We start from the raw sequence: 72,089 nt of genomic DNA on the forward strand, positions 1-72,089 counted from the left end.
GGAATATGTCATTGGACCAGTCCCATTTTTGCTTAGCATCTGTCCTGATGATGATGTATTCCATACCTTTGTCACTGTCTTAATAGGAATTTATTCTCCCAGCTCTGCAGTATCTGTCCTCGTTGACTTGCAGAGCAGATGTTCTTCATCCATCAGCACACCATACAAACAAGAACCCAGCAGCTCAGCTCCCAACCTTCTCACAGGGCTTCTGGCACTCCTCTATTTCAGGATGTGGTATTTCCATTGCATACTCTATGCTCTGGACTTACTGTATCCTGCATCAAACACCTTTCTGAAATTGCAGTCTCTTATCCCTCTTACTCCTTTTTTTTTGATCCCAAACAAAATAAAAAATCAAATCTCAGATCATCACTGAAACTGATAATTCCAGCATACTCCTATTTAGCAAAGGACTTGGGCATAGAGTTGGATTTAAACCTGGTCTGCTGAAAGGACTCACTTGGGAATAAAGAAAATTAAGAATCAAACACTGGAATAGAAACCAAAAGGAAGGATAAGGATGATTAGCAATTCAAGAGACTTGGCCTGAAATACAGATAGCTGCCATGGAGCAGCCTGGTTAACATAATATTTTTCAGGCAGCTGGTGAACAACCTGACTCTGAGAGGCATATACATTTTTTTTTTCCCTTCTCCCAAGCTCTTTCTTCTAATGTTTCTTTATTTGCTGGATACAATGCACCCCCAGCTTCATGATCCCAAATTCTCACTAATGACCTCCACAAGTGATACAAGAAGTAATATTAGGGCCTGAGGTGTCATGGGGAATGAAAGGTTGGACTCAACAGGGGAGACGAGCAGCGGATGGAAAAGGCAGAGTCTAAATGTAGATACTGTAGAGGTGTAAAAGAGCAGCATCTGGGACTAACTGGGCATAAGGTAGTGCAAATCGTCTTGAATCCAGTCTGGTCCTGTTTGGCTAATTTATGCTTTGATACAAACAACGTATATGGTCCTCTGTGGAACACCAGTTATTACCATATAAATGGAAGGTGTTTTCAACTTATATTTTCCCTTGCTGATTTCTTAGGACCATGGTATAACCGTGTGCTATAATATTTATACTTCAGTAAGAAAAATTCCCCTCTAATTCTTTCCTCCTGAAAAAAAAAAATATTGTCTTATAAGTGTTATCTAATTACTAAAGGTACAAGATGCAAGTGAGATGAGGGAAAGAGAAGACTAAGAGGAGGAAAGCGAACAGACAAACCATTTTGGAGGCAGGAGGCAAACAATCAAAAGCTTAAATTTATTAAGTTCATCTATTGATTCCTAAAGTATTCCAGAGAACACGATACATGTAAATATATGTATCTGTTGTCCAGCTTCTCCTTTGCTGTAGACATTTTTTGACGGTGATATGCATTTATTTATCTTGGATCAGCTTCCTCTCTCATTTTCCATGTTAAAATATCCAGTAGCATTCCCAGATGTACAGTTTTGACTGGAAGCACAAATGATAGAGTCTTTCTTTTGTTTCTATTATGCTCTTCATCTTGATACTCTATATCTTCTTTTCCCACAAGAGAAAATAATTTTTCTTAAATATATCAGTTTTGAAAAAGATGTCCTAAAGCATGTTATATACCTGGTTTTACTTCTTAATTTTTAAGAAGAGCATTTCCACAACACACTGTAGAAGTTACTAGTTGCCTCTACAGCTGGCTGAAAATATTTGGATATCCTGTTTAATCTCTTGCTTTTACCCATCCATCCCATGAGAATTTGAAATGCCTATGAAAATTAGGCTGATAAACAAATGGGGACATAACACATGCTTATCTACCTGAATGCAAAGCTCACATCTTGTCCAGTGATTGACAAATGTTCAATGAAATTACAATGGTGAAGGATGTGCAAGTGATCCTTTTGGTGATATAGGTCAGCAGAACATTTGTGTTGAATGAACTCAAAAGAAAGATCACATCCCTGATCTGTCAGGACAGGATTTCAAGCCTGTGACTCCTTTACAGATTGCTGCCAATGCAGTCTGAGCAGCAGAAAGGCACACTGAATGGTGGGTACATTACTCAGGGTGTTGCTTGCTGGCATTATGTCACTGGAGAACACACCCCTCGTCTGAGCTAAAAGGGGAGCAGGAAATCTAAAACCAGTATTTATTCCAGCAAATGTAATCTGCAAACATTTTCTCCTTGGATTAAGTCATTTCAGGGCCTTGTGAACCTGGTAGAGCTTTGTCAGATAGCTTAAAAACAGACTTTGTCTGAAATGGGTCCAAAAGGAATGACGACTGCTAGACTAGGTTGCAGTTGTGGCTGAAAGGTTGACAATAGTTGAGGTGGGAGAGGGAGGCTGGAAGAATGAGACCAACAGGGAATTATTGCTGCCCACTCAGATAAGTAATTTGTTGGAAAAGCTTTGCCAAGCAAAGGCTTATTGTAGTGGAAAGTGCATTGTATTCAGACTTCACAGCTGCTGTGTGTCAGAGGCCTGTGAGACAATCTCTCTCCTGCATCATGGGGATTTATTATATTTAGTTCCTTTGGGTGCTTCTTGTAAAGCATCCTTTTTACTGTCTGGGAAAGAGAGACGAACAAAACAAACTGATTCAGCAGAGACGTGCCCTTTGAAGACAATCGAAAGGCAGCCTGAAGATACTGGGAGAGGATAAGTTCAGTAGGGCTTCTCAGGGTAAATTGCCATGATGTCAGCCTAAGTGTGTTGGACACAGTGAGTTTTCTCCCAGGAGTTGTCCCTTTTCTTCCTGACTTTTGCCAAGGGAAAAGGCTAATTCTTAATATCCCAGTGTTACAGAGATAGGTTTGGGATGGAGATTTCCCTCCTCCCCCTCCCAAAGCAGGCTCTGACAAGGTGCAAAGACTCTTTGACAACTTGACAAACCTCTTTCAATGACATCCAAGTGCATTTCTCAGTCAGGTCCTTATCCCTCTGAGCGGGGAGGACAGCCAATCTACTTCTTTATAAAGTGGCTCTCTGCTGTCCCTTTGGCATCTGGAGACACAGCTTGTTACTATCCAGTTTGAATGCCTCTGTTCTTTAAAAAAACACAGATCCTGCAAACAAGTAGAATAAGGGACAGTGAGACTGAAGTGACTTGCCAGGATATTCATATGCGTGGGTTGCCCAATGTGTTTTCTCCACTGCTACTCACAAAGAGTTGTAAAGTGGGAATGCCTGCCTTTAATAAATACAGCCAGCAAAGAAAGAAGCCAGGGAAGGAAGGAGTACCACCAGGGTTGTGGTCAAATAAAAGGAAAAATAATAATCTTTAAAATTTTATTTAAAGATTTGGAGCAACTTTCTTATATGGACTCACTCAATCCTGGTCTCTGAAAGGCTTCAGTTGCCTCACTGCCACCAAGAATGGGGACTGGTGTTTCAAACTGGATCAAGGTGTTTTTTACATCTCAAATAGATTTGCAGTTTACATATATCTTCCCAAGATTTTTTAGTGTCCTCTGTCACTGTCATTTCTTAGCGTTTGAAATAGTGTGCGGATGTGTGTGTGTGAGGAGGTCTGTGCATATGTATATAGGAGAGTTTGTAAGTTTACATATCTACAATTTCCTAGCCAAGGTCTAGGGTGCAGAGTGCCAGCTTGGTGTTAAGCCAATATTGTTGTGTTCTGGGAAAACACACAACGAGAACTTGTATTTGGGTTTTGATAAGAGTTCAATTTAATCACAACAGAAGCCAAGTCATCCCAAATTAAAGCTTAATGCAGACTGTGATAGCAATGAAGTTGCAGCATGTAGGTCTCAAAGAACATGAGCTAATGTCTAGAAAATGAGAGTGGAGGAAGGGCCCTGGATTTTGCTTCTGGCTCAGCCATCAATTCCATTTCTGGTCTCGGACAAGTCGTGTTAGGCAATATTTGCTATCCTGAAGAAAAAAGAAACGATGTCCAAGTAAGAGCTGGTAACAAAACAAAACAAAACAAAACAAAACAAAACAAAACAAAACAAAACAAAACAAAACAAAACAAAATGAAACCAAACAACAGAGGATGTTTGCAGAACTCATGTAAAACCACAACATGCATCTAAATACAGATGTAGAGGACCAGCACCCAAGCTTGATTTTTCTTCCTCTGAGGTGAGATTTTCAAAGACATTGGACTGAATTAGGAACTCAAATCTCAGCATTATTTTCTGAGGAATTCTGCTCCTAATTCACTCATATTTCTGAAAACCTTGTCTGTGTGTCATTGCCTCAGTTTCCCTCTCTCTGATTTGGACAGAACTTCTATGCCAAAGCAGAGGGATTTGTATGGAAATTAATTGCCTGCATTTATACAGTAATTGCAATACTAGCAGTAAGCTGTCTCTGAATATTTTAATATTAAAACTGCAAAGGTAACTTTTTATTACCTCACAAATGTGCTGTGAAGTTTAATTACTCACTAACTTGCAAATACTCTGAGGTACAGTTTTCAGATCATGTTTATTGATGTTATTTTATTGATGTAATTACACAGGATGGTTATAGACAGCATTTCTATCTCAATATCAATCTTTTTGGTTCTGAGACTTTAAACATCATCCTTGATGCACTGTAGTTCTGAGGGTGTTTCTGACATTATAAAAAGGTATGGAAAAGTTCAGAGGAACGACTTGGCAAGTTCTACATCATACAATATAATGTGTAACTCATTAAAATGATACTCTGTTGTCCCACTCGATCTAAGGTTTCTTCTTTCTTCTCCACATCGTGCAGAGCTTATTAAAAAAAAAAAAAAAAAAAAAAAAAAAAAAAAAGCAAACCAGATATCCTGTCTATAATTTTTCTTTTTCATTACTCAAAATGTATTCTGTGTAGTGGCCGTAGACAAAAGACTGCAAGATGTTTCTTGATGAATGCTGTATCAACTCCTCTTGAGAGCTATTACCAAGGAAGAAACAAGAACGAACAACAAATTGTTGTTTTGAAGAAGTATGCAACCGAGTTACTCTAATTTCCTTGTCCAAGATGGAAGTCTAGAAAATAAATAAACATCAATAAACATCATATATTTGAGTATTTAAGATGCCTGACTTACTCTGATAGCACTGTGATCAGGTACTTCTGCCGTCTTTGAGCCCTTTGAAGGTATTTTTATTATTTGTCTTACTTTCATAACGTTACAAGTGCTTCAGAGAAGATAAAGATACTACTTATATTTGTTTGTTCCTTTTAAATACAGTTTTCAAATCAATTGTGCCCTTTTACAACTATGATGGCACTGCTCTCATCTCACTGATGGTTTACAATAAATTGTACTCTATAAACACCTCTCTCTCTTCCTTCACAGCAGTTCCTCTTCACCCTTTTGAGATTTATTGCTCAAACTCTCATCTTTTGTCACAAGTCTGCTTTTTTGCCAGAGTCAAGTGGAATGAACTCCTCACCTTTTCAAATGACTAGAAGATAGATCCAGTAGTAAGGGACTTACTCACAAAGAGACACATTCTTGTGAAACTGACGGGGCTGCAAATTTGTGACCTAACAACTAGTAATCACCCATGTATACTGTTAGTATGAATAAGATGAACATATCAAGGGATGGGTTACTTCATACTCATAGCTGGTGAGAATACATCCACCAGATTGGATCTTAAACAAAAGTCAATGACCACAAGTACCTTTTACCCTGTGGACTAGAGCTTGATAAGATATCTGAAGTTTAAGAAAATTTTATGCTTGAACACCATTGGACTCCAGTTGATTAGTGAGAATTTACAAAATATTATGACTGGGGTATTCTGAGATATTCTCACTCAAAGAGTAAAAAATACTTTATGAAAGAGCTGAGGGTCAGTGATATGGCTGAAGAGTAAATTTCTAAGAGTCATTTTCTATCAGTGAAGTGATATGAAAGCAAGAATTGTAGTTTATCAGGGCAGGAGCAGAAAGGTCAACTCTTGCTTTGGGAAAATGAGATTCCAAACGAGAGAAAAAGAAAGAAAAAGTCACAACTGTTTATTCTATAGCAAGTGGAAGACACACTTGATAAAAAAATCAAAATTAGTGTCACGGTCTTTGGAAAAATTTTATAAAGGAGTGTGCCAATGCATATTATAGTAACAGCCAAGGGAAAAAAAATATACTTTCCTTTGAAAAACAAAACAAAAAAACCAACAAATCCCGCTCCCCCCTAGCTAAAAGTGATCAGATGTGTGTTGTGGGGGGGAAGTAATCCAACACCAAAAATCATAAACCAAACCCTTCATCTAGAAGGTTTTCAAAATTTATATTGCATACTTTACCATCTGGAGAAAAAAGTTCTTTCTCTGATGATACTCAGAATTTCAGTAACAACATGTAAATGTATGTGATCAGAAGCAAGCAGCGACCTGATAACCATGGTGAGATGTCTGCTGTCAACCCCAAAGTTTATAGTTCTGGAGACACTTATTTCATTTGAGACATTCAAGTGTCCTGTGTCACAGAAATCAAGCTGCTCCTGACACGTTGCCCCCTTGCCCTCATCCAAACTTCAGATCATGTAGTCACTTTGGTGTGGAAATTACACATAGTCCTTGTGTTGGGACAAGGTGTCAAGTATGATTTCATTATTTGGAACTTCCCAGGAAATGAGATACTGACAGTGACATTAACAGAAATGGTGAATCAGTCTGGAAGGCAGATTTCTGCTTTTTCGTTACTGTTTACATAAGAGGGAAATGTGTGTTTCTTTGCACTCATCAGGTCAAATACATCTCACTGTGACTGCCAGCCACTTGAAATGCTGTTTATTGTTACTACACAATGTATGTAGAATCTTAAATTACTGCATGTTCACACTGATTACTGAACCTCATTGTTATGTGTTGTGCAAGAAATAGATAAATAAGGAAATTCTTGAGCCTCCTTGCTCATCCTCCAAGAACATGCCAGTGGAGAATTGCAGCTGCCACAAATTCTGCCATGGCTATGTCCTACACCACCAACTTCCCAGAAGTGGAATAGATTTATAAATGGTTTCCTGCTTTTGACAAGACTTCTTCGATAAGTTTACAACTCTGCTTTGTTTGCAGTTTATTTCTTCCTGTACAAGTCTCTGCCCCCACCCTGTTATGGAAGTGGTGTTTTGTTAGCATGTGGGTATCCTGACATAGTGAGAAGGGAATGAAAGAGGGAAATTACTACACTTCCCCCTTTCTGATCAGAGAACAAATGGGAAGTTTGATGACTTTTGCTATTTCTGAGGTCAATTGGTCATACTATCCATTCCCTTTACTACGTTTCAGTCATTCTCTACCCTCTCCTTTTGTCCTTATGAGGAACAAAGCTCTGAAAACCACAACATCGAGATAATGCCCACAGTTTAACTTCCTGCAGACTTTTGATCAGATAGGAGAATATACTGGTAGAGTCACTTTCTTTACAGCAAAAATGTCAAATCTTTCTAGACAACCCATTGATCTGGAAATCCCATAGTTCTACAAAAACTGATCATTTCAGTGAGCAGGAGGGAACAGGGAGCTGCAGAAAAACAGAAGGCTCAAGTCAGCTGATGGCCACGATTCTACAGGTATGGCCAGCTGAGCTCCAGATCTGTTGGCTTCAAACCCCAGATGTCTTAAGGAATTAAATGATAGAAATTCTTGTAGGTGGAGGATAGAGGCTGAGTATCTTCATGTACACCTTCCCAGGCAGAGTATCTTCATGTACACCTTACCTAGAGGAATTGAACTATTCAAAGAGTTGTGGTCAGCAGCTCGATGTGCAAACGGAGAGCTGTGATGAGTGACATTCCTCAGGGGTCTGTATTGGGACCAGTGTTGTTTAACATCTTTGTTGGTGTCAGGGACACTGGGATTGAGTGCACTCTCAGCAAGTTAGCTGATGACACCAAGCTGTGTGGTGTGGTCAACATGCTGGAGGCAAGGGATGCCATCCAGAGGGACCTTGACAAGCTTGAGAGCAGAAGCTTGTTCAAATTTCATGAAGCTCAGCAGGTCCATGTGCAAGGTCCTGCACATGGATTAGGGCAATCCCAAGCACAAATACAGGCTGAGCAATGAATAAATTGAGAACAGCCCTGCAGAGAAGAATTTGGGGGTACTAGAGGATGGAAAACTGACTGTGAGCCAGCAATGTGTACTCGCAGCCCAGAAAGCCAACCGTGTCCTGGGCTGCATCAAGAGAAGTATGACCAGCAGGTCAAGGGAGGGCATTCTGTCCCTCTACTCCGCTCTCGTGAGACCCCACCTGCAATCCTGTGTCCAGCTCTGGGGTCCCCAACATCAGAAGAACATGGACCTGCTTGTGCAGGTCCAGAGGAGGCCATGAAGACGATCAAGGGGCTGGAGCACCTCCTCAATGAGGACAAGCTAAGATATTTGGGGGTGTTTAGCCTGGAGAAGAAAAGGCTCTGGAGACCTTCTAGCAGCCTTCCTGTGCTTAAAGGGTGCTATAGGAAAGCTGGGGAGTGTCTCTTTATCAGTGAGTGTAGGGATAGGATGAGGTGCAACAGTTTTAAACTGAAAGAGGGTAGATTTAGATTAGATATAGGGAAAAAAATTCTTTGCTATGAGGGTGGTGAGGTGCTGAAACAGTTTTCTTAGAAAGACTGTGGCTGCCCCATCCCTGGAAGGGCTCAAGGCCAGGCTGGACTGGGCTTTGAGCAACCTGATCTAGTGGAAGGTGTCCCTGACCGTGGCAGGGGGGTTGCAACTAGATGATCTTTAAGGTTCCTTCCAACTCAAGCCATTGTATGATTCGATGATTCTGTGATATGATACATCCCAAGTCCCTGCTGGCATAGCTACTGCAGAGAACATGACATTAAAAGAAAAAAAAAAAAAAAAAAAAAAAAAAAAAAGAGTCTGTATCTCACTTCCTCCTTTTTTAGCACATATTTCTCTGTCAGTTTTTGAGACATCTCAGCTACTTCAGATTCAAGTTCAGTGACTCTGCATTAATGAAGGCACTGATGTGCAGTACACCTTGAATCTTTGCATGAGCTGCTCTGTGTCTGTTGGACAGAGCTGTAGCTGCAGTTTGCATTCTGAAATAATGTGTAAAATACTCCAAGTTGTTTTTTACTCTCTTTAGCCCACATTTGGAAGAAGTGTCATGACCATTTGCTCACATTTTGGTCTTAATGGAAGAGAAGGCTTTGACAACTTTGGTTTTTACATGGTATTCAAAAGAATTTTTAAAATTCTGTTATATTTTATTTTTGTTACAGTATGTTTGCAAACACTGCAAGTTTGCTGTTAAATAAGACAGAGGGACCAGAGGGAGCTCAGAGAAAGCTGCTAGAATGAGGAATCTGGGCAAGTTCTCAGAGAGAAACCTTAAAGAACTGGGTGTGTGATTGCTGAGAGAAAGGGAGATTGGTGATTAACTGAGGATGGCTAAAAAAGATGTTACATAAGAGACAAGCATCAGTTATTCCTTCTCATCATTATGGTCAGAAGAAATGGGTTTACAAGACAGCAGGGAGGAATTAGATCAAATATTAGGAAAAACTTCCTAACTACAAGAAAAACTAGGCTGTGGAGTCAGTTGCCAAGGGAGAACGTGAATCACTATCAGTGCAGATCTTTGTAGTTAAATGGCCATCTGTCAGAGAATTAAATCCTCATTGATGTAGTGTTAGATTAGGGTTAAAATACTTAGTTACCTCAGTTATTATATCTAGAGTGAGTCTTACAAAACTGGTATTTGCAGTTATGGATAATCCAAGAAAAATCTGCTTTTTTTGTTTGGTGGGGGTTTTTTGTGTGGTGAATTTTTTTTTTGGTTGTTGTTATGCCCTGTGTCTAAGAGGGACTGCATAATAAAACAACTGGTAACTTCAGTTTTTCCTCCTATTTATTTATCATTGAAAGCTATCAAAATATAATAAATATACTGGGGTGTGTGGAGAATACACCTTGTGATAATTTCAGTAAACCTCTAAAACTTGTTTGTACCCCAGTAAGCTAAGCAAGCTGATATTCCCTTGTAAGAAAAAAAGGTGTAGATATGCCTTGTTAATCTAAATGATAGTGGAAAGAAATGTCATAGTGAGGTGTCCCTTCTCTTTTATCAGTGGTTACCATTCAGTATTGTCCAAATGTCCACAGTTTGGCACCATTTTAAGAGAGGAGATATATGTGTGAGATGATAAAAAATGAGAATCTGTAAGGGGGATATAGCAGTGCTCTAAGAGATACTTCAAAGAGGTTCATAAGGTGTGGCACAACTTATTTTTAGGAGATTCACTTAGATGTGGCAGTTCAGCTTTGTGGGAAAGACACAAGGCTCAAAGCTTGTTCATAGGTAAAATTCTTAAGCTAATTTCACAAGTATCACTATTTTGACAGCCATATCTTCCTTTCTTCTCTCTTGCAAGTATGTATGTTTTTTTCCTTACTGAGCACTTTAGTCCAGAAAAATAAATAGTTCTGGAAGGTACCAGAAAATTTTTGGAGTAAGCAAAAAGAACAATGTTGACCAATTATGATGCTTAAAGACAGTGCTAAGGAGTGGGAAAATAGAGAATTTGTAGAAAAAAAAATTCTCACAAAGAAAACCCTTGAGCCTGTGTAAAGTCCTGGTTAAATGAGGGAGCTAGTCAGGGATCAGACTCAGTATAACTATTAGATCATATCCTGAACTCTCTAAAGAGACTGGAATGGCTAAAACAGAAGATTTGCTTATTGGGTTAATCTCATTATTGGTCATTTTACTGAGCCCTGAAGATGGTTCTAAAGGATTCTAAATATGTAATTTTCAAAATTAAAATAAAACCCTGAGCTTTCTAGAAAGACAGTTCAAACCTGTACATGAAAAGACATTGAATCTCGTGGCTAGATGGAAAACAGTCAGAATTTGTTCTCTCAAGAAACTTGAAAATGTATCATAATCGTCATAGGTTAGCCTTTTTACATATTCATATATACTTTTATATGTTTATATTTGTTGTTTTCCTTCAAAAGTTATTATGCCAGTACTTCCCTAAAGTGAACAAATTGTCTGAGCTGAGAACTATTTCTATAGTACTTAGGTTTGTAAGGAGAGATTACCTCCATGTTATTATGTCATTTCCTCAAATGAGGGTCTATGTTGCAAGATAGCCTAGTTAATTATGGTTCCCTTTTCTCTTTAGTCATTCCTGAATTACCACATTGTGTAATTACTCAGTTACTACTGTGTAATCAAAATAATGATATGTTTCTTACTTTTCTCATTACTACTGTAACCAATGCAACCAGAACCCCTACTTTTTGGCCCAGAATTTTACAGTGCTAACCATCTGCAGAATAACCACAGACACAGGCTTATCAGTGGTCAATGGGCCACCAAGAGTGAACATTTGACATAGCTTGTGCTGCTGTTAACACTGCATAGTCAACACCATGTCCATCAGCCGGGTACCACTGACTTAATTTGACTGTGCTCAGAGCTAGCTCTTCTTCTAGTTTGAGCTCCCATTCTGATAGGCACTGTAGAAATATGACTAATACTTTCTAAGGCTCTAGAGATTAAGATCTCAGAGGAAGCAGAATAGGTCATTGAACTCACACAAAGTTTGACCTTTCTTTTGAAAGTAAACTACTTTCCATTTCTGCTAGAAGCAACATATCATAAATAGACTTTTAAGTTAGTGTAGTGGGTTGACCCTGGCTAGATGACAGGTGCCCACCAAAGCTGTTCTATCACTCCCTTCCTCAGCTGAACAGGGGGGAGAAAATAAAACAAAAGTCTCATGGGTCAGGATAAGGACAGGGAGGTCACTCAGCAAATGCTATCATGGACAAAACAGACTTGACCATAGTAGGATAATGAGAAATAAATCCAAATCTTAAAAACACCTTTCCCCTCACCCATCCTCTCTTCCTGGGTCTAAATTAACTCCCGATTTTCTCTACTTCCTCCCCTCCAAGTGACACAGTGGGATGGTGAATGGGGGTTGCAGTCAGTTCCTCACACATTGTTTCTGCCACTCCTTCCTCAGGAGGAGGACTCATTACACTTTTCCTCTGCTCCACTGTGGGATCCCCCCCATTCGAGACAGTCCTCCATGAAAATCTCCAACATGAGTCCTTCCCATGGGTGACAGTTATTCACAAACTGCTCCAGTGTGGGTCCCCCATGGGGTCACAAGTCTTTTCAGTAAAGCTGTTCAAGCATGGGCTCCTCTCTCCACAGGTCCACAGGTCCTGTCAGGATTCTGCTCTAGTGTGGGCTTTCCATGGGGTCACAACCTCCTTTGGGCATCCCACCTGCTTCAACTTGGGGTCCTCCATGAGCTGCAGGTGGAATCTTTTCCACCATGGACCTCCATAGGCTGCAGAGGGACAGCCTGCCTGACCACGGTCTTCACCATGGGCTTCAGGAGAATCTCTGCTCTGGTGCCTGGAGCACCTCCTCCCCTCCTTTATTCACTGAGCTTGGTGACTGTAGCATTGTTTCTCTCACATATTCTCACTCCTTTCTTTGGCTGCAGTTGCACAAGGTTTTCATCCCCTTCCTGAATATGTTATCCCAGAGGCACTACCACCATCGCTGACGGGCTTGGCCTTGGCCAGTGGTGGGTCTGTCTTTGAGCCATCTGACATTGGCTCTGTTGGACACAGGGGAAGCTTCTGGCAGCCCCTCACAGAAGCCACCCCTGTAGTCCCCCCACTGCCAAAATCTTGTCCTGTAAGCCAAATAAATTCCACCCATTGCCTCTGTGAATCACATATTTTAAAATTATTATTAAGATCCACATTGATCACACAATCTTCACAAACTTCACTCACATCAACAAAAAAGAATTCCCCACACTAAAATCAAAATACCATCATCACAACACTGAAAAAAAAATGGACAATTTGCACACAATCCACCCCCTTGTCCCTTCACCACAATTACAACAACATAAATTCCCTAAGATCATTTCACTTTTCACTCTCTAGATGTGTTCAGTCAATGTTTTGGATGTCAGATGCCCACCCAGTCACTCTATCATTCCCTCAGAAGGATAGGGTGGGGAGAAAATAAGATGGAAAAAACCTCATGATCAAGATAAAGTCAATTTAATAAAGCAAAAGCAAAGGGCACATGTGTAAGCAAAGGAAGACAAAAGATTTATTCTTTACTTCCCATCAGCAGGTGAAGTCCAGTCACTTCTCGGAAAGTAGGGTTTCAGTACATGTAACAATTGCTCCAGAAGACTAAAGTTGTGATAACAAATTCCCTCCCCTCCTCCTCTTCCTTTCTCTTAGCTTTTATTGCTGAGCAGACATCATATGGTATGGAATATCCCTTTGGTCAGTTGGGGTCAGCAGTCCTGGCTATGTCGCCTCCCAAGATCTTGCCCATCCCCAGCCTACTGGTGAGGGGGTGATGTTGGAGAGACAGTTTTGATGCTGTGTGAGCACTGCTCAGCAGCAGCCAAAACACTGGGGTGTTACCAACACCTTTCCAGCTACCAATACAAAGCACAGCACTGAGGGCTGCTGTGGAGAAAATTAACTCCACCTCAGCCAGACCCAATACAGTTAGGGATAAGATCCAGACTGAGATCTAGACACTTTATTTTCAGCATCTAAATATATCTATGTAAGGAAAGAAATTTCTGGCCTTGGTGCTTAGTTTACTTGTCCTAACATGATTTCTATTAACATTTGAGAAACCCCAGGGTACTGAAGACATCCACGTTGATGGTCTAGGGAACATCTGTACTATTCCTGAACAGCTAGAAGTTAAGCAGGATGAACCAGAACATCTCGGATATCAATAGCCACATATGTTCAGGTAACTGAATCCTGTCCCAGATGTCTGAGCTCACATTAAAGTCCATGGAGACCTTTTCAATGTGTCAAGAGGCAATTTTCCATTAGGAAGGAAAAAAAAAAAAAAAAAGTCACGGCCAAAAGAAAGATATTCAGCCATCCCAAATAGGCAAGAGTCCAATCACACTGCTGTTCACTCCAGATCATGAGACAGCAATACTCTGTGTGCTTGCAATGGAAACAATAAGATTTTTTTTAATGTTCAGCACAGAGAGTAAAGAAGAACCACAGAGTCCTGACTTTCCCAGAAGCCATGGTTAATTAAATTCCTTTTCATATGCATAGTATTCGGGTTCTGCCATTTGTGAAGGAAATAATAATAAAAAAAAAAACAAAACAAAACAAAACAAAACAAAAACAAAACAGATAAAAAAAACCTCCCAGGTGTTGGTCATCGGTCCACTTTTTCTCAACTTCTCTCATGATTAAGATGGTCAGGGATTTATTTATTATCCTAGTCTTTAGCCAGCAATACAATCAAAAGATCAGTCAGTGACCTTCCCAAGATAAAAGTAGGCTGTGCAATGGTTCAAAAGAAATAAAAGTAACTTTGTAAAAGAATGGGTTACTTTAGGTTATACTTTTCAATGTAGCTTTAATTGCCAAAACTTCTTCCTGGACAAGAGTAATAACAATCTTTAATAGTGATTAGAGTCTGGTAATGACATAACTATCCACCTGCTTAATCAGTGATTTCTGCTTAGTGCCTGGTCAGGACAGCAACAGTTAATTAGAGCACAGTTAGTAAAATAATACCTCACTACTAGCATATCCTATGAAAATATAAAAGCAACTAATAACTGTTTCTATGAGGCTTTTCAGTTTATTATTAACATCCTCCTGTTATACATAATTCTCTTCATTGTATGTGACTACTAATAATTGTCCTATTCTTTTTTAGGCTTTAGCCTTCAATACCTAGGATATGTTTTGTTGCATGCTCTACTGCCATTATTTGGTATTAACATTAGTCCAAAAAGCCTAACGTAATCACATTTTTACTAAATTTATCTTAAATATGTGGAAAAATTACTTATTATTTTCCACGTTTTCTATTAATAATGTATATAAAGAATCAACAATCCACTTACATTAAAACAGAAATGTCTTCATCATAATGTGATATTGTATCTCATTGACACTTCATGTTCACTATTATTCTCACCATTAAAAGGGAGAACGGAGGCACAGATATTTGTGATAGATACCTGAGTCCACTGTGTAAGGGTTTAGGAGCAAGTTCAGTCAGTATATCGATCTGAGCATCCACAAGATCTCATAGAATGCAGAGAAGTCATCTTATCATGCCTAAAAAGAATTCCCCAAGAACAGCAATCTCTTCTGTGTCCAAAACCAATATTGTCCCATTGAACCTTCTCAACCAATATCCCCTTATACACATTCACTACACCAAAGAGATTAGAGATGAATCCACATGAGAGAACAACTCTGGGAGAGGGAACAGATAAGGACAAGATGTTGTTCTTCAAATGATTGTGTTTCAAGTACATATGGTTTTGCTCCTTACTAAGAACATGACTGACATCCTTGTTCACCTTGAATAGAATGTTTTTTTGCCAGGAACTATTCCATTAATTTAGAAGACTAATATATGTTTATATCTTACTATTTTCCCTCTCTTCAGTAACGACATTTTGTGATTTAACAAGCTTTGTAACATTTGCACAATGAAGTTCACACTGAAGTTCACTTTCAAGGCATGAAAGATAGTAGAAGATTTTAATCTGTTTTCTAGAAAATAATAGGAAGAAAATTTGGTCCCTTTTCCCATTAGCTTCTGAACTTCTTAAAATAAAAATAAATAAATAAATAAATAAAAGAAATTAGAAGAATTAAATTTATTGTTCTTGTCAGTTTGAGCAGGAAATGAATTACTGGTATGGAAAATAAAATACTACACTTTTATAAACTCTTTTTTACCTTTAAATTCTCATTTATTTCAAAAGTCATTTACTTTTCCCACCCCTGAAGACAGCTCTGTTGGCAGGTCACTTCAAGGATGAGTCTCCTGTGGCTGCTGGAAGACCATCAAAGTAGAGGGGAACAGGACTTGAAGAGACTTTAAGACATCAACCAATCCACTGTCTAGCCCCAAGGCAGTCTCAATCATCACTCCTATGGATGTTTTTCCAATCTCTTTCAAAATCTCTCCCAAGATGGAGACTCCACATTTTCTTCATTTAATTTATCAAAATCTTTACCAGTTTTACTGACAGAAAGATTTTTCCTGACATCCCATCCACAATTTTCCTCTAGCAACTTTAGTCAATGCTTTTTGTCCAATCTGACATGGGCAAAATTATTCCTATCTCATTTCCACAGGTCTTTTCATAATATGTGTCGTTTATCCCCTTCATCTTCTCTTCTGGCAAAACCATTCCTTCTGGCCTTTCCCCTTACATTGCAGTTTCCTGGCCTCTCCTCAAACCCTCTGCTTGCCTCTAGACTATTTTCAGCAGATCCAAAACTTTCTTGAAAAGCACTTCAAAAATGCTACTCATCATAGACAGCTTACCATCATGAAATATTGTTTCAAGTAGGAAATAAGTAATACCCTCATTTATATACCAAATATTTTTGCCTTTCTCCAATACTATAGCATCACTGACATAGTTTACTCACCTTGTTAGCCACCTTGATCCTGAGATGTTTTCCTGGAGGTCTGCTCTGTAAACATCAGTTTCATAGATGGTGTTTGTGTGCTTGATTTTTTTCCAGCCCAGTATTTCTTTTTTTGCAGCTGTTTCTGTTATACTACATCCTGAACTTATTAGTGTAGAAAGCGACTTACTTTCCTTTTCTGATGTAAGGCACTGGTGGAGTATGACCAGCAGATAATGATGGATGACGAATGTAAAGACCATTTCTAGGTCTTGCAAGCTCTTAATGAGCAACTGATTAAATGAGAATCAAAAGAGAGAGCCATTTTGGACCACACAGGAATCATGTTTCTGTATAGCTGGGAAAAGTAATCTATATATTTTGTATTAGAAATTAATGTTCTGTTTGGCTGAGACAAACTTTCACTTAAAAAAAAAATTTCCTCAACTGAAAATTTCAGTCTTTTTTATTTATTACAGATGACAACTAGCTTTTGAAATGACTGCTTATTGCATTAATCTATTGATGTCAAGCCCAAACAACAGAAATCAAGAGAAACCAGTAAACAATTCAAGGCAGAAGATAACTCATGGACTATATCAGAAATTTAAAAATTATCTTCTGTAGAACTTATAAGATATATGCAGATGCTTTAAAGAACATTTTTATTGACCTTTTTGATTAAGATTTAATTTTTATTAAAATTTAAATTAAACTTTTTGGTAATTTTTGTGGAATGATGGAGGACCTATGGTGAACATCAGACAATAGTTAATGGACAATGCAACTAATGGATCATTCAAAACTCTTTCAGAGCATAATAGTCTTCCCACCTCAAATTCCAAAATATGCCTATTGCAAGTGAATATTTTGTTTATTTTTCTTACTTATCATTATAGCAAAATATGAAGTTTTGTTTTATGTTTATGCTCAGGGATTTTTTTTATTAAAAAAATCATTTTCATTTTATGTTCAACTTGGGGTTTGCTTGTTTATTTTTGGTTTTGTTTGTTTGGTTGGTTGGTTTGGTTTTTGGTTTGGTTTGGTTTGGTTTATTTCCTTTCTAGTTTGCTTTTTCTCTGGAATAGAAGTAAAACATCCTCCAAAATTTCTGTTGGGCCTGTTAAAAAATATAGAAAACTTTGTCCATCTCTGGGTGATTGTAGAAATGTCTGATATATACATTTTATTAAATATGTTTGCATCAATGAGGAGTTTCGTAGACTACCTGTCAGAATAAAAAAGTTCTTGTTACGTTACTATGTGTATACTAACAGCACTACAGTTGAATTGCAGCCTCAACCTTTTGTAACAAATAGATGCAAGGGAAAACTTTTAACCTGTAAATAAGGAAATCAAGTCAAATATCACTGATTAAATCTTTGAGCATACTAAAGATGAAGGCAGTAAGTGCTCATGAGAATCTGCTTCAATCTATAGTTTTTCAGTAACAAGTTGCCATTAAAGAAAGCTAAGCAGCTCTCGTTCATAGAGATCATGTGCATGAGTTTATGTTTTCCTATTTCTGCATGCAAAAACTTTTGGTTTTTGTTTTGTTTTGTTTTTTTCCCCTTAAGAGCAGTTTTAAATACAGCACTCAAATGACAAGATGCTTGTCTGAAAACGTCACCTGATGTTCCCTAGGTAGCCGCAAGACATGGTTTCAGGTTTGTTTCAGCAGCGCCTGCCCTCTCATAAAACTGGCCCCAGCTACTCTACCAGTTACCAGCCTTCTCCATTACACTGACAGCATTTAAAGATGTGGTGAGGTGAACTGAGGAACTGATTCTCCTGGGGGGGAAAGATGTTTATTGCTAGTCTGGATCAGCTCCCTGCTCCAATTCCCTGTTATGTCCACAAATAGCTCTGGCAGGGAGTAAGCAGCCCAAAGAAAGTTGAAAGGGGAAAGGAAAGATGTGCTGAAGCTAGCACTGTGGTCAAGTAACTGTGCCATAGCCTTACTGCCAAGCCAGAAGATTTATCCCAGTGGAAACAAAATCAGTCAAGTACACTGGTGCAAACCCCTAGTATACAAGCACTTAAACAGATTAAACTTATTTTAACATGATCAAGAGTTAATGTTTTACATTTTATGCTATGTTTAAACAGCTTTAATTAAAATCCATCTGATCATTTCATATATGGTGTGAGCAAAATGATGACCCTTTTACACTGAGTTGCAATGAAAAATTAATTCCAGTGTATCATTATGATTGCATATTTTTGCTCTTCAGTGTTTAAATTATAATTCAAGGCCCCATTTATAAAACTTTTTGAAGCTCTGGATTGTCTAAAGTTTCCCTGTTTCAAACATACTCTTTTCCTCAGAAACTACACATTTATCTGTCACGTCTGCACAACAAAATTGCCTATTCTTGGAGCTGTGGTTAAATGACTTAGACCCATCCTTCCTCTCCCCCTCCCCTCCCACACCTTTCCACTAAATTTCAATAGTTTTAAAAAATTGTCATGGCAATAAGAGCCTCTGGGAAACAACGGTAGAGACTGAAATCTTTTATTTCACAGTAGATTTGCCTTCAGTATTACAAACTTCATCATGACAGTGTGTGTCCATGAATCTGACCTTGGTAGACTACGGAAACAGTCCTGAATCCATTTTCACTTTTACCCTTGTTGATTGAATTAACAAGTTCCAGACAAAATGTTAACTCTAGCCCTTTCCTCAGTGCTGAATTGTAATACCTTTTTCTGGGCATGATCCTTGGGAAATAGGAAATTCCAGCAATGTAATCTCAGAAGCCTTGACTATTTAACTCGAATTGTTTACTTTTAAATTTAGAAATTCCCTAGGTTTTTTTATGTCAATAAAATAAGTTGTTATTGTCTTTTTTAGGGAAATGCTAAGATTGTGAAATATTCTTTTATAGTATTAAGGTTTCCTCCAACTTTCCATCATCATAAAACAACAGCATATTACTAATTGCTGTGGAAATGTTCCTCATAAATTTTGGACTATATTGTGCTGATTAATGTTTCATACCATGGGTGAAATTTAGCCCTACCACCATTGCCAGCACCTTGTGCTCTAGAAGTCAGACTGTGTCCAGCTGTGCATATTCTTGGAAGAGAGAATTTACTCTCCTCTGTTTACACGTAACTGCAGTAGCATATTGGTTAAGGTAAAAGGAGATACGAACCTGAGTCTTGTTTAAGACAAATCAGGTGTATATTAGCACTGGGTTCTCAAGGTTATGAAGAGAGACAAAGATAGTCTAAAATAATAACACCCTTGCTCTTGTAGCTTGGGGAAATCCAACTAGTCTGTTCAGTGAGGCCATCTAGCTTTGGTAGTTTACTTTTATTCTTTTTCTGCTTATTCACTATATCATAACCTCCAGCAGTCAAATCAGATTAATTGAGTCCAAACAAAGCAGATTTCCATAGACATTTTCAAAAATGGTTTAAATAATATAAAATAAATAGCCACATTTCAGCTGTATAAGATTAATCTCTGTGCAAACATCCTTGTAGCTACAATAATGAAGGGGATCTTGCAGAGAGAGAAAATGTGGCAGAAAAAACCCAAGAGTTTTAGATAAGTTTTAGGATGCTGTTCTATGTGTAGGGAGAAGAGTGCAGAAACAAGGATGGCAGGGCTGGGAGGTGGTAAAATGCTGTTGGAAAATCAGCCAGTATCTTACAAACTATGCAAGTTGATAGCACGAGCGAAAACCATTCTGCAAAGAGCAGCAAGAGAATCCCTGAGAGAGCTGGGAAAATGTCAGACTTTCACCTTTCGAGAGCCCATGGGGAGAATCACATTGCCTCTGCTTCATATTCAATATTTCCTCTGCATCTCTGCTGTTCTAAAGACAAGCTGCCGCTGCTAGAAACAACTTGGCAGAGGAGCCACATGCAATAGGGAATGCGTTGATCATGGAGGTGATGAGTGGAGACAAGATGTAATAATTACTAATCTATCAAATGCTTGCCTGTGCACAAGAGTAGTGTGGGAGTGGACTTGCAGGGGTGGTGGTGTTCAGGACTGAAAAACTTGGATAGAACTGGTAGGAAGTGATAACTTTGTGCCTGTAGAATACTGGTCCTTCAGATGTGCTTTTATGGTAAAACTAAGAAGCTCAAAGTTCTGTAAGTTATTGAGGAAACCTTTTTGTTTAAAAGAAAATACAGTCATTTTTAAGGAAAAAAAAAAAAAAAAAAAAAAAAAAAAAAAAAAAAAAAAAAGAAAAGACCCATAAGCCCATTACTTTCTTATAGACATGTCCTTCTCCTTAACCACAAACAGATGGAAATTTGCACAGAACAGCGACAGTAGGAAGGAACTCATTTTAATGGAATGTCTGTGCTGCAGATTGGCAGAATAAGGCTGAAAATACAGAAAAGCCAGGTTTTCCAAAACGACCCGTGATCATCAGAGTTCTTATGTGGTGGATTTCAGCATGAAACCCCTCTATATCAATGTTTACTTTCCCTGAAAAATGACTTTTCAAATATCTTACATAGGGCTCTCTATGTGCTCTGGTACATTGAAATGTGGTAAGCAATGCCTTTTGCGGTTTTTATAAGCATGACTTCAACAGCACTGAATAAACACATATAATGGTTCAGATGTGGTGGCTGAAATGGAAAATTCTAATATGTACACCAAAAGCTTACTCATAGACAACATATTTTTCTAATACATGGACCGAAAAAGTGCATCCCCATGAACTGTGAAGTGTTACTCATTTGAAACAGTACTGTTTATTATTATTTTTCAAACACTAGTTGAAATGGCTGTAGAGTGCATGATTTGTAGACCATTTGTTGGATCGTCAAAAGACTATTAACCTCAATGGCACTGATATGTTACAGGAAACCTGACGGATGCTCAGCCAAAGATTTTTATTCAATTTGAAATTTCTTTGGGAAGGAAAGGAAGGGGAATGTGTCCAAGTGCTGTAACAGTCTCTGCTGGCATGATTGTGATGACAGCACCAGTCAATATGTTTTTAGAAGATTTTCAAGGTATATAGCAATACTAAATATTTGTAATACAACTAAAACTCCCTGTTGTAGTCTTACTACTGAGAGCACTTTGAGTAGTGTAAATATTCACGCTGTCTACCTCCTCAAATGGTAATATGAGGTAATCAGCAAAATACTAATAAGAGTTGAATATGGTTGCTAGACATTATTTTGAAGGCATGTGACATGGTGAATTAAGACTTTGTAGGTTTAAATTCTCTTACCAGCTTTTTTCATAACTTTACCAGCTGTTCAGAGCAAGTAAATTTAACACTATGGGCTGAATTTTCTCCATGCGATACCTCTGCAGGGAAATATTTCAGTTCTTGAGATTTTGTAGCTTCTGAAATGAGGTTAGGAAAAATATGAGAATCTGCCCATGATAAATACACTTATAAGTGTTCATTTATAAGATCTAGAGATTCATCCTCTGGAACTAGATGATGAAAATTGGTATCAACACAGGTACAATTTTTAGACAAACCTGGGAAAGTTTGCCTAATTTAGGCAAGGTATAAGACTTTGGGGAAAAATGCAATAAATCCTTATGCACACACTAAAAAGACAGCTTGCCAGCTTCAGCTCTCCAAAGGCACCTTCTTGCACACACTCAGTTCTCTCACAGATCCGACCTACAGCAAAGCCCTAGAGGCTTCATCCCCACAGACCTTTCCACCTGTAGTCAAGCCCTGCATAAATACAACTTTAGTTCCTCATAGCTGTGGTGACTCTAGGAGCTGGGAGGCTCTTTTCCAAGGTCTCAGCATTCCCTTACCCAACCTGTATAGAAAAGCAGTAAGAGGTCATTTGATATAACTGCAGAAAGACAAGTGGGGAAGATGGACAAAAAGTAGTGGCAGAGGCGAAAACAGGGTTGTAAGATGGACCATTGTGGGAAGATGGGAGCATGGGTTAAGAACTGATTTTGAGGAATGTCATGGTATGAGAAGAGTGGAGAACAATATTTTAAAGGTATTTCATATCTTGTGCCTCTGATTTCGTAATGTTAACATTTGTTTAATGTTGATATGGAATTTGAAGTGCTTCAAGATAGTATAAATTGATAGACAAGCTCTTTCATATATACACAGCATGACTGGAGTACGTCTAACCTTACAAGGTCTAGACATTAGGCATTTAGCTCTGAGTGAGACCAGGTATTTCTGGAGTGGGATTCGTCTGACATGGGTTAAATCTTAGGATGAGATGAATGAGCTGAGTGTACATATTTCTGCATTTTGACTAAAGAAGTTGATTAGTTCAGATTTAGACACTGAACTTTCAGAAATCTGAAGCAAAGTGAGAAGAATCCCTTGTGAATTTTGACTTCAAATCAATATCCAACAGGTACCCAACAAAATTTCTGTTCACATGCCTGTGAGTATTTTTTGATCCTGTATTTTAAAATATAGTACCATGGTCATTATACTCCATAAAAATACGCCAACACACACATACACTGAAACCAGTATGAAATGTGTTTTATTAGAATAAATTGACATTAACATTAACCTTTAGGAGAGGGTTTCTCTTATGCCAGCCACGTTTAGCAGATTTTAGATCTGTCCAATCCTCCTAAAATGATTTTGTGTTACAAAGAAAGACACAGAGGTCTTGCCAGAAAGTACAAGATTCCCATAATCCTGGGATCAATCACTCAATTCATCCACTTCAATCTTTAAGCATGCAGCAAAGTCAAAAAGATGGAAAGCAGGTTAGATACAGCTTGGATAGTTGTTAATATTTATTTCCTGCTTCACTGTATTGTTACGTCACTTCTGTGCAAAAAGATAAATGCTTCAAATCAGGAACTGACGGGAGAAGGGAAGTCAAAAAGCAGGTGGAAAATGCTAAGAAAGGCTAAAGAAGTGAAGTCTGACTCTTGCTTTGGAACATGAACTCTAGTGTTTTATACTGCGCTGTGTACACTCTGAGTCTGGCAGTGTTTGTAAGTAATTGCATGAAAAAATGCTTTTCCTTCATTGTTTTTCAATAATTGTTCCTTTTCTTCTTAGAGCAGATGGTCAGATGCAGCTTTACATTTTGCATGAGTCTTTTTTCTCTTTATTTTCTTTGGATTCTAGTTAAACAAAGCAAGACGCTATGAAAAGTGTGAACATCAGCAGAAGGGGCACACATTGTAGGATCTATATATCTATACATTTCACTGCTTTCTTGCCACACACTCACTAAAGAGAAACAACATAATTGGCAGAACCCCTCTTTTTACGTGTGTAGGCTTTAAAAGACTGTGACAAAGAACAAGAAACTGGAGGAGAGGTGTTACATCAGAGCAGCTGAGTTTTGATAGAGTATTCTTAAATTTCATATTCCGCAGTCTTATTAGTTACAATTTCATCTGCCTTGTTGGTAATGTTAATGTTATTTAATTGTGAGCAGCTGAGATGCTACAGGTAACAAATGAGTCAAACCAGTAGGGATGCTTATGACAGAATTAGAAATATCCAGATGAATTAAAAAGCCTAGAGGTCTTGCTATTTTGATTTGGACAATGATTAGTAAACTAACATTCAGGATCATGCAGATATCAGGAAATGTCTGTGAAAAGTGGGGCAAGGAGATTTGCTTTGCTTTTGAGAGTAATTACATTTTCAGCATCTTCCTTTTGCAATCCTTCTCCTATATCCTTTCCTCTTCCCTGGGAATCTCTTCTCTGAAGGAACATTTCATGAGGGGTGGCACAACAGATTTGTTTCTGTCAAGAGAAATCAAACACTGAAATGACTGAAGACTTTTCACTGACGTGAAGCTACGGTTTCCTTTGTATCATCTGTGTGACGAACTCTGCTTCCCTGTAATGGGAGCAGATAGGCATGATTGCTTGTAAGTAGAATATGAGGATCCAGTGCTAATAGTGAAAAATATCACTGGAGATCTCTAAGAACCAATTTACCCAAGAGAAACAGTACTTTCTTCTATAAAGTTGGATTGGTTATAATATGATTGTGCACTGATCAAAACCAAGTTTAGGTGTAATAGTGTAATAAAAATCTCCTAGTGTATGTGGCATATTTTATTATAATAGAGGATAGGTAAACAACTCTTATTTGAGTAGAAAATAATAGAAAGACAGCCATCTGTTTTCACTGTTGATGTAACTTGATAGCATACTTTCCCTGGAAGACCTGAATTCAACTTTTGGAGGGGTTTTAAATGCTTAAGAGGCTGACTCTCAGATTCCATAAACTGAGATTTTTTTGCTGTCATTGTTTGTGTGGTGCCTACTCTAATGTGAAAAGAATGCAAATATTGATCCATTCTGATGTATATAAAAGAAAGCAGAAGAAAAGCATCAGTCAAGCAGCAAATTTAACATGATGTTATGAAAACATCAAGAATAATCAGAAAAAGAGAAGTTTACTTTCCTATGTGTACATTTCATGTCGCTCTTTAGAGCCTGATCTGGGAGAGGGTTTCTTTTGTGTTTTTTTTTTTTTTTTTTTTTTGTGTTTTTTTGTTGTTGTTGTTGTTGATTTTTTTTTTTTTTTAGTTTTTTATTTTTATCATATTAACAAGACTTTCAGAAGGGGCCCTCTGGCAAGAGTCGAAATTTTCTTTATTCTCAATGGTTGTGCTAACCCACAGTTTCATTTAATACATTAACTGGTGGGTATAACAACTGCAAATTAATACTTTATTTGGAACATATCACTGTTTATTCCATTTGCAGTTTAGTTTTCCTCATCAGTAAGATTTTTGTCTAAAGTTATTGAGGAGGACAACCTGAAACTTTAGTTATGGTCCTCTCAAAAAGAGGTCAGGATCAGGGCTGATGAGGGGACTCAGGGCCAGATCCAGACCAGATTGATCGGATGGGGCCATGGCGACAAGGATGCGCTGAGGTGAGGCTGAGACACCAGCTGGGTCCATGACTGGTCAGGGCAGGTCCGTGGTGGATCTTGCAATCATCATACAGCATTGTTGGGGCAGAAACTGATCTGAAAAGGGGTCTTGAATCCATGGGCAGAGTAGGAGGAGGCCCCAGGGCAGTCTGAGCAGGGCCACCAACGGCCCTCAGGATCCTGACAGCAGGTAAGTTTAGAGTTAAGCCATTATGCTTTTATTTTGTCTCATGGTAATAAAGGTGTAGCTGACTTCCACAAGTCAAAGTCCCTTAAAGGTATCTACTGTCCAGTGAGTTTGCTGTTGAATTTTCTCTGCCAATGTGCTCAGTGAATTGTTATGGATGTTCTGGGAATGCAAAGCTTTTGGAAAATTGGGGCCCACTAAGAGGCCCTGTGTTTGTCTGTCAGTAATGCCAAAGAATAGTTATCACAGAATCATTTAAAAGACTGATTCAAAAATTTTAACTTCAAATTGGCATGGACTTGGAAAGATACATTCCAAAATTACCATCCATCTGTTCTTTTCTTCTTCATCTCTTCTTTCAAGTTCTGGTAACAGTTACCAAAATTCATCAGACACATCTAACTTTTTTGTTGAAAGTTGCATGTGCAGGTTCAGAATGGTTTCATGCTGAATGATTAGAAACCTTGTCCCTAAATAAGCCTTATTGGGATACGGGTTCCCTTGAAAAATGGGAAACAACTTAAAACTTCTCAGTTTTGGCAGGGAACTGAATCTAGGTTTTCTGCCCTCCATGTAAACATTTTAACCAATAGACTTAAAAATGTGAGAAATTCAACTGGTGAGAGCACAGTTCTAAAAGCAGACATGTATGTTCCACTTAGCTTTGTGAAATGGTTGTAGATACTCAGAAAGGTTTATGGAACAGGCACACCTGCAGATCTCACCTGCTATATGTTACATGTCTCTCAGGTAAGTGGTACTGTACATCTGTCCATCTTCAGGCATGCACATGACCATGAAAACTTCTAGAACCTCTGTTTCATGTTTCCTCTACCAATTACCAGAATTCACAAAAAAACAAAAAACAAAACAAAACAAACAAACAAACAAACAAACAAACAAAAACAAACAAACAAACAAAAAAACCAAAAACAAGCTGAGTTTGTATTCCTGTTTTGCCTCGTCTACACCAAACAAGAGGCTGTCTGTGATGGAAGAATCCACATTAATCCACAATAATATTAAACATTTTGTTGAAGACCCTAGTGTAAAATGGCAGTTATCCAGGACTTTCCCTCTAGTCCATTGAGAGAGGTATCTCTACTGAGGACAGCACAACTCCTAGTTAATCTGAATGGTCCTCTGGGAGTAGTATGCAATGAAAATACAGGAGGCAATGGGTACAAACAGAAATAAAGAAAATTACATTTAAACACAAGAAACCACTTTTTACTGTGAGGGTAGCCCAGCCCTGGAAGAAGCTATCGAGAGAGGTTGTCCCCATCCTTGATGATATCTAAAACCTGACTGGACACAGACCTGCACAACCTGCTCTACTTGACCCTGTGTTGAGCAGGGAAGTTGCATTAGATCATCCCCAGAGGTTCCTGCTAGACTCAGTCATCCTGTGATTCTCTGATCTGTGAGCTACAAAGGGAGTTTCTGTAGGGAGGATACTAAGACAAATGAATTATCAAAGTGGTAAACTAAAAGTCTTTATGGAGCTTAATTTCTTTAGGGATCCTACAAACCAAAAACACTTGTCTTATTACCAGCAGACAAAATACCTGTGCTGTAATGATCTGTGCACAAGCCTGCATAATGTCAGTAGCTGTAGTAAGTAGTATTCATGTAACCAGTGTTGAAGCCCAGATTTAGAAAGTCACCATGGATTTAACAGTCATGGGTGTTCTAGCGAGTTGAGTCTAAACCACAGCTCATTCCATCCAAAAGTAAATGTATAAAATAATTCAACTGATCTATGCACAAAAATGCTAGCTTCTCTCTGTTATTCTCATGAAAGGAACCTAAGATGACTAGATCAGATAATGATGTCTGTAGATGTGGACACCACAGGGAGCTGAATCATGTATGCAGACATTTATTCTCATCTTAAAGAATGGCTCATACCTCTCTCTTAATTTCATGCCTCCAGAAGTGGGCAGAAGAGAAGGAGGTAGAAAATGAGACTAAACAAGTCTATAGATTTTTTCAGAGTAGTTTGCAATCTGATTTTACACCTTGTTTAGGAATAGTATTCAGAGCTGTTTGGAAAGTATTAGGGTCTACTAGATGTAGTCAAATGCTCTAGGAGGATGAATATATCTAGAACACAGCCTAGGAGTAGAATAAATATTCTTAATTTATTTTACCCAAGTTTCTGTCATAGCAAAATTTGCACTCAGTATTTATTCAAGGAGTGGTTAGCACTGACTTGAATATAAATTGTGAGAGCATCTCTTAAGGTCAGGTCTTCTCGAAGAAAGAGGTAATAATTTAAATATCTGGCACTTGATCAGCCTCACCTTTATATTTGAGATGTATGTAGCAAAATGTTCTCATGAGTCTGGAGACTTAGAAAGAAAAAAGTAAATAAAGGTTTCCTGGACTAGTGAATAAGTCAAACAATCTTTGTTCTTGCCATGAACATTTCAGTGAGCAAAGAGAGTTTTCACAGGCAAAATCTAGTCTTTTTTTTTTTTTTTTTTTGCCAGGAGAAATAATTTAGGACCGTGCAAATGGGTACATTTCCTGCCTACTGAGGATTTTCTGGGCACAGTCTGTCGAACCAAGAGAATGTTGTGAAATAATTTTTCAGTAAATGTGTTGACTGTTTTTTCTACTGACTAATAAAGCTACTTTTTACAATAAATGCTGTACATGATGGGTAGTGAGTTTTTCAGCATAGATGACTTTCATTGTCCGGGGTGAGTATAAGGGAGGAAGAATATATGTTGGCATGAGAGGAGATATCAAGTGAGCAAAGATGTCAATTTTCTGTCATCCTGCCTATCATTCTGTATCTTAGTGAAGGGCTTCCTAGACTACTTATCTTTACTGATTGGGGCTGACATCACTGAGGCATCCTACACATCAGATTACCACCTCATGGGGCTAAGGCAATGGCTGGCCTCTGCTCTACCCATTCAGTTACCTTCTGCTCACATACACAAAGCTTCTTTCAGCCTTGAGTACGGGACCCTCCTTTTCATTGTTGCCTTTAACTGATCCAGGGCAGTGCTGTCTGTCACATTGGCAGGAAAACTACATCCTCCTAAAAGTGCAGTAAATGGAAAGCAGAGCATCTCCTTGAATGGCATACATGTAGATACATGCCATTTTCAACTGCCAGGGTTCAAGCCCCAGAAAAGCAAAGGCTGTGCAGTTAATCCAGTATTCTCCAGCAACCTGAGAGCCTCGGGTTCTTAGCCAATATGCAGTTCAAATGCTCTGCACACCAACATAAGATATAGACATTAACATGGAGGGGAAACACCAGATTATGAGAATGGATATGATCTGCCCTCTGAATGAACTGAAAGCCAGCTATTTATTTTCCAAATTCCCTGAATATTAATGTTCTCTGGGTGGAACAAAACTGAGCCATATGCCAGCCACCTGTTCATCATTCAAGTCTCATCCTGAGTTTATTTTCTATTGTGTGCATCTGTGTCTATATCTATATTCACACCTACAGAGCACTCTGGCACTAATAGTAAGGGCATAGAGCTAAGATGAGAGTGTCACTGATGACAACTGGCTCCTGGGACTGGGGACAATGGCTACAGTTGGACAAGGCACATACTGCTTTCTTTATGAAAATAGATGTGTGTACTTCTGCACAGTGGGTACCCCCATAGCAGTTGTGGTGTGTAACAGCCTGCTACCGACTTTGTCCTTTGGTGGCCAAAGTACTCTGGATGACTTCTAAGTCTCTTGTGGTGTCCATGTAAGCAAGGAATAAAGCAGATAAAAGGTTCCTGCTGTTAAAACACTGGTTGCCAATTTTTTCTTTGCACCAGCATACAAAGCCAACAAATGCTTTGGTGCAGAGGTTTTTTTCCAAAGGAATTCTGCCTCCCACCCCGTGTAAAGAAAGGCAGATGGTGGAAAGGACAGAACAGATTCATTCCTTTTGGAGTGAAGAGCTCATTTTGAAGACAATTTTGCAGTAATTGTATGTGGCTCCAAGATGTTGTTCCTTCAGAGGTTGACAAAGGCATGCCTGTGCTGAGGAGCTGGTGGGCTCTGCATCATGCCCTGCACTGCTGGGTCCTTCACTGTTCAGGAAAGGAGCCTGTCAAAGTGCACTCTGTCTCCCTGGGCCCAGATTTAGCAGGGGTTAAATTTAGGGTGTAAATGAGTCCTGCACTCAAACACAGGCCTTAGAAGTCTTTCATTATGAACATAACCAGAGAAATCTTATAACCTTTCCAGTACAGAGCTGTAGCAGCCTTTTTCCAAACCTAATGATTTGTTCTGATGTAAAGTAGCACAGCTCAACTGTTTTTGACAGAGCTCAGATGGGTTCATCTGCCAAAATCATTGCAATTTGTGCAGAGGCAGTGGCACCCTTTGACTGCTAAACCCTAAGCTAGCATTTTATGTCCTTAACACAGCCTTGATATATGCAAAAGTGGGTCTGTACTTAATGTCTCATGAGACACTACCCAACCCCTTCTCAGTAATCAGCTGAAACTCCTCTCTCCCTGTAGGTTGCTGGGAATGTCCACCCAGAATGTGATTTTATGACAGAGCTGAAGAAAAAGGAGGCTGAATGTCTGGAGGACCCAGAAGAGCACGGAAATGCAACACCAGCAGGTATCCATGTGTGAGGGACAAAAAGATTAAGAGAGAAGGAACTCTCTGTCAGTCAGGACAGCCATGCTGCCAATGTTCATGTCTGAGTATTTTACTTATTGTCCCACGTCACTGTTCTCTGGTCAGCTCTTCTTCCATCTACTCCATGCCCTTTCAATTCTTGACAACATTTTTTTCACATGCAACTATGGATAGTTAATCTGAGTGAAACCTTGTATCCTTGTCCTATTCCTTTCCCAACTGGATGCTATCATGGCATCATGCTTACTGTGTGAGGGTGTGTTGATCTTTAAAAATAGGGTAACCCCTTAACAAGTAATGTAACCTGGTTTTAATTACAACATTATTCTCACTCTCATTTCCACAAAACATTTTAATTTGCTGTATTATGTCTGAAAACTCATACCAGTCTAACACAGGGCTCTAAATAAAGCAGATTAAATAGTCTTCTGGAGGTGTTTATTTCTCACTGTAAAATAAAAATTGTGGCTCAACTATTTTTATAAGATATGTAAGGATTGGAGTGGAAAAGTTTTAAAAGTTTTGGGTTTTTATTTTGCTCAAATTTAGTTATGCTTAAAAGTATATTTCACTTTCTGTCTGAGATTGCAAGACGACTTGGGACAAATTATTGTGCTGGCCAGAGGCAGATGCTGGAGAAACTCTTGCCTTACCATGTCCAAACATCCTCTTTCACTTCATGAAGGAGCCAGGTGATGTACTATCATGGTTATATTCCTGTTTTTGTGTTGCATGCCAGGCAAAAGCATTTCTAAAAATGAGAGGTAACGAACAAACATTACAAGTTCCTGCTCTCTAGTTGGATCAGAGCATCAATGCAAATATTTCAGTAGAATCTGAAGGATCTTAGCAGTTCTTCTCATATTTTAAACATTATCCATAACTGGATATAATCCCATAATCTGTGATGAGGCCCTGAGCCAAAGAACACTGAAATCAATAGAGTGATTTCCATTGAATTCCATAAGCTTTCAGATCAGCTCGTTGAGTGAGTTTTCTACAGAGCTCCTATGGGGTGCTGTCTAGGTCAGAATTTAAGCATGGGGTTTTATGAGATTTATGCACTGATTACTGTGGAATGAAATGAAAGGCAGAGGAATGAATAATGTGATTGTTCTTTAAGACCAAGTTTGGAAATACAAAGCAGAATTTTGTCATTGAAGTAGCATATGTGTTGGGTCAAAAGCAAGACTGTGTAAACTAATGCCTTTGTGACTGCTTACTCTGTGGGTGAATATGGCTAGGAACAAACTGCAAGCCCATAAGGAGGAAATGACCTTCCAGGAAAGACCTAAGTTTGGCAGTTCCACAAGAAAAAGAAACTGCAAAGCCCAACCTCTGCCTCACCCAACACATGCTAGTTATAAATGAGGGATAAGGAAAATCCCTTTCATCTGTGCAGATTCATTTCCTGCCCTGGGATTCTCTTATTTATCCTTCATCAGACTCATAAATCTTTTAATGGAAATGTGCTATCCTCACAGAATAAACTGCGTATTCCTGCCTCTGATCTGCAAAAAGTAAGCCCCAAGGAAGGTGGGAGTAAGAAGGGATACATAGAAGGGTGAGTGATGAACAAGGCAGGAGTCTGATGGAGCAGTGCTTCCCAATCTTCTTCAGTGGACCTCCGTGTCCCTGATATGGTTTCTTCCGTACTTCTTCCCATCTCTAACTCTGTAATTTCTGTTCTCTCAATTCTTCCCATTGTCTCCAGATAAAGTAAAAAGTTTTGTATCTGACTACTTGAATGCATACCTGGAAAATTTCATATCAACTCTGTGAGATGCTAATGGAGATTATCCTCTCCTCCTGGAATAGCCTTCAAACCAGCAATAGGTCTTCTCTTGGTTTTTATTTTCTGTATTATCTGGTTTTAAATCAGAAAAAAATAAGTGCTTCTGTTTCAGCTGGGACAGTGAAAAGGAACTGCACAAAGAAAGGCTGGTCTAACCCATTCCCTCCCTATCATGTTGCTTGTCCAGTAGAAGATGAGATTCCACTTGAAGAAGTAAGTTTAATTAAATAAATATATGTGAGTGTTTTGCTGACGTCATGAGATTCCTTTCTATTCCTGAAAGACCACTGTGGAAGGAAACTCAGCTGAAGCTGAAATTTCTTACCAAATATGGAATGCAATTCAAATTTTACCCTAGTCTCTTATTTCAGAGAATTACTAAGGATGTTTTATTATTCAGGTGTAATAGTATAATAAAAATAAATCCAGCTGCAAATTCCATACAATAATGCAGTTCTGTCGAACTTGCTCACAGATATAACAGAAAGAGATATATCACAAAATGTTCATAAAATATGAATTAAGACATTTCAATAATATCAGTCAGTAAGATTATTTTGTGACATCATAGCATCAGTACAGCAAACGTGCTGTTAAAATGCCACTATTCCAAACTCAGCAATACCTAAAGACAAAAATGGTTTCTGGATTCTCATCCCACCTAGCATAATATATATAATTCAACAAGGGAAAAAAAAATAAAAAAGGTTTCAAAATATCCATCTCTGAAATGCAGATTGAAATTTGTCATACTTCTTCAGCTACATTTGCACAGTTTGTAAGATTTAGAGGTTATATGTACAAGGAAAAGGTATTACTTGATCTCCAACTAATAAGGATACAAACATATTGCATAGATGTGTTTAGCTTCCTGTAACTCCTCTTCCAGAGAAAAGCAAGCCAAAATAGTATATCACATTTTAATAGAAAATACCACAAACCTGAAAATTGTTATGGTTACATAAAACCTTTTTTGTGATTGGGTTTTGCTGTCTTATTAGCTATTGTGGAGAAAATGAGGAATAACTCAGTGGAAAGCATCTGAAGAAATCTCCACTATGTTAAAACTGAGAGAAGGAAGGTGGAAATCACTTTAAGTGATTAAGTGATTGTGTAGTCTAATGCTAGATCTCTACCCTTTCTCTGTACAGTCTAAACACTGCACTTCTTTATTTATACAAGTCTGGTGAATACTGTACTTTTTTGTCCACTATAGAGAGAATGAAAAGAACATTTACACTGTAGCTGATGAAGTCCATTCAACTTGCTGGAAAGAATTTAGTTTGTATCATAATGGGGAGATTTCTCTTGTCTTCTCATTACTTCTTATACTGACTACTGTCATGCTGTTTAGTTCAAACTTCCTTTCCATCCTCTAAGCCACAGTACCTGTTCCTCTGCATAAATAAACTCTTACACTGAAATGCAACTCTTCTCTCTTTCTTTCTTTTATTGCTTCCTTACATTTCTGGTGTAAAATCAATCTTAAATGAGTCTATGGATTTTATTTTTTTTTTTAGTAATAGCCCACATTTTACCTCAAGGTAAATTCCTCAGCTGTAGGTTTATCCACTTTAAGGATTTTATTATTTTCTGTGTTTTTCATCTCTGATTTGTAAGTGGAGGTTGCCAACTAAGGTCAGCCTAGCACAGCTTTGATATGTTTCTTATGGAGTGGTGCCTTCCAGACTTACTGGCTAGTTTTGTAGCCCGGAGGGACTTCTCTGAGCTCTGGCTGGACTTGTGCATAGTCAGGTGCATGGGCAATTGTAAGCAATTCACAATTCATCCACCAGACAGAAAAAAACACTGTGCATGGTTTCAACAATATTTAACTTCAACAGTCTCAAAAAATTATTGTGTAAATCTAAGCTAATCACCACACGGTGGACCTATATTAGTGCTTTGGTCGAAATCAGGTGTGAGCTTGTCAAGGAAATCTCTTGGTTATCACCACTGACTGCAATTATAATGAGGGGTGCTCTCAGAAAGGGAAATCTAGCTTCCTATGGACAAAACTAACCTGGAAGACAAATGCAGGGTGCACTTAGTGAGCTCTGATCAATAACAAAATTTCAGCCCACTGGATTAGACTATGGCTAGACAGAAATGCACACACCATGGATGTAGAGTCCTCAGCACCAAATGTTCTGCTCTACTAAACCAGACCTAACAATCTGCAGTTGTTAAGGCAGGTGTAGTGATTGATCCTTTTTCTTGCTAACAGAAAGTGATAAGGTCTCATCTTACAATGACTTGAATTGTCTTCTGGTGGTGCTTGTTTCCTTTCATTAACTAGAAAAGAAACAGCAGAAGAAGAAACAGGATTGTGTTAACAATTAAACAGTATAGTCCTGAGGTCATGGTCTACACTGCTCATTTTACTATAGACTCAGCTGCTCACACTTGGACAGCTAATTTCTAAGCACATAAAATAAATGAAATAAATCCTACCCAATGTTAACCTTATAATGACTTAAGTTATACTTAAGGCTCAAAACAAATATCTGCCCTTCCCCATAATGAACTGTAGCAATGCTCTTCATAGCTGCATAGATTTTAAGATTTAAAAACATTGAAATGGGACCCAAAAGACAGACCATGTTAAATTGAAGGGAAAGATTTTCAGCCTAGAACTTATTCATTCCATTTTATACTTTCATATGTGATAGCTGAAGTCACCTTATTCTCACTCAGAGATCAATTTAAATTGAAATGGAATTTGATTGACATTCTGACTGAGTAACAATTGAGTTTGGCAGCTAGGAAAAAGAGGAACAAAAAACAACCAACAACCCAATAAAAATGGAAAGAAAGAATAGACAGCAAAATTGTAAGTACTGAAACAGAGTGAAGGAAAGTGGAGAAATGTAAAAAAAAAGCTGACAGAATTCTGTATTCATCATGCAGCCATCTGTCGGCAGGATTGTCCTGCTACTGTTGTGGAGAAAACACAGTGTAGAATGCAGTGCTTATAAAAATGCATAAATTTTTACAATGCATTTTCAGAAGACTGGCTTGGTTTTTTATGGTTTTATGAATAAGCTTGAAACCATCCTGATCAATACATGTTTCTTTAGCAGACTGGGCTGTATCCACATAGCTATGGAGTGGGTCTTCACACAAGAAATACAATGAATTATTTCAGTTGAATTTTGCTGTGGGATTAAAAGGGAGAAAAAAGGCAGTCATGGATGTGAACAGATTGGAAACACCAAACAAAGCAAAACTACCAGAATATGTAAAACAGCTGTCATTTGGCTGCAAGTTATGTGACAAATATTTATCCTTTTTTATAGCAATCCTACTTTTCTACTATAAAGATAATCTACACTGTAGGATACAGTATATCGATCACCTCACTCATTATTGCCGTGACAGTTCTTATTGCATTCAGGTATGTAAAATTATCCTCTAACCTAAATTCCTTTAACAGTTCTTAGTATCTTACACCGTATAAGCCAATATTAGACATAATAAAGTATAGATAGAAATCCAGAAGAATAAAAATAAAAATTTTGGACCATATTGGTTTAATTATATTAATTTGAGGCTAGAAATTAAAAGTGATCAGAGAGATCCAGACATAACAAGAATCAAAACTAGGAAGTAAACTCTGTGTCTATTGGCAAAACCCACCAACTCACTTTGATCCTAAATAACCAATAGATAAATTTGCTTGCCTTAGCTGGAATTAAGATATGTTTTTATAAACTTGCCTTTTATGGCTTCAATGAATTTTATACTAATAAGAAGAATATACAGAAAGATCTTGATTCTGGATCAATGTTCCTATGGCACTGTATATATTACTATTGAAACATATACAATTAAAGACATGTTTTGAAAGTTAGGCTCTGATTTTGGCTGCATTTGGTAAGATCTTTCCTACTGAACTATCCAGCTGTTAGGCATTTTCAGGTATAATTTAGAGTATCTAAAGTAAAACTAATTATTTATTTTCTAATGTAACAGATTTGACGCTTGCTGCCATGTAGGATTTATTTTATTAATCTTTGTTTATTTCTTATATTTCTGCAAGACAAAAAAGAACAGAATTTTATTATTATGCTGTGAGAAGCAGGTTTCTCAGGGGAAAGTTTCTTGACCTTTGTTGATTCCTAGCACATGTCTGGAAGTAAACGGATATGTTTATTGACATCCACTCTGACCTCAGGAAAACAAACCAGCCCAAATAAGGGGAAAGAAAGAAACAATGGAAATAAAGAGTCTTAACAATAAGGAGGAAAAAGTTGTAGTTAACAATGGAGTTGGCATTTGAGTTCAGTAATAAAATTCTGTACACTGTAAGTGAGCTTTAAGATTAGGTGACCCTGAGATCACTGGATCTAGATGTAATTCAACTTTTAATGGAAGTCTTTGTGTATTAGCTAAAATCTTCAGCTCCAAATGAAACAGAAAGTTGAAGCTATATAACCCCTCCAAAAACCTGGATTTAATAGTCAAAAATTAATCTGAATTAACTGAGAATTTAAAGTAGATGTGCCAAATTGTTTTAAAGCTCTTATATATATTCATTTAATTCGTAAGAGTAACTTTGGTAAACTAAGGAAGAGTTTTTTAGTTCTGGGTAAACCTATCTACAAGGGGTTTAGTGCAATTTAACTCACCAATGGCATTGGATATAGAAACCTTTGCTAAGTAATGATTACCCTGTTCATTGAGAAAACTGTCTAGTTAGTCCAGCATATCTCTGCATTCTTGTTCTTGGAAGTGGTTTAGCCATAGTCAGAGTTATACCAGTAAAGATCATTCCTCAAATGCAGGTTTCTTTTGGCCGAGAAATAATGCCAACCAAAAGCCTGGCTCAGGTATATTGAATGCAAACTAAAACTGAGATTCCTGAAATTTGACAGACCAGAAACATTACCAGGGGACCACCTAACAAGGAAGGGGATCAAGGTGCAGACTGTGGGTGAATTGTTTTACATAAGGAAGATTTCTATCTCTGCCTACCTGGAGAGACCTCAGAGGATTAAAGTGTTCTTTCTATACATGCCTAAAAATATCTGAGATGAAACAAGGGCTTATTGTATATTTTAATTACTGCCAACACAAGCCAGTTAATGACCTCAGGAGGACATCTCTTCTTTTCTTCCAGGAGGCTTCGCTGTCCCAGAAATTATATCCATGTACAGCTCTTTTTTACATTTATCTTAAAAGCTATTGCCATTTTCATTAAGGATGCTGTTCTCTTCCAAGAGGAAGACATTGATCATTGCAGCTTCTCTACAGTAAGCAGGACACTGTGTTACTTGATGTTTTTGCATACCATCTATATATGGTTTCTGTTTTCATGGCTCTTTTTTACTACTTACTTTTTTTTTCCATCTAACCTGGTAATGAAAATGATATAATTCTTTTATTCAGTATGTTTTACCTCCATGTGTACCTCATGACCTTTTACATTCTGAATGCATCATTTTGTGATCTGATTTATGTAGTACTATAAATCAGATATAGACTTTGACATAGAAAAAAAGTAGTATCATTACACTGTGGTACTTCTATAATCTGAAGCCTAAAATTGAAGATCTTTAAGTATCTCATAACACAGCTTTTGAAATACCTTTCTTCTGGAAATGTTGGATTTCACGTTCTGATGGAAACCCTGAACTGTAAACCAGGAGACATTCAAGGTTCTAGGCAATCAACTTACTTTCGATCCAGCCACAAATATTGAGAATGTGGCAATGATTCTCAAACACAGGTTTATGGGATCCTTATTCTGCATTCCTCATGACTGCACAAAAAATTTAAAACTGAGCACAAGCAGGAAAGTGGGTCCTTGAACATTTGTCAAAGGGCTATGGATCATTTAACTCTACTTCTATAAGATATACTGAAGGCACTGCATTTGTGGGAGAAATCACATGCTTGGGAGACCAAGCTGTATATCTAACATAGAGATATAAAACAAAATACAGTGAAGATTCCAAAGTATTTTGATGGTTAAAGTCTTACTATCCAAAAAACCATATTACATTTGAAGCTCTCCCTTTAAACGTGTGTAATTGTGAGATCTCATTCTTTGTAGATCTCAGCCAGAATTACAGATGCCTAATACATCTGCAAATCAAATACATGTACCCACAAGTAATGCCTAAACTATGACTTTCCTGTTCCCTAGACTGAATGCAAGATTTCTGTTGTTTTCTGTCACTACTTCATGATGACCAATTTCATGTGGCTGCTAGTAGAGGCTCTTTACCTAAATTTTCTACTGCTCTCATCCCTTTCTCATGGAAGAAGATATTTTTGGTGGCTTGTTCTCTTTGGCTGGGGTAAGTAAGGCTTTTATATGAAATTAATAAAAAGAAAGATGTTAAACAAGGTTTTATCCATCCCATTAAAAATACTGGGTGTGGAATCTAATTTGCCTAATTGAACTGACTAACTTGGACGTTGCTTTGATTTTATTTTTCCATCCATACTAGTGAGAAGCAACCAAATTTTTTAAAAGTACAACATTAAAGTCCCTACAAATAAGTGTAAAATGAAGAACATCTGGGAACCCACAGAAGGAGATATCCAGTCCAATTAACCTTCTTCTACCCTCAGAAAACAGATACCTTTAAGGAGTTATCACAAATACCAAAGTTAGGTGTATGTTGTTCCTGTTCAGGTAGAATATAGTCACACACTGTTCTTCTGAGAATGGGTCCAACTCGAATCATAGGAGGCATTCTTGTAGTCCTGATATTTCTATAGCTCATCTTTTGCATTAGGCAATTGGATGACTGAAGGAGCTCTATCCACTAAATAACAGTGCCGGCTTGAGACATCTCAAATCCTTTTTTTGTAGTCTGACATAAATCTAATTGTTCAGACTTTTGTGGTGACTTAGAAACCAGAAATAAAGTGGCTGCCCACATAAAGTTGCTGTGTAAAAGAAAAAGACAAAGAATAACTATATGGCAGGTGAGTGCACTTGCCCAGGGGAGTTTTTGGTCAGTTCAGGGAGGTAATCCATGCATATTGCCACCAAAGGTTAAGGTAGGTCCTGACAACTGAGAAAACTGAATCACTTTTGGTCTTTTAAGGAGATTTTAAGTGCTATTTTAGGAAGGTTTAGGGTAGGTTGCATCACATTCTGTGTTTGTAAAGTGCTAATATTACTATTATTTTAAGATTTGGTAATTGCTATTCCCCAATATTTTGTCATGTAAAAAAAAAAACATGTTTATTATATAAACCTGGGTTTTAATGTGCTGTCTGCATGCAAGTGATAACTTCAGGTGAGATCACACAGGTGAATTGTGTTCATATTAGTAAGAGGTTGCAGGTTCAGGACTCTGTGGCAAAATTATATCATGCATAAGGTAGCTTCTGTGTTCCTTTACATCTTCACAGTGATTCACGACCACCAAACAGTCAATGTCATACTTCATTTCATTTCATAATGGGTATTAAGAGATCTCTTTTTAGGTTTATACTGTGAGTTTAAAGCAATTCCTGTTAAATGAACAGGCCACAAAGGGTAATTCCAGTTCTGAAAATAAGCGATCTGTATTATAGCAGAGTTTCAGTGGACAAGATTTGGATTAATTTATGAAACTAGACAATCATAGATTTTGTTTAACTGTCTGACAGGTTTTCCAACACTTTTCACTCTTATATGGATATTAACAAAATTCTACTTTGAAGACACAGCGTAAGTCATTGTTTCCTACATTATTCTATATTCTTGGGTTATATATTTAATTGATTGCAGTGATTACGTACACGTCTTTTTCTAAACTTACTGTTATTTTCTCAGATGTTGGGATATTAATCAAGGCTCTCCTTACTGGTGGCTAATCAAAGGACCTATTATAATTTCTGTTGGGGTAGGTACTTCCGAGATTGCCAACATTAATTAGAAGAAAAAAGATTTTTAAATTAAAATGTGGTTATTGTTTGAAATGTTGTTTGAAATAAGGAAAAGGAATGGTAAAATTTCTGCTGTAAACTTGTCTATATCCAGTGCAAACTAAAAAGAGACATAGAACTATCACCCCCTCAAAGCAAACATCCTTCAAACAAATTAAATCTTTCATAAAATTGTCAGTTTGGTTGAAATTAATAGCAGGTGAGTGGATAAACCTTTCTTATAATATCTGAAAACAAAATTTTAGCCTGAGAATCCAGCATCAACTGTAAATTTTAATACAAACTTTCAAGGGCAGTAAATTTCTGTTCATAGGCAATAATAATTTATTGAATAAACTTATGGACTTTAAATTATTATCATATATAATTACTCCATATGTCATTAAACCCAAGTGGTGCTTAAGAAAACAGCTAATGGATGACCTTAACACCACCTATTAAAAACTTAATTTAATTGGAGGACAGATGCATGCAAATAATTCATATATATGCAAACAATGTGAGTGAAGAATCTCAAGTTGAATTCTGGTCATAGTTTGCCATGTTTTGACAAAATATTACATTTCCTTCTACCACCATTACTTTTCACCTTATTAGTGCTCAACTGACATCCACATCTGAAATCAAGAGATTCAGGGGATTTTGGTGATGGTTTTTCTGACAGAATGTACTTAAGGCATCCCTGATGGTAAAATTAGATCAGATTTTCTGGTAAAATGTGGACACTTTTAGGCAAAATTAAGCATTCAATCTCACCTAAAGAAGAGCTGGTGTGTACAGACATAAAAACGCATAGGGAGAAATTCTCTGATTGTGGAAAACTGAGTGGCTTCACAGAATTTGGTAAATCTGTGCCAAACTGTAATTGTAGAAAATTTGTTTTGTAAGTTAGGATTGATACTAGCTAGCTTTAGATCTAGTGTTCTTGAATTCTCTTTAGAGTCAACGATGAGAAATACACACCTCTGGTATGTGATTCATCTGACATTATAGATGTCTACCTTTGAAGGAGATGATTTGTCCCCAACTCCATCTAAGGCTATATTGACTATATTGTCTGGTTCTTCATTGGCTACAAAAGGAAAACAGGATGATCAGCTCAGATGCAGGCATCTCATTGTAAATACCTATGTTTAGTCACCTGAATTCTACTAATAATTTTTAAAGATATTAGCCAGAACTTCATGTAATATCCATCTCAAGAGATTTAAAATTATGAGATACAAAAAATAAAAATAATCACAAGCTATTGACAAAAATATCTTGCTTAACAAAGTCAAATTCTCAAGTTTTCATCTTCAACTATTTCTTTAAGAAGGATTGCAACCTATTTAGATGCTTGAGTGTTGCCAACAGGAATTATATTAATAGTCTTACACTGGTCTCATTGAAACTGTTTAGATTACATAATAACTAAAAAAAAAAAAAAAAAATTTACAACGTTTTACATTAGAAAGTTAACCTTTTTTTTTTTCTCCCAAATATTGTGAATAGGTCAATTTTGTCCTATTTATCAACATCATCAGAATTTTGCTGAAAAAGCTAGACCCTAGACAAATCAACTTCAATAACTCTTCTCAGTACAGGTAATATATGGAATAATAAAAAAATCCCAATTATTGTAATAATAAAAACATACATATTTTTTTCTAAACAGAGAAACATTTGTCCAGTGCCACATACAGGCTCAGTTTGTCTGGCATTAAATTTTTGATATTCCTAACCTTATCCCATTCCCAAGGAAACTAGTCAAAGGATGAGACTCAACTCACCTAATATTGGCCATCTAACCATGATGTACTCAGATCAGATTTCTACCTTCCAGTTACAGTCAGTAAGGACACTAGGAATCTACATTAGATCTCTGATTTAGAACAGGATAAATTTCCCTATATAGATGTCTTTTCCTGTATGTGAACTATAAAGGGAACCTGCATCTTACTTTCTCTGTATTCCGTTACAAAAAAATGTCAAATTTTCAATGGCTCCAATGAGACAAAATATGTTCTACTCCTTTGTGTTTTCCTGAACTATAATTTCATTCAGGAAGACAGAACACCAAAATACCGTAAGAAAAGCCATGAACATGGTCTTGCCAATAAGGCAACAAACATCAGACATCTATTGCCAACTTGTTTATCATTATGCTTTCTGCCCAGTACCATAGTCCCGAGACATATGAACTTTACGTGTAGATATTTAGATCCTCTTTTTAATTTCTGTTCATTTTTGTGGCAGATGGCATGCATTAGTCTTTACTCAAGAAAATAATAATATCTTACTTCTCATGTCCTGTGCTAGACGTCTCTCAAGGTCAACTCTGCTTCTAATACCATTATTTGGCACACATTATATTGTCTTCAACTTTCTTCCGGAATACACCAGCCTGGGGGTTCGGCTTTACTTAGAGCTCTGCATTGGATCTTTTCAGGTAAAATGACTGCAGAGGCTTTGGTTCCTTCTTAGTAGATATTCTAATTTAATCTAGTGTCCACATAACAACTAGTATTGCACAAAAAATCATTGGATCCTAAAGCTAGTGTCTCCTCACAGAGTTCATGGTTCTTTGCTGAGTTACAATAACTAAACATGTGACCTACATCCTACCTGGCTGTAGGGTAGACTGGATATTTGCAGATTTTGCTAATACAAGGCCAAGTCTTTCATATGCATGGTAAATCAGGTGGTGGGTCAAAGTTGAGCATGGAAAACTTTCTTTGCTACCAGTGGCAATCCACATATCTTTCCTGACTTTGTTGAAAAGATCAAGCTGATTTGGGCTGACAAATTATCCAGGGATAATCGAAGCTGTAGGTCCATACCCCTTGTTAATTCTTTGACAAAGAATAAATTCATAGGCAAGCATATAAACATCAGATAGTGCTTGGTGCACAAATCAGCCCCGTACAGACTGCTGCCCTGAGGAATGCTACATGCATTTCCCTCCTGGGTGAGAAAAATGTCTGGTGTACTTTGGATGCCCCCAGCTGCTCTGAAGTGACACACAGGGCATGGACAACTTGATCTTGGTGCCAACTACAACAGTTACTGGGGCTGCTCTGACCTGCCCTCCAGGTAGTTTTGCTACCTGAGCTGTGAGCAAGGCAACACCCAGCTGCCCTTTGCTTTCTTCCCTTGGCCTGTGCTGCACCTCATGGTCTACAAGAATTATCTGTGGCAAACCCCACAAAGCTTCACAAAGGAGCATATATCACGTTGAATTGTTGCATGGCATCATTTGTCAGTAAGTATCTCCAAAAATCCAGAAGTTGTGCTGATTTAGTCCTCTTGAGGATTGAATCCATTGTGTCAGTCCTGTCCAATAGACCCTGCACATCTTAATCCTGACCTTCCGTACTTGGAGCTGGCCTTCATTGAGTTAATTAACAGTGTATGGGTTAAGTTAACTGAATACAAGGGTGAGGTGTTTAGCTGGTATCTGATCATATAGGTCCATTGACCTCCTAGAATTTTCTTGGGTTTATCTCAGTTCAGAATCTTAACAAAAGTATGCAATAGACCAGAATTTGATCTCATCTAATATACTGCAAAGACAAAGAAATTGACTGGAAAGGTGTATGAACTCCATACATGGATCTCCTTATGAAGTCTATGTTCTCTTACTGATTTACACTGTGTAAAGAATTAGTTCACAGTGTGTTTGCTGTAGAATGTACCATACTTTTGTAAACATAATATGGGAAAAATTGCCATATCATCTGTTCTTGTGAATGCATATCACATTACTGATTTTGGTGAAATATTGCTAACTAGTTGATTATCTGGTTGATCATCTTTATTGGAAATACATAAAGAATATTCCAATTTATAGTAAACCTTCAACCTATAGTGATACTTAATTCACATACACAGTACCATTATGAAATCAGATAGTACGAATGGTTTTTTCAAACTGTGCTAACACTCAACGCTTTTTTTTTTTTTTTTTTTTTTTTTTTTTTTTGATCAGGGATTTATTGTAGCAGTTCTTTACTGTTTCCTGAACCAAGAGGTAAGGAAACTTTATACTTTACCATATTGCTTTCACTGGCAGATATATAGAGTTAATAATCACTTTCCTACAACAAATCTTTTAGTTTCTTAGGATTGTCTGTTAACATAAGAATCAATGAGGATGAATTTCACTTCAATTATATTCATGGGAATGAAGCCATCTAGTGGAGAAATGAACTTTTACTACTTTGCTATTCCATCAAGCATTTTTTATCCTTTCTGCACATTTTTGTACTGTAGTGGGTCTTGGAAAACCCATGCTAGGTCCAGACCTGAAAGTACAAGCTGCTGCAGTGATGCAAAGAGATCTCAATTTACTAAAGGTCTATGGTCAAAATTTTACTGTTGATGGGACAAGAATCATTCAATTTCTCTTAGTATCCAAGTCCACTTATATACGCTAAGTGTTGTGGTAAGAATGCATCTTAAATTAATTTTATAGGAAAGATAACAGTTTATACTCCATCTTTTAGAATAAGTTGAAACCCTGGAATTTCCCCCTCTCCTGACTACAGGGTAGCTGAAAGGGCTATTTTAGAGTATGATTACATTAAGAGTCTGATAGTTTCTACCTGTAGTTCCTAAAAAGGGAGACTCCTGCTTCATATATACCACCCCACAGGGAATGCCCTAGAGCATCAAAGGTGTGTTTACGAGATGAATCCTCTCCCTAATCATTAGATTCAGTGAAATATTCAGATGACCAAGTCCAGTTGTCTGTGTTGGAGATAGCTGACCCACTCTAGACTCCCTGGGATGCATTGACTAAATCTCCATTTCCCAGGTTTAAAGTCTAGGGCTGATTAAGCTTTCAGATAGTGTTTCATTGTCTGTGTGTGACACAGTCCACACTTGCTTAATTTTGTCAGAGATTTCTGAAATAGTGAAACAAATATCTTCAAATATATTGACACTTTTTAGCCTTTTGGTTGTCTATGGCTATGAATTGTTGACTGCTCTAGTGATGCTTGTGTTGTTAACACTCCTGTTCACTAGCGTATTAATAATCCTAATCTCTTTTGACGATAATGACATCCCAGACATACAACACTTCAGTTTAGAAATTTCCTTCCATTTAACCACCTTTTCTAATAAGAATCAGATGTGGAAGCAGGCTTTAGGTTGGTCTGGACCCACTATATGTTTATGTGAACATGTCAATGCATGGTATATGTAGTTGTCAACAACAGAAAACAAACTTCTGATTGTCAATGGCTTTCCCCTCACCATCTTCAATAACATAGTAACATTATTTCTCATCCACAAATTGGTGAAGGTTGATTAAGAAACTTGCTGCAGTTTATACTTTTCTAGAAGCAGATGGAAACAAGACAACGTCCCTTAGCAACTGAGGAAGAACAAGCAATGTGGAGCAAATATGTTTGCATAGGGAAGGTTGGTGAAACCATTACCAGAACACATTTTCAAAGAGATATTTAAGAAAAAATGAGAGAAGATATATAAAAAACCTGAGAAAATATTCTAGTGGTGGAGGAAACATTTTATGGTACTAGAGTTAGAGACCTCAAGATCTTTCATTTTTCAGAAAAAGATTGAGGTGAGATGACTTGACTATGCATAAAGATATCAAAGTATAACTACTTTGATGGTAGAAAGTTACTTAGTACTGATAAACTTTTCAGTTCAGCAGAGGAAGGTGGACTGAAGTAGAAATTGAAACCAGGTAAGTTAAAAATTGAACTGTGATTTTTTTTCATTCATTTAACTGTGTGACAGCTTTAATAATAAACTTTGATTGTTGGGTCCATAGCTATTAAGTAGGAACACAGAACAGAGCAGACTCACATAAAGTATGTCCTTACTTCTTGAAAGGAAGAGTAGGGTTCATTTACTCTTTTCAACATGGGAGGCCAACTCTGAGCTAGCCACACTGGATGTTTCCATCAGAGGGATGGGAATATCGAGACAGGCCAGATGAAACGTTTTCTGGATGATCTTACTTTTCTCTATCAGCTAGACAGGGAGCCCAGAGGAACTAACTTGGACTGAGGTGTATAATTTCACACTTCTCTAGCCATTATTTCTGTCTTTCTTCCTTCCCACTGGTCTACTCCCAAGCAGTATTTGACCACAAAATATCATTCTCCTTTCCTTTTGAGGTGCAAACGGAAATTGGCAGGAGGTGGCATGGTAACAGATACGGACTTATACGAGTGTGGAGGAGGACGAGGTGGACTGTGCCATCTAGTTCTGGAGTAAAAATGACCACATCTGTGTGCTAAAGATGGACTAAAGGTCTGGAGTAATCACATGTAAAGCCTGATTAGGAAAAAAGCAAACAGCAAACAAATGAAATCCACCAAAGGTAATGATTGCAGTTTATACTGGAGCAAACTGGAGGAGGATCCACTTCTACAGCAGTTCAGCTCACTATATATATGTTTCAGGACAAGAATTACAGTGACAGATTAAAAACTGACTGGCCTTCTAAACACAAAATAACCCTCTTATTGATATGCACAGTCACAGAAAACACAAAAGTCACCTCTTTTTGATTCGCTTCTGTACACTTTCACTGATGAACTGTATAGCATAATGTGTCTAAGGAGGGACAACAGTAGTACACTTCAGAGACACCACAGATGACCAAGCTCTGTAAACAGGAATTCAATCCTCATGCAATGGGAGCTAGAGTCTATCCAGCTTGTTCAGGCTTTGTTCCTTGTTTTGATTCAGTAGACATGCAAGTAAGAAACAAAAAGTCTTTTTAAACAGCAGTGCAATGACTAAAAATTCCTCCTATATTGTCTTTTTATACTATTTAGAAGAAAAAGATTCAAAGTTCATGATACAACTCAATATACTCTCATGTTCTGATGTTATTTCAGTAGCTACAAGCTAGAAAATTTTTGATAGTCAAGTAGCAGAAAGCGGAGGTGTGGGGAAGGACAAGGCACCATAACACAGTTATTAAGGAATAACTGCTTTCTGCAAGTAAGTTAAAAAGAAAAGCATGCTTTTGCACAGAAAGATAATGAGACCTGTGGGAGATGGGCTAGGAGACTGCTAGGAATACTTATAAGTATTTTCTTGTATGTGACTGTTTTTGCTGTCTAGTGTTGTAAAACATTCAGAAGCTTGAAAATAAACTTGCATTTCTGGTGTTTGTACTTGAGGGCTTTTGTTTGTTTGTTTGGTTTGGTTTGGTTTGATTTGGTTTGTTTTTGGTTTTTTTTTTTTTTTTTTTTTTTTCCCAATGGTTGTTGACCTGCAGATTAATGAATTGATTAACCTCTCTGAGGGGAACATCAAGGCTTTGAAAGGAGTGCAGAAAGCTAAACTGTACCAAACAGTGAGGGCTATTACTCTGTTACATTTTTACCCCGCTCTTCTGCACATTTCATTGAGCTGTCAAGTTCAATTAAACAACAGAAATTATAGCAGAGAAAAGTGGGCTTGCCTTCATTTTTCCTTTGCTATATCCAGGTAATTACAGCTAACTTGAAGAAGTAGAATGTTATGTCATCTAGTTTTTATGAAAAAAAACAACTGCCAAGGTGTCTTCCTCTTACAATTAAAGTGTTTTTCTCCTTGTTTTTCTTCTGTCTGTGAAAAAATACAGCAATAGCTGAATTAAAATCTGAGGGTAGAAAAAGAGACTGAGAGAGCAGTGGGAAGAAGGTGTTTATTTCCATTTCTGCAGTGACTCCTTGGAACATATATTGCAGTGTGGGGTTCAAGATATTGTTTACATTGATTTCCTTCCTTTATCCAGAAGGATTTAAAGTGAGCTGGATGGAAGCATGTGTTGAATAACTGGTGATCTGTTGAAAGTAAGAGACTGAGATGCGTTTGCATGGCTTTCAGTGTCATATAACATTCAGCTAATGTGAAAAAGTGGCATAACCTGTAAGCATGAGTGTTGAGGCAGTTGAATGAGTCTTCTTTTCTGGAGATGGATGTTTTTCAGCCTCCAAAAGATCATGATCTCTATCAGTTGGAATGGATCCCAGAGTAATAGCTCAACTAAGACAGGTAAATTTTTCCCATCGCTACTATACATGCTTAGATAGAAAATTTCCTACAGCTATTGCATTTCTGTTGCTGTGTAATTAACTGTGAATTGGCAAATTTATTCTGAAGATCATCATACTCTGTAGCCAGAAAATAAAAGAAGAGGTGATAAAAAACACATAAAATCATTTCTTGTGCTAAATAGATTAAACATTGTCTGGCTCAGCTGATTTCTGAAGGAGTGATGGTGTTTTCTCATCTCTATGTCTCAAGCAGTGATATAACATGTCATATTAAGACTCTTGTAAGTGTTGACTGTATCAAATGGATTTTCTGTCTTGTAATTAAGTCCTACAATTCTGAAATGTTGTTGTCATGATGACTCTGACATTGAATGGACATGTTAGTAACAGATATGATGAAGGCACATGATTACATGGACTTCTCAGGGCTCTTGTCTGTATTTATAGAAGTCTGCTTTAAGGGTTTGGCCCCAAATCCCTCAGAACCAAGAATACTGATAATCTGTCCAAATAACTTCCATTGGCTTTGTATCATATACAATAAGGACAATTATTTGGCCGCATTAAGCTATCTGCAGCATACATTTTCACCTAAATAGGTCTATCAAACACTAGGTCTTTGTCCTTTTCTAGTCATCTCAGCTCTTTCTAACATGAACAGAGGCAGGAATCTCCAGAGAGCATTTAATTCCTTCCTGAAATAAGTAACCACTATAGGGGGAATACTTTCGTGTGTAATAGCTGAAACTGGAAACAGAAGTGTCTAAAATCAGAAGAAACTACTCTATTTAATTAGAATATTAATATCGGTTATAACTAGGCATGGCATGAATATTAAGGCTACATTACATTTTTAGCAAATTCAATCTTGAATATAAAATGTTAAGCAGAATTTTAAAATAAGCAATTCAGTTTTTCAGAAAGGGAATTACATTGAATTTAGATAATTTTTACAGAGTTTAACACTAGTTTAGGAGCATGTGCACCCTTATTGCACAAGATTATGTTTCTGCAAGTTCTTGTGTCACATGCAAAGTCTGATAAAACAAGTATGAAAAGAGTGAGTAGCAGAAACTCCTTAACCTTTGAAGAAAAAATTTTCCTAAGTATGATTTACTTTCACCTGGAGTAGGGCCAGAGTAATGAAAATGGACCTAAAGGTCAATCATTCCAGGGTGTACAAATTGCTACAGGATTTACAGTGCAATGAATAAAGACAGAAGTAAAACAGAGCTTCCCAGGAGCGACGGCTGAGCTGATCTCACTGCAGGCTGTAGAAGAAAAAAAAAAAAAAATCAGCAGTTTTAGGTGCAACTGTCAGGTCTCTGTCAGCTTAGGTGCAACTTAAGTCACTTGGATTTGGCTTTTATATTCTATCACAACCAACTGTATGGCATTGATTAACTTTTCTCCTTCTACCTTCAAAGACACCTGCCACATTCCTAAAAATAAGTAATATTTTTGACACCATGACATCACTAAAGACCTCTGTATTCCAGTTTTGGTTTGTTTGTTGTGGTTTTGGTGTTTTGTTTTTGTTTGGGTTTTTTTTTGTTTGTTTGTTTGTTTTTTGTTTTTTTTTTTTTTTTTGTTAATGGAAATATCTCACTGTACAGTATTTTGTTTAGTTTTTTTTACATTACACATTCAGGTAGCCTTTTCTGTTAGGCTCTTGTCCATTGGTTTTGTTTTCAATTTTTTATCTTTTCTCAGTCAGGCAATCACCCTTTTATACCTCTTTTTCTGTCTGGCTTAGTGCCTTACATTTTTTCCCCACACATTATAACTATTAATAATTTCAGTGTCAATCAATAGCAATGACAAATTCTCTCCTATTAACAGTATATATTTTGTATTTTATATTAACAATTTGAAACGGTGCATCATATAATGACTAATTGTGAACACCGATGGTTCTTCTGTCTTTATTTAACATCAAGACAAGGTTACTATTATTGGTTTTACATCATGAAATAATTTCAGATTTGAGTGAAGCAAGGGCAGCTTTTCAGTGTTTTACTTTATTTAAATTATAATTCAAGCTGTAATACAGCAAACTCTTGGTACCTCTACCAAGGGATGTCCTCCAGTGATAATGACATTGAGCTTATTGTAGGACACTGTAGAGAAGAGAAAACATAAAAATATTAAAAATGGCCCAAAGTGTTTAGTGAGATTTAGCTTGATTATTCTAATAAAATCTCTACAGGCAAAAGTTTTATCTAAACTATTTTGTACCTGAAATCCTTCCATGTATTAAGATCCCAGATCTTCTGTGTTGCCTGTATGTATCTATCGGAAAAGGGAGATGTCCCTGTCTATCTATAATAGATTGGGAACCAGCATGAAACATCTTTTAATTATAATGGTACAGTTCCCTGATGATCAGGGATTGGTCTGGAAATTGAAACTGAGATCAGACATATGTAATTCACATCAGCTTTGATTGTAAGAGAGACAATTACATCTACACAATCATTCTCTAGCTTGAATTGTGCTCTTATATTATCAAATTGAGATATTAATATGAAATCCTTAAGGTGAATGTCTTGCAATTATCCATAAAGAATAAAGCTTTTAATCAGATCTTGCCTAGTGCAGAATATGTCAGAATGATGGTGAAGTTTTTGGTTAGTGAAAATGATTTTATAACATGTTATAAAAATCTTATAACTAAAGAGCTTAAAAAGAGAGTTACAGCTTGCATAAATATTTCATGATTTTTATGCCTGCAGAACATCAATGTTGTTTAGTTGCAAATAAAAATACATTGTGTTCATATTTCATGACAATATAAATGACTGGAAATGTTTATTTCTACTATATTTTGGTTCAGATGCTATCAATTTTTAATATATAATAATATTTTATGAGAAAAGAAAGTGAAAAGTTTATTTAGCAATAGGATTTTCCTGTCATTTTGTATGTGATTGAACAAAACTTCTGTATCAAACTGAACAATAAATACCTTTCTTAAAGTGACAGGAGCACTTGCAATAAATCCTTAATATTGCAGTGTACACACAGAGGTCTGCCATAAATCTGTGTTTCTTTATTTCCCCTGTTATGCTCACTTGACAGACCATTTTATCTGTACCATAGTCACGTGCAGAGCTGTGTAGATAATAATGACATTCCTTGTTCCAAGTTTAGCTTATGTAGTCCTTTCTTCTGGTCAATCCACTTCCAAATTGGAGGGCTATAGGCATCCATTTGTGTTTCCCAATTTCAACTTGAGTCAGACTGATCCCTCATTACTTTCCACGTTTAAACTATTAAAAAAATTATTTTCTTTTATAACAGTTACCTGTTACTCCACAGATAGAAAATATTCACTGAGTCAAATTTCACCTTGATGTTTGATACAGCAATGTTAGGGAGGTGGGAAGAAACATCCTGAAGTAAACCTTTTCCCTTTCTCCAAAAACAATGGATGAGGCAGAAATTACTAAGCTGCATTCCCCATGATGAGGACAAACAGCTAGAACTACACTATTAAATTAGGAATGGGATTCACCTCTAACTGTTGTAGCTAAACCAAGATTAGGAAATGATGAGAGGGTGAGGTAGTGCCTCCCCTGCTCTGCCCAAGCACAAGATTTATTTTGATAATTCACATTGGTTTCCAGACATATAAAGTTCCTTGATCCAATGAAATATGTCTGCATGAGTGCTGATACCAGCGTAAGGGAATTTGTGGAAACACCTTTTTTGGTAATGGCATTAATTTCTGATGTTTTGAAGTGATTTTAGAAACTATAGAAGTATCCAAACCTAATCCGCTCCTAGTGCTTTAACAGGTTAAGAATTTTCTCTGTCTCCTTACCAAACAGATAATAACAATGTGTAAAACAGAACACTGAGTCCAAATCATCTTGATGGGGAAAACTGCATTATATTCTTATATTCTTTTATATTGTGTTAACTGTACTTCTGTATGCTGTGGGGTCTACAGAAACAAGGTAAAATTTCATAAGGGAATATGAAAGCATGTTAAAGTAAAATGAGCAGTGCTGGTGTGGAGGCGAGAGGTTTTTTCCTTGAGAAGTTTTCTTACACCCTCTACAACACTGAAAGCCTTACCAGGCATGCAAAGTTTACGTATCTTCAAGACAAGGTTGGAGAAATGAATGGAAAATTTGGGAAATTAAAGAGCCACAAGTGGGTTGGAGTCTAGGAGGTCCTCAGGAAAGCAGAGTGTATGTCTGCCCTCTGCTCGCACTCCCTTAGGCGTGAGTTTTGGCCACCATCAGTGATGAGGTACAGGCCAAATCTGATGTCTGTTCTGATCTGCTAGGAAGATGAACAAACAGTGCTGGTCAGAAAGTTGCAAAGTGAACTTTCAATTAAATTATCTGCCACCTTTTCTAGCAAAAAAAGTACAGTTGTTTTGCAAAGTGCACATGCTAGAAAACAAGCTGGGGTGGGGGAAATTAAAATGCCATCAAATTACTCTGAAAACAGCCCAACTTTTCTTTAGTTGAGAATAAAAACCCTTGTGTGGTTTTCTATTGAGCTGAGAATGAAGACACAAACTGTCTCAGAAATAGTGGGCAAGACAATCTTAGTGTTCCTTTGTCCCTTGTTTTCTGTGACTGTGATGTGGTTCTGTCCTCAGTTTCGTTGGTGTTTAGGTATTTTTGTATGACTTTTTATCAATCAATGAGGTTATGTAACCTACAGATTACAGGTTAGTTCCCTGTTATTCCCATATGTACTATTTATATATTTATTTTAGTCTAAAGACACATGACGACTCCACTAGATGGCAGCCGGGACCTTCATGGCGCTCATCCCACTGACACCAGTTTACACTTTTGACGGATTCCCTTGACATACAGCAATTAAAATGTCCTTTTCAATGGATGAATTATTTCACCACCTTTCCAGTGAGACTCTCAGCATTCAGTACAGCACCAATGGACTCCACTATCTGCCCTACAGCCAGAGCATTACATCTTTCTTTCCCTTTCTGGTGCTTGGGATTGCTGAAATGATCATAAAGGCACCTGGAAAACTCTGCAAGGGTAGTGCCATGTGTTTACACTGGACATCCCTTAGTAGGACAAGCCTAAGGCACCCTTAAGTCCAGCCTGTTAAGTCTTGTATAGGTTGTGAGACTGTAAGTGTAGATTCGGGCATGGATGAAGTTTATTTTCATCCCTGAGCGTGGTCTACAGGCTCCTGGACCACCAAACATGGACTGGAGAGCTGCCTGCAAGAGCACTGTTGACTAACACCTAAGTGGAATACATTTCACTTCACTTTTACAGCTACGCTGGAGACCACTTGGGGTCATAATGACTTTCCATGGCAGCCTATAGACACCTCCAAGCATGAAGGAAACATATTGCAGTCCCTCTGGGGACTTCCAAGACTCCTTGTATTCCTGGTGGGAGCGTCTGGAAGGGGGTGGATTTCTGTGGGGCTATCCCCTCCCATTTAGACAGATGACAGAGAAGCAGGCAGATGGCAAAGTTGTCAATGCAAAGGCTGAATCATTTGGATATATTAATCAGTGCCTTGGAACTAGTGTTTGAGTGAAAACAACACCTGCCAGGAGCAGGGTTCTATTAGGCTATACCCCATCAAGCAGCACATGTGGATTCGGTGCAAAAGCCTGCACCTTAGGTATAAGCAGCAGTATTGCTGTGGTTCTATGGAGCTCAGCTCAAGCTTTAAAATCCACTTGAGATGCCAAGAAAGAAAAATAAAAGAATTAACAGCTGACACGGGCTTAGTGCCACAGCTGCTTGGCTGTTCATAGTTGTAGAAAACTCGTTCACGGGTGTCCCCACAGGGGCTCGGTCACTTGGTTGTGACAGTAGTGGATGCATTTGCAAAGTCAGCTCTAAAAATCACGTAGGGCCCCTTTTCCTACTATTGTGACAAAACCTCAGTAGTTCCCTGTCTTTATTTTGTTTTATTAGTGCATTTCTGGTATTGTAATACTATTTAATGGATTTCAGAGAGAAAACCTTGTAGGTTTGTAGTGACCTCTGTGAGGATCAGTTTTGGTAGAAGGGCTGGACCTGAAATGCAGATGGATTGGAATGTTAGTAGGTGGTTGTATAACTGTAGGATTCATTTAAAAAAAAATAATAGTTTTTGAATGTTTGTGGATAGATAAATGACAAAGAATGAATAAAAAGTAAAGTTTATGGCTGGATGAATATTAATAGAATTATTTTCTGCATGCCACCATCACAGATTACAGAGCAGTCAAATTTTATGCAGTGGATTAAAAAATACCATTCCAGTTCTGACTGAAAACATCTTTTTAATTTTTCTTCTGATAAAGAAAAAGCTGTGACAATTAAGGTATTGGGAACATTAGCTTACTATTAATTTCATAACCAGGACTAGATGGAATATTTTGGAAACATAAATGTTTTCTTGAAAAAATAACATTTTTTTACTGTTTTTACAGTCTCTGCAATGTTTCTGAAGAGTTGTTGCATCTTTGGATAAAAGTCCAAACCAGCTGTGGAAACCAACTTGACCTACTCACATGGTTGATACTGCACACATAGTTCAATCTCTTCCTGGAACAGGGACTATATTAACCCAAAGCATGATTTTTTTCTATTTTTGTTAATGTAAATTTTGCTCTCGTATCTTTGAGCAGGAAATGCAGACAACTACCACCATTAAAAATCAAAATACACTACTTATCAACCTAAGAAATGTATCATGGTGTTCCCTTCTGCTGACCATCTTTTCTTTTACCTTGCTGAAGATGTGTCTGCCGTGGGAACTGCATGTCTTATGTTTTTTGTAATGGGAGACCATTATGAAGAAAGAAAGTTTTTACCATTAGAGACATAGTCCCAGTGGAGTCACCTGGTCAGGTGCAAGGAGATGGGATTCATCTGACATTATTTTGTCATCTAGGAGGTAGGTGTCTAAATTCAGGCCAGGCAACCAAGGATCAATTTATAGTTTAAAGAGAGAAATAGATCATTTGGACTTTTTTTTTTTTTTTTTTTTTTGACATCCACAGGGTACTTTGTGCATTCACAAGCCCTTTCACTGTCCTACACTAGGATGCGTCAGGACCTCGCAAGACGTTTCCGGACTCTCATCCAGGAGACTCACAGAGACCTACATGGTTATGCAGATCCCTGGACACATGCTCATCAACCTGCCCTCATGCAATTCCTCTGGCTTTTCTAAGAGTTATGCCTGTGTTTGATGGATCCATTGCTGCTCAAGAATCATCCCTTGTGGCAGTCAGTTTTGTCACAGATCAGCAAAGTGCTAGGCCGGCTCTCTCTGTGGTCTGCTTCTGGTGTTGGAGAAGGTTTCCTGGACATGTTACAAAATAAGTTATAGCCCAGCCTTCATCCCCAGTGAAACTGTAGGGTTATTAGCAGCGTAAATACACCCAATGACTTTTCATATATTGAATTCTCTCATTTTACTACCCAGAAAATCCCGAAGTTTTTTCAGTACTTAAGTTATGCAGGTGTTTACCTAATTTGCTGGCATGTGGCATTTGCTTTGCTCTTTCTGCCATTTGCATGGGCATAGGACAAAATACTCTGAAGCAACCAAGTGCTGTCTATTCTCCTCCCTCAGCTTTTAATGCATCTGTTTTCCTGAGTACCCTTTCAAAAGCTCAGTAACAAAAAGAAAGTAGCTTTTAACTACTAGTTGGATTTTAATTTCGGTCTGTCTCTGCTTTAAAAGCTTTGGGAAAAAAAAATAGAGTGGCTTTTAATAAAATAGCAACTATTGGAACACCAGTAATTTTCTTTCCTCCCAGAGACACAGCGGAAAATATAATTTAACTTGATTAATTCACAAATCACATTTAAAGTGTTGGGGTTTTTTTGTTTTTCTCTCTCTTGATTTATTTTTTTTTTCGTTTTTTCTTTTTCCCCTACTTTCTTTTTGGCACTTGTATTTATCAGCTATTTGAAAACAATTCAGATGCTTTTAGCAGGAAGTGGTTACCTCTGTACCCAGCAAGAAAACTGCCAGAACACTGGTACCTCAACTTCTGATATGTGATGGAGAGGAATATTTGGTGAGTCATATAATGACACATTGAGACAAAAGGAAGCTAAATTCCTCTGATTTTACTGCTCTTTTGCTTCAGAGGTGAATGCTCAACATTTGGTCACGTACCACATCTCTATTAGTACTCCACTCATCTGTCTTTATAGACACATATTTGAGCAATGAAATATTAAAGTTACAGAAAAAAAAATGAAGAATGTTTCCATTACAGCTGGCTGGATCATTCTTTTAATGATTTCTTGGTTGGCCAAGAATTTTGGAGGCCCATGTGTGTCAAAAATCCTTCCTCAAAGAAAACAAGAAGTTTTGAATAGATTATTGATTTTGAAGAAAGATTATCAAGTTCACACTGAAATGTTTGATCCATCCAGAAAATGAAAAGGCAGACACAGATATCATATCTGACCAATTCAATAAAATTTAATTCCATGAAATAGTTTGTTTTACTTTTTTATTTTTCTTAGGGCTCCTATGAGCTATTGGAATAGGCATTTGCTTAATATTGCTTTTGTTTATGACTTAATGACAATTCACAAAGACTATTGAAACTATTTGAAAGCATTGATCTGCAGTGTAATTTCATGGATAAGACTTTTGGAGAAATGTTAAACTCTTAATTCCCCTTTTCCTCAAGTGAAAAAATGGTGTGGTTTGGTTTTTTTTGTTTTTTAGCAGTATGCAAAAGTATTCCAGAACGCACAGACACACACACACAGAGGCACACACACAGACATGCAACTACAAACACAGACACACAAACACTTTTTCCAGACTTACCTTGCTCAGTGGCTGTGCTGTTTTTTCCAATATAGAGATATTATTTTTTTTGTGTATTCAAACAACTCCACCTCTTCCAAATTACTGTTCCCCTGAATGTCTGTTTACCTGAAGACTTATAAAATAGCTCCGAGTAGTGTAACCACTGGAAATATCTCAATAAAGAGAATATGACCAGAGTCTGTGCCAGTGTGTGGCATCAGCAAGAAGGGATACAAGCAACATTGAATTATAGTCTGATAAAAGATTCTCATAAAAAACCCTGTCTCTTCTAACAGGCTTTTGAGATTTGGAGTGCTGAAAAGCTTTTTTGATGAGAAAAACATGGCTTTTAGCAGCAAAATTGGCCAAACACCAAGTAGCTGATTTCACATTGGGTAAACATGTGCAGAGGAAAAGGCAGCAGGGGAGTACATGGCCTTTGTGGCTGGTCTGTGTTTACCCTGTAAGTGAAGGAGTTGCAGGAATAGACATGTGCCAGGTGAAAACAAAATGTGAGAGCCTATTGCTATGGGTGTGTGTAATAGGGCAGCCCAAATAACCAAACACAGTGAGTAGTCACGAACTGCTTTGCTGTAAATGCTCATCTGGAGAGCAGGTATCGGGCTCCTGCAGCAGTGGAGCGAGAGAGATTTTGGCAGGGGAGGCACATGGGCTAGGCTCAGCCAAAGGGAAATAGTTCATGCTGGTGAGGAGCTCCCTTCCACAAGGAGTGCTTATATCAAGTTAAATTCTGTCTGGTATATGTTGCCAAAAGCTCTAGGAAAAAAATCCAAGTCTGAAGAAAATGGCCTTCACGTTTTCAGTACAGGTCCATCAGAAATCACACGAATTAAGTTCTAAGGTTGAGGTTTAAGCTTTGAGCCGATGTATGAAATATAAATGAAATCAAGCCTAAGAAGCAGAGCGCAACTTGACCTCTTCCTGGTAAAAGTCAGCTTGACAAGGTAGTTGAAAAATATATGCTATTCTTCCTTTTGTAAGAGTGTAAAATTTAAAAGCTGCCATCTAAGACCTCCTGACACACGTGTTGCCTTTTCTGATTCTTTTGTCAATATTTTGGCAAAGCTAAACTAAAATGGCAAAACTTTGATAGCCTTTAATAGTAACTGTTAAAGAAAAAACAAATTTGGATCAGAAATGCTGTTAATATGGTTGGGTTTCATCTGATCCAAACCAAGGTGTGTGTGTCACAGGTTTCCTACAGAGTCAGCAGCCTATACAGCCACCTCCAGGGTGTGGTTATTTTTTCCAAAGCAAAACACGTAAGACAGTGAGATGAACCACACTGCAGATGTGGTATCACTGACCAGTGGCTTTAAAAGGGTTCTACGTTTAATTTAGATATTTAATTTTTATGTATTTAAGTGTCTAAATTATAGTATATGAATCCCAATTCAAGAATCAAAGTTGAATTCTGTGTCTACTGAATGTATCTGTAGACATACTTTTTTATAACTGAATTTCAGCTGAAAGTGGGCCAAATCTTTTTCAGTATTACATTGATTTCAAAAGAAACAAGGCATGTAGCATACTGAGAGTGAGAAGGAAAGATAAAGGAGAAACAATGTAGAGCAGACATGCTTTGTGAGACGTTGAAGATGCAGAAGGTGAAAAAAGATGGTAAGTGGAGCTGCCCACAAAAGAAAACCAGAAGGGACAGATCATAGACATTAGACATAAAGTCAGGGCAATTGCCCTGTAGCAGGTGAAACAAAGTGAACTTGCTGAAAAGTGTCAAATCCTGTTCAATTGCCCCTCTTGTTTGCTATGCTGCTTACTTCACAGTCCTCTGCAGGAGACTCAGGAGACATCCCTGGACACTTTCAACAGGTAATATGTTTAATTTATTCCTCTCACTTCTCAGATATTAGGGCTTTGAAGAGAAGAACCCTGCTGCTGTGTGTTCTGGTTTTGTTTTGTTTTTGTTTTGTTTTTGTTTTGGTTTTTTTTTTTTTTTTTTTTTTGTTTTGTTTGTTTGTTTGTTTGTTTTCAGAGTGCAAACTAAAAGTATCAAATAGATCTGCAATATGGTCCTTAGAACTGATTTTTCCTATCTGCTTTTCTATACAACTCTGCTTGGTCAGTGTTTATGAATTTTTACATAAAAAGCAAATAAACAAACAAAAAATTAAACCCCAAAAAACTTATAATCTGCTATATTATTTCTTCTGGAGTTCAGTTTCAAAATAAGACATGAAAAAAGTGTCAGATTTGCAGCTCCATGGTTTCTGTTATGCTCTACACAGAACTTGCCTTGGGGCAAGCTTTTTTCATACTAGCTTTCCTATATATTTCAAGTATGAACTGTATTGATCCATAATCAAGTAAATTCTATATGTTTTGTATTTGGTTTGCATGGCAAGATTTTGGTAGCAGGGAGGTTTTAGGGGCGGTTTCTGTGAGAAGCTGCCAGAAGCTTCCCCTGTGTCCAACAGAGCCAATGTCAGGTGGCTCAAAGACAGACTCACCACTGGCCAAGGCCAAACCCATCAGCAATGGTGATAGTGCCTCTGGGATAATGTATTTAGGAAGGGAATGAAAACCTTGTTCAACTGCAGCCAAAGAGAGGAGTGAGAATATGTGAGAGAAACAACTCTGCAGCCATCAAAGTCAGTGAATAAGGAGGGGGAGGAGGTGCTCCTGGAGCTGGAGCAGAGATTCTCCTGCAGCCCATGGTGAAGACCACGGTGAGGCAGGCAGTCTCTCTACAGCCCACAGAGGTCCGTGGTGAAGAATATTCCACCTGTAGCTCATGAAGGACCCTAAAGTGGAGTGGGTGGGATGCCCAAAGGAGGCTGTGACCCCATGGGAAGCCCACACTGGAGCAGGATCCTGACAGGACCTGTGATCCTGTGGTGAGAGGAGGACACAATGGAGCAGGTTTGCTGGCAGAACTTGTGACCGCATGAAGGACCCACACTGGAGCAGTCTGTTCCTGAAGGACTGTACCCCCCTGGAGGGACCCATGCTGGAGCAGTTTGGGAAGAGCTGCAGCCCGTGGGAAGGACTCACACTGAAGTTCATGGATGACTGTCTCCTGTGGGAGGGATCCACACACTGGAGCAGGAGAAGAGTGCGAAGATTCCTCTCTCTGAGGAGGAAAGAGCAGCTGGAACAACGTGTGAGGAACTGACCATAACCCCCATTCGCCATCCCTCTGTGCTGCTGGTGGGGAGGAGGCAGAGAAATCAGGAGCAAAGCTGAGCCTGGGAAGAAGGGAGGGATGGGGGAAAGGTGCCTTAAGATTTAGTTTTCATTTCTCATTATCTTATTCTGATTTGATTGGTAATAAATTAAAATAATTTCCCCGAGTGTGTTTTGCCCATGACAGTAATTTATGAGTGATTTCTCCCTGTTTTTATCTCAACCTATGAGCATTTCATTATATTTTTGTTCCCCTGTCCAGCTGAAGGAGGGTGTGATAGTGGTTTCATGGACAGCTGGCATCCAGCCAGGGTCAACCCACCACAGCAATTCAAATACTTTGGGTAAGACTTACTCAGCTTAACACCAGTTCTAAATCTCCATTACTCAAACAAGGCTCCCTGGTTATGTGATGGAGAGAATTAGACATCTTTCAGAGAGTAGTACTCATGACCATAGTCACAGTATCCTGAAATGTCTCTCTGTAAACCCACGAAGGCAGCCAAGAGGACACTTATGTCAGACTGAGACAGCAGCCTTTCAATATTATGTTAAAGGAGACAAATTCTGTTCTGCATTATAGAGCTGCAGAGAATTTTCTTCTTACTAATTAATTAACAATGATAGATTGTTATTAGCACTTTTATCTATCTTCTCAAATGAATATAGGTGTTAGGTTTTATTGAGAGATGGGACTAGTATCAGCTAAATCTAATGTTGTAAAAAACAGCTAGATTCAATTGTTCACAAATGCCTGCTGCTGTTTGAGATGTCCTGAAGTATTTTATACACCTACAGGACACTGACAAATATAATGTAGGGGTTGCATGAAACCTATGTCCTTCTGACAAAAAGGGCAAGTAGAGATTTATCTCATAGGGACAGCTAAGTAAGTAGTGTCTTAAGATGTTATTCAGTTGCCCATAGTCATCTGTTGCAATGAACATTATATGAGATGCTCATCGTATGAGTTACTTAAGGGTTTCCAGGACAGTTATATGGGACTGACAGATGGGATCCATGTCAGACAACTGACATCCTAAATCAGATCTAAAAAATTCTTTACTTGTACAGGAAACCGAGTCAAGCATTATAACTAACATATACCATAGACATTTATATTTAAGTGCCTGTATTTAAGGCTAAATCCCATCACTAAAAGTGGGAATATTAATATCAAGGACTTGATCCAGTTGTCCATACACTGGACACTTGTGTTGTTTGAAATGTCTTGGATTACTCAAGGTGGCATATATGACTGATGTTCTGTGTCCTTCTGAATCATCTGCTAGAGGCCTAGTGGGGTAAGAATTTGATGGAAGATGAGGGACAAATGCAGAAGTTTCCTGAGCTGCTGGATTGTGTGATAACTTACTCTGTGGATCATCCTGACTTCAGCTTGAAGCTTAAGTATAATTATCATTAATGTTCACTAACTTAAGTGTTAAGCTTTACTTGAAGTCCTGTTATTTTTTAAAACAGTAACCTAAGAGAGACTGACAGTACTGACTGGGACTACAAACCCTTGCTGTGTGACAAAGTAAATGTTTTTTTAACCTCCAGCCATGTTATTTCATAAGTCAAGGCTCTCCCAATCAAGCTGAATGGGCTCCATGAAGACTGATCATAGCATTTATTCAGTGACATTATTGCTACCATGGCAATATGTTTTTGGTATTGCAGTTGAGAAAAAAAATATTTTATTTTTAATGCCTCTCTGGAGGTTAGAAGCTACAGGCAAGACTTAATTCTAGTCTCTCACTGTAGTGTCATCTCAAGAGAATGAAAATGAAAGCGTGAAGACGTCAATGTCTCAGTCTCAGGAAAAACAAAGACTGAAAGAAAGAGAAGAGAAGTTGAAGAAGCAACATCTTCTTTTATGAAATATTTATTTTTAAATTTATTCAAAAAAAAAATGCCCTTTGTAAAGGGAACAGAATATCATCCCAAACACTGATGGCAGTGCTCAGAAAATGGAGGCAAGCTGCTTAATTAGGTATGTAAATGTAGAAGAATTAATCAAAATTTATGGCCCCACAGAGCATCACTGTAGTGTTTAGTCCTCTTAGATGATAGAAGTCCTGAAAGCAGAAGATAGTCTTTGTGTATGTTACTGCATAAGTGGAGGCAGAGATTTTTCAAAGGTGCTTAAAAGACTTTGATGCATGAATATGACTACCCATCAATAAAACTTACATGGCTAATTGCTGTAGGCAAGCTTAAAATCCTCAAATTAGTTTGCATTGTGACTTCTAGACATTGCCTCAGGGGAGGCTGTGGGAAATGGGGGCAGGAGTAGTATGTGCAGGAAGCTTTCATGGAGATAAAATAAGACTTAATCAGTGATGAAAATAAATGAATGCAAACAAAACAAGTAAGCAGGTGAAGTTATTTTCCCTTCTATTAATATTCTGAAGTTAGAAATCAAATATAAGCCGACTGTGTAGATCATCTCTGTAGTCAATAAAATGAAATCCAATGAAATGAAATTGAGAACTTCCCACCTCTAATCCATGTAACCTCTGTTAGTCACACCTTAAAGGAGATTGAATTGACATTTGGGAATGTCTGTGTGTCTCCATTAACTTCCTACAAGTTTAGCTTGAAAATTAGAATAAAATAGAATAGAATATTTTAATTTTCATTGCGAGGGACCTACAATGATCATCTAGTCCAACAGCCTGAACACTTCCGGGCAAAAGAAACTTCGCTTTTAGATAAGATGAATCCAGTTTCATCTGTCTGCCCAAAACAAGAAGGTCATTTTTCCAAAAATTATTGTTCATCCACATGTGCAGTTTGTAGTGCACGAGTGTCACACACAGACAATCTGATTCCTTCTAGGTACCACAGAGTATGAATGCAGAGATGAACAGACGACTTCAAGTTCATGAATTGCTTTCACCTTCAGTTGATTGACATTTTGCTGCTGAGTTTTCACAGACCTTAAATTTCCATTTCTGTTAAAAAAGAAATCCTTACTCTCTATCTTGATTGAGAGTGCTTTAAAAGCTGGGAAATTCTGCCTGCAAAGGACAACCAAAGGAAGATATATACATAATTTATTTTCCTCTGGGTAAGGGTATGAACTAGATTAATTACTTTTCATGAGCAACTGCTGGCAGATTGACCCCAGCTATTATTATAACCATTAAGTATGTAGGAGGAAGATAATCAATCAGTCAGTCTGTTAGACTTGCAATCTTGGCATCTGAAACAATCAAGGAGCAGCAGCTCTATTCATCTGCCTTCCTGTCTGTCTATTTTTCTACCTATTCATATCTTCTAGATAGCAGTATCTATCTATCATCTAATAGTCAGTACTTGTAAGACACATTCTCAGCTGGTAGCAATGTAGAACTGTTCAAACCAGTTGAGCATCAGCAGTTTTCTTTCCCTGATGGCTCAGCCCAATGTTATTTCCTCTCTGTAAAGTGAAAGTTGGATGAAAAGGAAAGCGATTAGCATTCAGATGAGCTGAATCAGGGACAGCTGAATCAAAGCAGCACAACAGAAACCCAGCATAGGAGATGTGTTCTCTCTCTTTCCATCTCCAGAAGATTTCATATATTAAAGACAATCACTTTATTTTTCATTATGATCAGGACTTAATTACAAATGCAATCACTAATAAATATCATTGTCAACAGCTGTTCCTGTCAATATATTGCATAAATCAGCTCTCTACCAATTAATCAAGTGAATGGAGTTCTGTTTGGAAGGGACCCTTTCTACCACCTTTCTTCTGCTACTCCTCTTAGACCTATTGTCCTCCAGAATGTCTTTTGTGGAATAAGACAGTCCTCAGTGTAAAGGTGGCCAAAAAGCAGAAAGAAAACCTCAATTATCGTTCGCATTCTGGAATGCCAGCAAAACTTTTCCTTGTGTTATTAATTCATGAGAGAAAGGAGCCATTTACATGCATGTTTATCTGTAGCACATACTGCTCTTGTAAATCAAGCATTTATCTGTCAAGCATCTTCCAAGTAGGGTAAAAAGAGCCAATTTATTTGTTCTGTGCTGTTAAGTAATTGGAGATACTGACGGAGGAATAATAACATGAGTTTGGTAGCTCATATAAACATGAAATTTCAAGCTGTAATGATCCTCTGAAATTATTATTGTGTATTTTGAGTCATGTATCAATAACAAGTAATTCAGTGGGCTTTGTTTTGAAGGTCTCTGTGCAGCCTGTGTCCTGATTTTCTTCAATTTTCTCTCAATGAGACCCACATCCTGACAGACATGCTCTCTAGTTTTTCATTGCAACTAAGCACAAAACCAAAAGATCATTGAAAATACAGCTGGAAAGACCTCAAGAGGCTGCCTAGCTTATATTCTTTCTCCAAGGGAGGCCCTGCTTACCTAAAGAATTATTTTAGATATTTATAAAGTCTGCTCCTAATGAAATCCAAAAATGAGAATATTGCAATGTCTTCAGATATTTTTTCCTAGAATGCTTTATAACTAATACCTTTTTATAATTACCTGAAACACCACTTGCTGAGGTTTAAGTCTGTTTTGTTTTGTTTTAACCATAGTAGATGCAAACATGAATGTACAACTTTCCTTTTGACAGACGGCTGTTATGAAGGGATTGTAGTTACAAAGGAGTAACTATTATTTCTTTTTTTTTATATACAGGCTTTCTACTCAGAATGTAACAAATAGATTTAGGAAAACCCTACAGAATAAGATACCAAACACCAGTGAGAGAAACACAACTGAGAAAAAAACCAAAACAAAATAGCCAAATAAAAATACTTCTGTGTTCTGTTGTTCTTTTTTAATTGGCTACATAAATGATGGAAAATAAAACAAGACCAAAAAAAAGATGGACAAAAAACAGGTTTCACCTTTGTATTTTGTTCTGTTTCTTCTCAGTTTTGTTACTAACTACAAACCACAATTTATTATGCTTCTTCAAACTTTACAAAATGATTTAGGTTGAATGTTAATTGATCACAATTAATTTTATCATGAGAGCACTCCATTCCTGCCACTTAAATAAACAATGTATTTAAGTATTTTTGCCTGAGGTCCTACTTATAAAACATGTAATTTACCTCACCTAATTAGAAATATATAAAAGTTTAATCCCTCAATTTATTCTAATCTCCCATTATTTTGTAGTCACTGCAGAGAAATAGGCTCTGAAGGAGGTAATTTTTATCTTAGAATTAAACAAATCATCCTATAGCAGTTTTTATTTCTCTTCAGTGAATATAAGGATGACTAGTTCAGGCTTTGACAGGTAACCTGTCTACCTTGAGTAAATAAATCTCACCTAAGAGTAGAAAGAGAAATATGGACACAAAGTAAATTAAATTTAATGAGACTTTTCAACCCACCAAGATGGAATCAAAAGGGGATTTACCCAAAACCATGCCACAGTTCAATGTCAGAGGCAAGAATCAAATCCAGTTCTCCAGAGATTCCTTCTCTTGTAATACAGAGACGTAATGAATTTTAAATCCCTGGCAGTATGATTAGCTGTTTCTCCAGGGTAAAAAAAGTGAGGCAGAATTAAGTGAGATGTGAATTAGATGCTAGTGTTAACTACAAGATTTCAGGAGCAGTTGCTAAAAAGAAAACCTCCAAAACCAGAAAGCAAAAACCAGAAAGTGACTGGAAGGGTAGGACAAAGATTCTCTAAACATCTTATTTGTCTCCAATATTTGTTCTGTGTTACATTGCCTTCTTTCCTTCGCTACTCATTAGAGAAGATAAATCTTGTAGCCTTCACTGTAATAGATTCTCAGAAAAATGTACCATCTGAAAGTTATGGTCTGGAATACACAAAACAAGACCTTCAATGCTTACATCCTCTCCCTCTTGTAAGTAACAGCAGCCGTTATCTCAAAATCAAAGTGACCTTTTCTTTATGTTCTGTTGGAGAAGGAAATCATTCATTTCAACTCCAAAGAGGCTAATGGTTTGCAAACATTTTCCCGGCTGAAAGCAGACAAGCTGTACTTCTGGACTTTCTCTATATAAACATCATCTTGTCTATATGTGTACGCTGTGCCCAGGCCCCCATTACTGTTAGTGGAGAACTTGAGTCAATTGTGATAACACAGGTGTTGGGTGACACTGGAGATGCCCTAGAATGTCTGAGTCATCCACGCTGTGACTCACTGGCAGCCCCAAGGGACCAACACAAAGCCAAAACCAACCTGCTGTGGTAGGTACTAGAAGGTACATCCTAATGTACGATCCTCCACCTGGTGAGTGGAACAGCTCCTCAGGCTCCACAATATTGATCAGAAATTCATTGACCATAATCAACAGTTACATATTTTGCACCCTATATTTAGACAATTAAGTTGGTGTGATTTAAACTACAAAATGAGGTCCATCTCTAAGGAACTGAACTCATAAGTATACAGAAAATGCCTAGGATGCCTAGCATGCACAGGAAGAATGCACATGTATACTTCTAATCAGAACATTCCCAATTGATTGAAAGAAAGAGACAGATCTCTATTTGCCCAGTAAAATATTTTTTAAAACAAGACTCACTGTAAATAGCATTCATATAATCTCTTAGCAACTGGATTGAAGTCAATCACTGACCAAATTATTTAGCTGCCACCCAGACTCAGATCATTCCTCTGTGAAGCAGTTTATCAAATATCTAAGAGGTTGCTGAGATAATCCACACTGATTTCCCACGAACAGTTCTTCACTTCAGTAGAAAAGGGGATAAAAGGAAAGCATGCATAAATTTTACTTCATAAAATTTCTTTCCTGATCCTTTTGGCAATGGATCCATTTGATCTTTGTCTAAGTGAGTATGCCAGAATCTAGTATTTTAATCTATAAAAGAACAAGGGTATTTCTTGAAATCATCTGGGGATTTAATCCTGTGGATAGAGAGAACTCTGGCAAATTTCCTCCTGCTAGTTAATGGTTCTTTGAGAGCTGGAGTTCTTAAGATAAATATGCATAACTATAAGTAACTTAGGCTTCCATTACAGGCAGTTTGTACTTTAAATTAGTCAATGCTCATTCTAATTTCAGTTAATATTTTTAAATTTCTGCATATGCAGCAAATTCAGGGAAATATGATCAGGAAGTTACTTAAGAGGATTTGATGATGTTTTCACTTGTATCATTTAACATTTATATTGATGAATGGTATCCATATGAATAAAACTAGAACCTCAGCAAGAGTTTCAAGCTTGTGACTGTCGTGACCACACCACAGTCCTGGAGGAGTGAGGGGAGCAAGGAACTCTTCAATGTGAGATGTCTCATTGGGACGGGTCACTGTACCCAATGGCATCACTGCAAATGTATTTTTGCCTTATCAGACCCTAAAAAGTTGACTCTTTTTTTTTTTGTCTTTTTTTTTTTTTTTTTTTTTTTTAAATATATATTCACATTGGCAAATTTATTTCTGCCTTTCTACAGGTAAAGACCTATAGACTATAATCATTATTAGTGTGAGGACTGCATAAAGGAAACTGAGAGCCTGCCTGCAGTTCTTCTTAAAATAGATACCAAATCACTGTCGTTAGCATCCCTTTTGTTTGTGCAATAGCTACAAGGCTGTAATATTCTCTTCATGTTGGCAGTTCCTGAGCAGTACAGAAGAGAACATAAGATCCCAGCTTACACAGAGAATGGTATAAACATCTGCTGATGATCTGATAGATATATGGGGAATAATGGAGACAAATAAAGGGTTTAGCTTGTTCTAAGAACATCAGAGACTGATTTCATTTTCTGAAGAATTAAGGCACATTAGGAATTCAACTACTGCTATTTGCATATTGAGTAAGGATGAGAGGGCAGCTCAATTAAACAAGTACTTCAAATTTACCCTGAGGTTGTTTTTTTATTATAAAATAAATGTTTATGCTTTCTTGCAGATATTTCTGTAGAGTCAGGTTTGCATTGGTGTTTAGATTTGTTGAGATGGAAATTGCACCTATTAGGATTTACGGAAGTGACTATATATGGTCCTAAATAGGCATTAGTGCAGGAAAGCCTACATTCGCGAACAGTAGGAAGACATAGACAAATTCAAATAAAGTAAAGTTTTAATAATGAGGACAAATAATTTGTGAGTTAACTGTTCTCTTCCCTCACCCCAGTTTTTCTCTGAACATGGCAGGAGTTTCTCCAGGTTTTGAAAAGAGACTTTTGAAAGCAGAGCCCATTCCAAGACACAAAGAGCTCTTTGGCCCCTTGGAAAAGTGATTTTATGAAATTATGGGGCTAAGTGGAAATGGAAAAATAAGACTAATTTATGACCGTTCCTCAGGAGTCAGTATTGAGACCAGCACTGTTTAACACCTTTGTTGGAGACATGGACTTTGGGATTAGAGTGCACCCTCAGCAAGTTTGTCGATGACACCAAGGTGTGTGGTGCGGTGACACGCTGGAGGGCTGGGATGCCATCCAGAGGGACCTGGACAGGCTGGAGAGGTGGGCCCATGAGAACAATATGAAGTTCTACAAGGCCCCTCTACTTTGTTCTCATGAGACCCCCCTGCAGTGCTGGGGCCAGCTCGGGGGCCCCCAACAGCAGAAGGACATGGAGCTGCTCGAGCGGGGCCAGAGGAGGCCACGGAGATGCTGGGGGGGCTGGAGCAGCTCCCCTGGGAGGCCGGGCTGAGAGAGTTAGGGGGGTTCAGCCTGGAGAAGAGAAGGCTCCAGGGAGACATTCGAGCGGCCACCCAGGGCTTAAAGTGGGGACAGGAAAGGTGGGGAGGGACTCTTGATCAGGGGGTGGGGATAGGATGAAGGGTGACGATTTTAAACTGAAAGAGAGCAGATTTAGATTAAATAGAAGGAAGAAATTCTTCCCTGTGTGGGGGGTGAGGCTCTGGCCCAGGGTGCCCAGAGCAGCTGTGGCTGCCCCCTCCCTGGAAGGGTTCAAGGCCAGGTTGAATGGGGCTGGGAGCACCCTGGGCTGGGGGAAGGGGTCCCTGACCTTGGCAGGGGGGGTTGCAACTAGATGATATTTAAAGTCCCTTCCAAACCAAATCATTGCATGATTCTATAATTCTATGATCTTTCTTATCCTTAAGCCTTTGTTAATCATGGTTTTGGATTTAAGTGTAAACAGACTCTTCTGTAAGCCCTTCATTTTTATTGGCAGAAGCATGACTTAATTCATTTTGCAGGGGCTTTCTGTAAATACCAGCTTGAGCCCCTGCCCAGAAATCTGGAAGCTATATCCAAGTCCCTGAGTACCTAAAGAACTTCGCTCCCAAATTATGAATTAACTGTCTTGACATTTCTTTGAGGGAGATGGTACAAAAATAGAAGGGGAAAAAGGGAACATATAGGTAGGAACTACCCCTTTCCAAGAATACAGCAGCAATAATTTAAAACTCTCTTTAATTTTCTTATGAGGTGACTAAAAGAGGAACTGAAAAACCTCCACCTATATCACAGCACCTTTTGCAGGTTGTTGTGCCAAATTCTGGAGGTCTCTCAATTATCTCCAGATGAGCAGGACCTTATTGAGCTGCATCTGACCATGTAGGTAAGGCTACCTGCTAACCCATTGCAGCTAACCATTTCTCTTTGCAAGCTTTCTCAGTAGCTACTGATTGTCATCATCTGCCTATCATCTTTGCTGCTTAGCAGAAATACAACAGACTATGTACCTTAGAAGAGTATCTCCCTTTCCCCTGCCTCTGATTTAGGGTTTTGTTACCCTAAGGTTACAAAATATGCAATTCAGTTAGGTTGACTAGATCCACTAAGGGATGTTGGTTTGTTCAGACTTATAATGATGAACATGCTATTAAGTGTAGAGAGTCTCTGAGTTTTGAGGACTAAACTCTCCCACATATGATAAAATACAAAATGCAAATAAACTATTTTTTTTGGCATTCCAAATAGTACTGCTCAGCTAACTTTATTTCCATTGAGGGCCAGTAAACACTACTGCTGTTCAAACTTACTTTCTCTCAAGCCTTGTGGGAGGTACTGCTCTTCTCCTTCAAGCATCGGTAAGCAGAATGACACTTTCTTTATATGTTATATTTAAAAAACAAGAAAAAGATGGAAAAAAAACCCTAAATACATACATATGAAAATTTTTTTAGGAAAATAGTAATATTTTAAAGTCAAAATAGGAGAGAAACCATCAATACATCGAACAGCACAGTTAAGTTACATTTCACGTTATAAAATGCCTACCCATGAAGCATAAAATGAAAAATAATTGCCTTTGATCCCATAAAGCAGAATCTGACTTGGGCAATATGTGCATAGCTGAATTCTGAGACATGAAAATGTAACTGGAGAACATCTGGTTGTCAAGATTTTCAGTAGTTAAACCTTCAGGGAAAGGATAATCCAGTAGATAAGATATTATATTAAGATTCAAGATACAAGTTCAACCCTGCTGTCTGCTGCACGCTTCTTGTGTGAGACTTAAGAAATCACTTTGGGTCAGATCTGTGGAGGTGGATAATATGTCACAGTGCTACTTGTTACAGTGCCTTCAGGTGCCAAGCTGTTGATCAGAATTTACACGCATCCAAGCTGGAGTTGCAGAAGACTGAAACAGCCAGTTGTCTCCATAGGAAACTGTGCAGGCTGGGCAGTAAGTAATGCAAAAGAGGGGCTTGTGTCTTGAATTTTGTAACTCTGAAAGATTTTGGTATTTTACTCTGAACTGTGGGGAGCTGCCTTTTCTTCATAGGGAATTCACAGGTTTATGCACACTCCTGGAATTAAATAACTTAGTCTCTTGTTTCTATTAAAAAAAAAAAACAAAAACAAAAACAAAAACAAAAACAAAAAAACAAAACAGCCAGCCAAACAAACAAACAAACAAACCAAACCAAACAAAAAAAAACCCACAGTAATCTTTTCATTCATGGAGAAAGTGCTGCCACTTTTTACCTGGGAGGATGATCAGCAGAACCTCCCCCTCCATGGTGAGAAACCTTGGTGTACATCCAGAGATTAAATTTACGTGTGTGCACAGAGTACTCCAGTCAAAAGGTTATCGGCTGCTGGGGGCTTGTTTAGTATAGGGAAAACAGATGTTTTCACTCTTTCCTTAAGCTGCTCCACTTTGTATGAAATTGTTCAGTATGAATTGGAACACTGAGAGAGAGAGAGTTAGTAAATGTAATTTTGAACCCTAGAGGCTAGTCACTTACTGGAGGGAAGGGAGCTAGACTTCAGTACCACTTCCAATTAATATAAATAATGTATGCATTAATCAGAACATGGTGTAAATGCAGCTCCCTGTCTCCTGAGTGCATCAGCTAATCACAAATCCTATTCCTTTCTTGAGCTCAGGTAACTGATAATTAACATGCACAGCAGAAAAAAAAATGGCAGGAGGATTATAGAACCACATCAGACTGCAGCCTAGTGTTTAGGACAGGTTTATGTGGGTTTAGCTCTCCTTGGCTGAGAAACAGACTTAAAATCTCTGACTATGAGTTACTGGATAAAAAAGGAAAACCAAAATGCTTTAATTTGCTGAGCCTGCAATTGATGTAAAAGCTTTCTGTACGTCTCTTAACTGAATTCAGAGAAATCATTGGTTTTTAAATCCTGACAGCTCATAACTATGAATTACACACTTAGCTGCTCAGTGTCATCAAAATGTACTGCTGTTTTCTTCCTGCTGTAAAGCCTGACTGTTTGGGAACCAGGTGACTCTCTGATCTTGAATGTGGAGTGTGGGATTTGTATGACAAAGTGTAGATATTTATAACATAGATATCTATATATGACCCAGTATCTTTGAACTTCTCTATAGACAGTGGAGATTTAGTCAGTGGATTGTATGGCCAACTCACTCCTTGTCAAATAAACATCTAAAATAGATTAAATAAAATGTGTCCTAAAATAACTATCTCTCTGTATTAACTATTAAGGAAAGCCAATCAGATCTTTTAAAAAATAAAACACAATTTTTACATGAGTTCTAGCCACGAGCTCCCAGCAAGTCCTGCTCCACATTTTGGTATGTGGTGCCGTCATTCACATCTCAGCACAGAAATTGTATAACATTGTTTTTTGAACTTGTTGGTGTATTATAGAATCAGCAGGTGGTTGCCTCTATCAAGTTTGGATATTATGAAGAGTTACTACTGATTGGCAGGGAGCTGCTGCTACTCAGGGGAAAACTGCAAGGGACTCTGAAACTTTCTTAACTCACCCCTTTCACTTCACACCACAACTGATAAGCAGCTTATGCATGGACAACCACTGTTTCTTGGCTAAAGGGCAATATTGTACACTTACACATCTTCATGTTTCAGTCAGGGAAAAAAAAAAGCTTCAAGAAAGATCAGGGGAACAGAATTTAGACTTCTGTCCTAGAAATTAGGAATATTAGTTTAGCTAACTCTATTTCTTCTTTGTTATACAGTTCTGTAGCATATCAAAGGTGGTTTAGAAG

General features: G+C 37.8%; 1 protein-coding gene across 2 annotated transcripts; it reads left to right on the forward strand.

Annotated features, from left to right (window-relative positions):
* The first annotated feature begins 23,186 nt into the window (after positions 1-23,186).
* GHRHR (growth hormone releasing hormone receptor) lies at positions 23,187-45,991 on the forward strand. 2 transcript variants are annotated; one of them, XM_009970946.2, is made up of 13 exons: positions 23,187-23,321; positions 29,920-30,025; positions 30,631-30,738; positions 31,954-32,054; positions 35,141-35,238; positions 36,964-37,096; positions 37,993-38,146; positions 39,456-39,516; positions 39,622-39,691; positions 41,229-41,320; positions 42,036-42,165; positions 43,705-43,746; positions 45,869-45,991. In XM_009970946.2, exons 1-13 carry the CDS (start codon positions 23,268-23,270, stop codon positions 45,989-45,991), a joined length of 1,272 nt encoding a protein of 423 aa, XP_009969248.2. In that variant the 5' UTR covers positions 23,187-23,267. The 2 variants fall into 2 exon arrangements, with proteins under 2 accessions (XP_009969248.2, XP_032858759.1); XM_033002868.1 differs by lacking the exon at positions 30,631-30,738.
* The last annotated feature ends 26,098 nt before the right edge of the window (positions 45,992-72,089 follow it).

The sequence above is a fragment of the Tyto alba genome, unplaced genomic scaffold (assembly GCF_018691265.1).
Source record: "Tyto alba isolate M040663 unplaced genomic scaffold, T.alba_DEE_v4.0 Super-Scaffold_38, whole genome shotgun sequence".
In the NCBI taxonomy this organism is placed as follows: Eukaryota; Metazoa; Chordata; class Aves; order Strigiformes; family Tytonidae; genus Tyto; species Tyto alba.

What these genes read in the sequence shown, in the direction of transcription:
- GHRHR (XM_009970946.2), top strand. Translation starts at nt 23,268, where the DNA reads ATGAACTCTAGTGTTTTATACTGCGCTGTGTACACTCTGAGTCTGGCA. An exon ending in ATGAGATTCCACTTGAAGAA is followed by an intron (nt 32,055 to 35,140) that starts GTAAGTTTAATT and finishes CCTTTTTTATAG; the next exon opens with CAATCCTACTTTTCTACTAT. An exon ending in GCTTGTTCTCTTTGGCTGGG is followed by an intron (nt 38,147 to 39,455) that starts GTAAGTAAGGCT and finishes ACTGTCTGACAG; the next exon opens with GTTTTCCAACACTTTTCACT.